We start from the raw sequence: 72,089 nt of genomic DNA, 5'->3' as shown, positions 1-72,089 counted from the left end.
TCCTGACAACACACTAATAGGTTTTTCTGAAGATCCAATCAAATTTTCTAGGCAGAGGCTTGAGGTGTTCCACATGGGATAATGCTGCTTGTCCTGGGCGGTATTGATTTCAGCGTGTGGCTCTCTCGTCTCTCCCCTCTTACCGGCTCGCACTCTTCTGCGGCTACTTTTTCTTTTTTTTTTTGGTAATAAAGACTTGAGCTTTGTATTCCATGTTAACAGTGTGATGGGGGGAGGGGGGAGCCTCAGCAGCCTGGTCTGCCCTTGACCGGGTACCTCCCTGCACCATTTTCTTTGTTACTCTATCCTGGAGTCAGATTCAGCATCGTGGCTGTCCCTGCTCTGCTTCTCCCTGACCTTGTGGATTTTATTCCCATAGCTGCTTCCAGCCCAGCCAGCAGCCCCTCTCGGAGAGGATTCCATTGAAAAGCCTGCTGGGAAGAAGGGAATGAAGCCGCTTGAAGTCACAGAGGTTTCCAACTCCTTCTCCCCAAGTAAAAAATTCTTTGGGGCAAAGAGGGAGCACTGGTTTACGCACCCTCACGTGCGCCTCTGTGTGTGTGTGTGGTGGGGGGGAAGTGAGATAGTGGGGGGGGACACAAGGCTACAGGATGCAGTTGTACAGACTGTTGACTTGACCAGGGCATGGGATCAAAGGGACACATGGGGCCAGGTGGGAGCAGGGATCCAACTCTCCCTCTAGCCAAGCTCTGTGCCCTGACACTGAGTTGCACCTTCTTGGAGGTAGGGGTGTCTTTTTGTCTAATTCACACAAAGTGTATGGACCATCACACAAAGCTTTGTGCCCTGACACTGAGTTGCATCTTCTTGGAGGAAAGGGTATCTTTTTTCTAACTCAGAAAGGTGTATGAACCATCTGGAGAGAGGCGGTGGAGGAAAGGGTATCTTTTTCTAACTCAGAAAGGTGTATGAACCATCTGGAGAGAGCAGTTCTGCTCCTGTGCAGAAACTTCTAGGTTCCAGGAATCTTGTCGGCCCCTAGGACTCCCTGGACCCCTCAGGTAGCTCCTCACCAGACTCACAGGTGGGAGGATCGCTTGAGTGCGGGAGTCTGAGACTAGCTGGCCATGCCCCCATGAATATCCTCGATGAGGCGGCAGTGCTGACGATGTAAAATGCCCCCTGCCGTCTATGATTCAGTCCCTCAGGGACCCCAAGGCACCTCTCAGACCTATCAAGCTGAGCTTCACTTTGCCCCTCTCTCTCCCTCTTCTGCCAACACATCTCACCCAAGGCTCTCCACACCACCTAGGTGGGTACACCTAATGGCTCTGGTCGTACCATCCATCTCCCTGGCTCCTCCTCCATAACCTGTTGAAGAGCGTGAGCTTTGTTAGCAGGCCTAGGGTCAAATTCCAACATCTTCACTTAATAAAAGTTGACTTCCAGGATGGGCATGGTGGCTCATGCCTGTAATCCCAGCACTTTGGGAAGCAGAGGTGGGAGGATCACTTGAGGACACGAGTTCCACTTGAATGCAGGAGTTCGAGACCTGCCTGGGCAATAGAGTGAGCCCTCGTTTCTATTTTTAGAAATTTAAAAAGTTAGCTGGGCATGCACCTGTAGTCCTAACTACTTGGGAGGCTGAGGCAGGAGGATCATCTGAGTCCAGGAGGATCATCTGAGTCCAGGACTGCACTCCAGTCTGGGTGATAGAGTGAGACTGCGACTCAAAAAAAAAAAAAAAAAGAATAAAACTTTGGACTTGAGTCTTTCTTCACCCTTAAAATATCCACCTCATACCAGGTTGCAGAGCTCCTGGTGTGAGATGAAAATGCCGTGTTGCTACGTATGTGTGAGTTACAGGTTAGCGTCAAACTTCTAGGTTCCAGGAGTCTTGCCTGCCCCGAGGGTTCCCTGGACCCCTCAGGTAGCCCCCCACCAGACTCGCACCAATTAACACTTTGTTACATCCTGACACCCTCTTCTCCCATTGTTTCAAGAGAGTGTTTTGTCTCCACGACCAGGCTGTGAATGCCCTGAGTAGCAGGGTCATGTATTACACTCGTCTTGTTTTCCCCATGGTCTGACCATATGCTGAGCACACAGTGGCTACTCGAGAACTTCTCAACTTCCCTGGGTATTTATTGTTATACAATTCCAGTCTGGAGCACTTCCCACCTAGGAAGAGAGTTAAATGGAATCTGTAGCTTTGGTCTTGCTCGTCCAATCACAGAACATCGACTGTCAGATCTGCAGAGCACCCCAGAGCTCACCCAGTCCAACCCCTCATTTTGCAGACTTCCACTGCCGGCAGCCTCACAGAGGAGGACCAGACACCAGCCGCCCGAAATGTTCTGTTTCTGACCTTCACACACCCCCAACCAAGACACCAGAGCTCCCCATCTTCCCCACATGGCACGCGGCAGGGGCAGCAGTTCTCCAAATGTGGGCCCTGGACCTGCAGCCTGGTGTCATGGGGGAACGCATTAAAAATGCAAATTCGGCTGGGCTCGGTGGCTCAGCCTGTAATCCCATGCTTTGGGAGGCCAAGGTGAGTGGATTGCCTGAGCCCGCAGGTTTGAGACCCACCTAGGCAACTTGGCGAGACCTCATCTCTACAATAAATCAAAAAATCAGCCGGGTGTGGTAGTGCATGCCTGTAATTCCAGCTACTTGGAAGGCTGAAGCGGAAGGATCGCTGGAGCCCAGCAGGTCGAGGCTACAGTGGCCAGGAGTGGCCACGGCACTCCAGTCTGGGTGATAGAGTGAGACTCCAACTCAAAAACAAAATTAACTGGGTGAGGAGGAGCACACCTGTAGTACCAGCTACTCCGGAGGCTGAGTGGGAAGGATCACCTGAGCCCAGCAGGTTGAGGCTGTCGTGAGCTGTGACTGTGCCACTGCACTCCAGCCTAGGCAACAGAGTGAGACACTGACAGAAAAAATGCAGATTCTCAGGCCACCTATTTCTTTTTTTTTTTGAGTTGGAGTCTCACTCTGTCACCCAGGCTGGAGTGCAGTGGCACACTCCCCGCCACCCCAGCATCAACCTGCCGCGATCTGGCTATTCTTCCACTCCAGCCTTCCAAGTAGCTGGAACTACAGGCATGCACTACCATGCCTGGCTAATTTTTGATTTTTGTAGAGAGAAGGTCTTGCCAAGCTGTCTGGGCTGGTCTCAAACCTGGAGACAGAGCCAATCCTCTCACTTCGGCCTCCCAAAGTGCTGGGATTACAGGCTTGAGCCACCGTGCCCTGTCTCAGACCCCCTATTTCTATTGAAAACTGGGGGTGGGCCCAGTAGTCTGCACTTCTGGGTGATTCTGATGCCCGCTCTAGCATGAGAGTCACTGACTGCTCTAGGAACAGGACTCTGGACATCAGCCAGCAGATCTGTATTTGGATCTGGGCTTCACTCTCAGCATCAGCGTCTTCGTCTGCAAAACAGGAAATACGGTGCTCAGCTCACCAGCCTTTTGTGTGCCCTTGCCGGGATGACACGCCTGGCACACAGTAGGCACTTAAGAAATGTTAGCTGGATTTGAATTGCCACTTGTCTTGGGTGAGTGGAGGAATGGCTGATTGCAAGGCTGATTGGAGGACATGCAACTTTCATCGCCTTCATCAGCCAAAACAAATCTATTAAGTGGCTAAATGCATGATATTCTGTTCTCTATGAGTGGAGAAAAACGCATCCCATAAACCGGGAGAGACAACAAGGTAAAACGCAAAAGCTGGCGACTTTGCACATGGGAGGACCATAGACCTGAGCCCCACCACCCCTGTGTGCGGGCTGTGTGATCTCGATCGGCTTACACGGACACGCTCATTCACTCAACTGATATTTTGGAGCTCCTACTATATACCGAGTAGTGTGTGCTAGACACAGAGAACACACAAGGGAGCACGGCAGGTAAGATCATGCAGCAAATCAAATACTGCACTTGCTCCCCTGTAAGTCCCAACCCCCTTGTAGTTGGGCAGGGCAAGGTGTATTCCTTCCAGGTCAAGGCTGCATTTTCCTACTCACATGTGACTCTCTGGTATCTCTCTTCCCCTGCTGCAGCCACCGAGAAGACCGGAGTTCCACATGGTGCAGCCACAGGGGCTGAAGCCTCCACTGTCCTGGATCTCTGAGTGACAAGGTGGAGCAGAGGTCTTTGTTCGCCCCGTGGGACATGGGGCGTGAGAGAGAAACATGAGATTTGGGATTTATGTTCCACCGCAGAGCCCAGTGGCTCTAGACTGACACAGACCCTGCCCCCTTGAGGCTTACACTCTAGTAAGGCAAAAAAATACACACACGGTTGAGTATCTGCCTATAGTTGTAAGAGGTGCTATGAAGGAGACATGGGTTACTGTGAAAGCATTATGCGAGCGGGGCCTTCTCTAGAATTGTAGGTGGGAGTGGTGGGGCTGGAGGGTGCTATAGTTCGAGGAAGGCTTCCCTGGAGAAGTCTAAGTTAAGACCCGAAGGATGAACAGGAATTATTTAGGTGAACAGGGAAGGAGAATTCCAGTCCAGACAGGAGAAGCAGCATGAGTGAGGGCCAAGACGTAGAAGGATGTGGGATGTTGACCAAGAACTAGCCGAGGGAGGAGGGCCAAGAGCGACCAGGGGGTGTACCAGCAGGTAGGCTAGAATCAGATAATGGAGGATGTTTTGAACCTTGTTAAGGACTTGGGATTTTATCTAAAACAAGTGGTCAACTGGGAAATGTAAACAAGGTAGCAACAGGAAATCTACTTTTCAAAAGGCTGTGAGCCTAACCTTCCTCATCTGTACAGTGGGCATAATAATATATATGCAAGCTGGGGGCGGTGGCTCATGCCTGTAATCCCAGCACTTTGGGAGGTGGAGGTGAGAGGATTGCCTGAGCCCAGGGGTTTGAGACCAGCCTGGGCAACTCGGCGAGACCTGGTCTCCACAATAATTCAAAAAATTAGCCTGGCATGGTCACGTGCGCCTGTAGTTCCAGCTATTTAGAGGGCTGAGGCAGAAGGATCACCTGAGCCCCTCCCCCAAAAAAATAATAATATATGCTTCAAATAACTGTCAGAATGGAATGAAATAACCTCTGTTAAACATGGTGCCAAGTACACCATAGGCACTTGCAATGCTCCAGCCCTTTCTGTCTGGTTCCGCTCACTTAGAGTTTACATTTAGCACAAGGAATCTGGTATGTTCTTTTGTGGAAGATGTCTCAATCTGCTGGAAGAAAGCCAAAATAACTCTGCAATAAAATGATGACTGGCATTTACTGAGCATTGACAGTATGCCAGGTTCTGTTCTAAGTATTAACTCACCATGATCCTAAGAAATAGATATTATTATTATAATACCCATTTTACAGATGGCAAAACCTGGAAGCTGAGTGGTAAAACTATTTGCTCAGGATCACACAACTGGTAAATTAGCAGGGTGAGGTTTAAGCCCGGACACTCTGACTCCAGGGTTCTCACTCTTTTTTTTTTTTTTTAATTTATTTTTGAGTTGGAGTCTCACTCTGTCGCCCAAGCTGGAGTGCCATGACACGCTCACGGCCACCCCAGCGTCGACCTGCTAGGCTCTGGCGATCCTTCCACCTCAGCCTTCCAAGTTGCTGCATCTACAGCCACGTGATACCACGCCCTAATTTTTGATTTATTGTAGAGACAAGGTCTCACCAAGTTGCCGGGGCTGGTCTCGAACCCACGGGCTCAAGCAATCCACTTGCCTCGGCCTCCCAAAGTGCTGGGATGACAGGCTGAGCCACCAAGCCCGGCTAGGTCCTCACTCTTAATGACTATGTGTCATCACCACCTTGAAAGAAATGGGATTTTAGGGTCAGACCCAGGGAGCCCATGGGGGAGAGGGACCCAGTGGCTAATGCTGAGCAGACTGCCTGTGAGAGCCATCTGCCCATGTGAGGCAGAGGCTGGACCTCACAGCCAGCCGCCCCAGGGCACTGCCCTGCCCTCACCCTCCCTGAGCCAGGAGTGATGGATGCATGTTCTCTAAGTCATCTCTATCAGCAGCCTCCATGCCCCGTCTAGAGACAGTCCCTCTCAGCACAGCCGACAGCATACATCCCAGGTCCCTGTTCGGTAAGACCCTTGGGGCCATGGCAGGAGAGGAGGTACACCATTGGGCCTGGTGCGTGTCCCTAGGATGCAGCCGGAAGCATGTGGAGTCAGCAGAGCCCCTGCAGAAGGCCGGCCTCGCTGGGGTTCGAGGCAAGAAGACAGGATGGCCGCCCTGCCCTGCTGCTCTCTGCAGTCAACCAGAAAGTCAGAAAATGTGCCCAACGCCCAGTGAAGCAGATGGCTGAGAATATCATGTGTATACAATATTTATGAAATGTGAACTGAGCAGAGCTGTGGCTGAGACTCCCATCCCAGGCAGAGTAATTCAGCCCTGTGTGATGAACAAGATTGTAATTGGGGTAGTTCCAATTTACTAACCATTTGCAAAAGATTACATACCTCTCACATATTATCCTCTCCTAATCTTACTTTAATGAACACTACTCTATCTGGATGTATAATTTCAGGGTGGGGGGAAAAACAATTTCTAGCCTCGAAGGCAAAGCTGTAGCTAATACATTAACATCCAAATTAGAGAGAGGGAGCGTAATTGTGAGATCTATAGCAAAAGTAATCGAAAGCCTCCCTCCCCGTCCACACAGGAAAAGAAAGATGTATGGTGAGACAGTTCTTGTTACAACCAGTGACTTCCTAGTGGGGCAGGGGGTGGGGGGAGGAAAGAGGTAAGGACATTCCTTCCAAGATGGCAACCTCACCTGGAAACATTCATGGCACCTAAAGAGGGGACTCCTGACAAGTGTGTGTCTCAGCAGATCTTCACTGGTGGAAATGAGCCATACTTATATTAGGAAGGAAGCAAGTCAGACCAAGGGAAGGACTCCAAAGTAATGGATGTTGGTAAGCACACCTTCCCCCAAAGGTTTATGGTTAGGAGGGATCCTTAGGAGTGAGTTAATTAATTTACCTTTACCTCAGTTTCATCCTATGTAAAATGGGGGTGGAGTGGAATAATAATGCTACCTGGCCGGCCGTGGTGGCTCACGCCTGTAATCCCAGCATTTTGGGAGGTGGAGGCAAGAGGATTGCCTGAGCCTAGGGGTTCGATCCTTCCAGTAGTCCTTGCAGTTCGAGGAAGGTGGGGTACTCGCGAGGAGGCTAGAGAACACAGCCAGTGGACAGCAGCACCTGCACTCCTGAAAGTTCCTCATGAGCTCCTCCCTGATTCCATCTGCAAAGCAGAGCAGTGCTGCAGGAGGGAGATGATTCGCTGTCCTGGCCCAGTCCCTGTCCCCAGGAGGGTAGGAGCTGTGGTGGGGGCCAGAACCTCAGTTGGCACTGTAGCGGCAACCCCGGTCTGAGAGGGCTGTGCGTAAGGTTCTTTGCCTGTTCCAAAGAAGCCACCCAGAGGTCCAGCAGGGAAAGACATTGGTCATTAGGACTTACAGGAGGCACCGATGGCGTCCAGTTGGTGAAGAAAGAATCCACACTGTGGGACAATACAGCAGGCAGTTTTATAAGCTAGCAAGTCAGTGAATCAAAATCGTATCAGGTGTTTGCCATTCCAGTGATTACATGTGACGACCACATCGCTTTCAGCTTTGCTCGGTCACCTGCATTCCATGATGCATTACCGGGAACATGCATACTCTCCAGAGATCAGCCTTGGCCAGAAGCCACTCCTGAGGGAAGGAAGGGGACAAGGAAATAGTCCATGTCCAGACAATACCCCACAGGCACATTTTAGGCACACGCTGGGTACCAGGAGAGGACAGTTCGCCACCCCGGCCGGCATCACTGGCTGTGTCTCAGTAGCCTGGGTCAGAGATGTCCCAGGACAGATGTGACACTATGATGCCCCTTCTTCTCCTAATCACTGATCCCAGGAATGGCAGGGAAGGGTGATGATGAGAGTCCTGGACTCCATCTACTTGAAGCCCACTCCAAGCACCCGCTCCCTGGCCTCTCTCCCCAACCCCCTTCCACTCTCACTTAATTGCCTCTCAGAATTGTTTGCCAGGGTGCCGGAGACTGTTCCGATCTTGTCAAGCAGACCTGCCCACTCCCACCGGCACACGCATTTCCCCTCTCTCTGCACTCCAACCTTTTGTTCATTCTCTGACCTCAATGCTCTTAAATAAATACGTGCAGGCACCTGAGCGACAGGGTGCAGTCTGTCCAGCTTGCCAGGAAGCCTTGGGAAATTCATAGCCATTTGAGCCCACGTGGAGGAGGGGGCTACAGGGCTGAAGACCTGGAGCTCTCACTCCCCTCTGCTCACAGTTCCCCGGCCACCCAGAGACAGCTTGGGCTCATGCCTGTAATCCCAGTACTTTGGAACGCGAAGGCAAGAGGATTGCCGGAGCCCAGGTCCGAGACCAGCCTGGGCAACTTGGCAAGACCTCGTCTCTACAATAAATCAAGAAATTAGCCGAGTGTAGTGGCGCACAACTGTGGTTCCAACGACTTGGAAGGCTGAGATGGAAGGATCGCCTGAGCCCAGCAGGTCCAGGCGGCGGTGGCCGTGAGCGTGCCATTACGCTCCAGCCTGGGAGACAGGCTGAGACTCTGACTCTAAATAAATAAATAATAAATAAATAAAAGAGAGAGAACCCTTGGACTTGATGAAAAAAATTCAAGACTTTTGTATTAACAAGCAATAGAGGCCGAATGTGTCTCTCTCGCAAATTCGCCCCTTGAAGTCCTAGTCCCCAGGTGACGGGATTTGGAGATGGACCTTTTGGTAGCTAATTGGGCTTGGATGAGGCCATGAAAGGGATGTGCCCATGATGAATGGAGCCCTTTAAGGGGATAAAGGGACACCCTCTCTGCCTTGTGAGGGCACAGCAAGAAAGCAGCAGTCTATAAACCAGGAGGAGGGCCCCGACCAAGAACTAGATCTGCTGGCACCTTGATTTTGGACTCCCCAGCCTCCAGGCATGTTGTCAACTAAGACAGTAAGCATCAAGGTTGGGCCGGACGCCCTTCCAGACTGGCACACAGGCAGGCTTTGCTCTTCCCCCAGCCCCGTCCCTTAAGAGCTGGCCCTGCTGTCTGCTTTGCAGGTGTGTGTGGTGCTGGGCCAGCACATGAAAAGGGAGAGGAGATGAGGAGAATCTAGGTTCGATAAACAAATAGAAAAGAGAAGGAAGGAAAGAGAGAAGGAGGGAGGGAAGGAAAGTGCTCAAAACAGTGCATGCTTAGCAACGGCATCGGTGTTGACCGCGGGGCTTACCGCTTGCTGTCTTCTCAAAGGTGAGTGTGGATGTGGAATGACCAACCACCCCAGTTTGCAAGAAATAAGGAGGTTTCTGGGACAGGGGGCTCTCGTTGCTAAACCCGGAGCCAGTTGGTGATGCTGATGGGATCAGTACTGTATCCCTGCAGCCCATGCCTTAGAGTAAAGCTGGGTTCTACCAGCCCCAGAGGAGCCCAGGAGCAGGCTTCTGGTAAGAAATCACCAGAACAAAAGGGGAAAAATACCTCTTTGTTTCTCTTACTTCTGCATTTATGCTACTTCTTCCACTATCTTTTTTTTTTTTTTTTTTTTTTTTTTGAGTTGGAGTCTCACTCTGTCACTCAGACTGGAGTGCAGTGGCCGCTCCCAGCCACCGCAGCCTCGACCTGCTGGGCTCCAATGATCTTTCCACCTCAGCCTTCCAAGTAGCTGGAACTACAGGCACGCGCTACCACGCCCGGCTAATTTTTGATTTATTGTAGAGATGAGGTCTCGTCAAGTTGCCCAGGTGGGTCTCGAACCCGCGGGCTCAGGCAATCCACTCACCACGGCCTCCCAAAGTGCTGGGATTACAGGCTGAGCCACCGAGCCCGGCCTATCTTTTTTTTTTTTTTTTTTTAATAATTTTTTTGTAGAGATGGAGTCTCCCTATGTTGCCTAGGCTGGTCTTAAATTCCAGATCTCAAGCCATCCTCTCGCCTCAGCCTCCCAAAGAGTTGGGATGACAAGCGTGAGCCATGTGCCTATCCCTTCATGATCTTTTCATCATGGTAGTTTGGTGGAAGTAGTGGGGTAGTAATGATAATGACCGTGGGAACCACTTGTAGAGAGTTTTCCATGTTACAAGTAACGGTTCCAAACACTCTAGAAGCATTAACTCATGGAAATTACCTTTGAGGTGGATATTGTTGCCATTTACAGATGAGGAAACTGAGGGTAACAGAGGTCCCTTGTGTCCAAGGACACAGTCAGTCAGGCTTAGGTGGGGATTCGCCCTTAGGCACCCCTGTCTCCTTGCTCACCTGCAGCCATGCCTCTGGCCCTCGGCCTGGTGTTGCTATTCAGTACCCATGGGCATCTCAGCCTCCTGTTTACATGGGAGCTGTGAACTGGGGGAAGCAGGGGCAATGGGCATCTTTCTCCGAAAGTCACATGCTTAGAAGAGCTTCTCTTGTGTCAGACGCTGAGTGGCCAGGGCGTAGGCCTGGGTCCTTGCAGCCACCGAGATACTCAAGCTCCCAGTTCCATGGATGGGGCTCTGGGGCCACCCCCTCCCTGTCCTTTGAGAGCCAATAGCCCCTCCTCTCTCTCTCTCCCAGGACTTAATGGCCTGCACCACTATACTGTCAGGAAGCACATGGCCTCGTGGCAGTGACTCTCCAAGCCTGAAAGGGGAGCAAAAGGAATATTTGATCACAGGTGGCGGCTGTCAGTGCTGCAGTCTCTGAAGTCCTGTGGGCCGGGTATTTTATTTCCTGTCTTCGCGGAGTCTTACAACGTCTGTCTTCATGTCCACGACCCCAGCCCAGGACACTGTAGTCACCTCTGCAAAGGGTGAACGCGGGACACGCCTCTCAGACGTCACCCCTGTGAGGCCACATGGAAATGCCCTCAGAGATTACAATCCCTCACTTCCCTACTGTCTCTCTCCAGCAAGAGAGGACGTGTGCCTTGGCAGAGTCTGACTCTTTTTTTTTTTTTTTGAGTCAGAGTCTCACTCTGTCGCCCAGGCTGGAGTGCAGTGGCACACTCACGGCCACCGTAGCCTTGACCTGCTGGGCTCAGGCAATTTTTCTGTCTCAGCCTTCCAAGTAGACAGAACTACAGATATGTGCCACCATGCCTGGTTGATTCTTATTTTTTGATTTATTGTAGAGATGAGGTCTTGCCATGTTGCCCAGGCTGGTCTTGAACCCCTGGGCTCAGGCAATCCTCTTGCCTTCGCCTCCCAACGTGCTGAGATTACAGGCATGAGCCACCACACCCAGCTAGAGTCTGGCTTTTGAAATCAGCCAGATTTCGCTTTGGTACCAGCTCTCCTGTACAACTTGTGGTGACTTTGGTAATGTCACCAAACCTCCGTGTCCTCATTTTCAGGCAACAACACCCACCTGCTAGGTCTGAACCAAGGATTAAATGAAACATCATAGCCAGAGTGCCTGAATATGAGTCAGGTCCATAGAGGGGATGGCTAAACTGTAGGTATAATTAAGTCAGGTCAGGAAACTCAGAGCGTAGCGGGGTCCACCGCCCCTCTGAGGAGACGCAGGCATAGAATATCTCAGACTAATGCATTGCTGTAATTCTTTAAAGTTCTAGAGAAAAGGAGATTTTGAAACCTCCCGTTGTATCCAATTTCATGTTTTAACAACTCCCCTCTGTGATAATTCTTTTTTTTTTTTTAGGTCTAATCTGAGTCCCTCAAGCTGCAACTTGAGTTAATTTTCTTTTGTCTCCTTTTCAGAAGAGATTGAGAATCCCCCAATCCCCATCTGATATTTCTTCTGGAGCATAAGGACTTTCACCTTGTCCGCTCCAGACTGTGAGGCCCAGAAAAACTGTGCAAATTCGGTCCTGTTCCTGATTCTGAGGTGCAGGGAGGAGTCCAGAGGAGCACTGGCTGACCCAGACTCAGGACAGGGGAGTCTGGGGCAGGTGTAAGAAGGACCCAGGGCCTCTGATTCCCTGAATCTGGCTCTCCTAATCCCATTTCCTGTAATCCTGCGTGTTCTGGGCCAGTCTTCTCTCAATTCTCCTCGTTCTGGAATTCTGTGTTCCTTTTCTTGGACTAAAAGGGTGGGAGGCCAGGTGCGGTGGCCAAGCCTGTAATTTGGAAGACTGAGATGGGAGGACTGCTTGAGCCCATGAGTTCGAGACCAGCCTGGGCAACATAGCAAGACCTCATCTCTACAGAAGAAAATACAATTAGCCGGGCACGGTGGTGCATGCCTGTAGTCCCAGCTACACGGAAAGCTGAGGAGGAAGGATCGCCTGAGCCCAGGAGTCAATGCTGCAATGAGCTGTGATGGTGCCACTGCACTCCAGCCTGGGCGACCGCGTGAGACCCTGACTCAAAAAGCAAAGGGTGCCGGGTGCTGTGGCTCACTCCTGTAATCCCAACACTTTGGGAGGCAGAAGTGAGAGGACTGCCTGAGCCCAGGGATTCGAGACCAGCCTGGGCAGCTTGGTGAGACCTCGTCTCTACAATAAATCAAAATAAAATAAAATTAGCCGGGCGTGGTGGCGCACACCTATCGTTCCAGATACTTGGAGGGCTGAGGCAGAAAGAGCACCTAAGCCTGGCAGGTCGAGGCTGCAGTGGCCACGAGCGTGCCGCTGCACTTCAGCCTGGGCAACAGACGGAGACTCCGACTCCAAAACAAAAAAAAGAAAAAAGAAAAGGGAAGGAGCTTGGGATGAAATGAAGGAAAAGAGGAACTTTCCAGGAGGTCTGAACGTGCCTCCTGAACTCGGCCGCCTCCCCGTCCAGGGCAGAGGCAGAAGAGCCCTGACTGCAGTCCTGGGGGACAGGAAAGCCGGGACCCGCGACATCGCGAGGGACCTGCCAGGCCCCGCGCGGCCCCTGCGCGCGCACTCCCGACCTCCCGGCTCCTCCCCGGCTGGCGCCCATGCGCTTCCCAGCCTCTTGCCGTCCCAGAATAAGCAGCATTCTCGCTGGAAAATTTCCCTTTCTCGGCCCTGCGACCTGCGAAGGAACCCGAGCAAGGGCCGCGCGCTTCTGGGACCAGGAGGAGCGGGGACGTGGTCTTGATCGCAAACGAAAAATGAAGCTCGCGCGCCCGGCGCTCGCGCCAGCGTGATTGCGCCGCGGCCGCCGCGCGTCCCCGCCCTCCAGATCCTTGCCCGGAGGTAGCAAGGATCTGTCTACCTTGTCTCTGGCTCGTCCCTGGTGTAGCAAATCTATAATGCGTTTAATCTCCGAAAGCCACTGCGCTCGGCTTTAAAGGCCTAATGGGCTGTCGAGAGCTCCTGCCATTCTTTCCCCACCGACGTTTAAGGGGAGGCTTTTGTTTGTCCAATCAGCCGGGCGCCCCCGGCGGTGGAGGGTGCTGGGTGGAAGGAACAACCTTCCCCAGCAGACCCACCACCATCTAGCAGGCTGCCCCAGGAGCCCCGGGCACCCCCACCGCCCCTTCCGCCCACCTTGTTCTGCCTCCTGTTTGTCCAATTTGAAATCCAGCCTCCTTGGGCCAGGCTGCAAAGATGAAAAGGAACCAGTTCTGCCCTTAAGGAACTCGCTAGCTGCCATGAGAGGCAAATCCACAAATGGATGATCACATAGATGGAATACATGTCTTCAGAGAGGTGTGCACACAACGCACAGACAAGGAAGGGAAAGCTTTACCGACAAGGTGTGGCTTCTCCAGCCTTGCAGGGTTCGCTCGGTGGGATGGCCAGGGTAAGGCACGCGTGGACTGGGAACAGCCTGTGCCAAGGGGAAGGTTTGGGAAATGGGAGGCGTGGGTGTGGGTGGAAGCCCAGGATATGGGGGAGAGAGGGTAGGAGTGGTGGGAACTGACGAGGAGAGGCCCCCCAGTATCAGGATTTAGACGTTATTTATATAATTTATTTTATGTATTATATTCATTTGCTAGGCCTGTCATAACAAAATGCCACTGACAGCGTGGCTCAAACAACAGAAGTGTCGTTTCTCATGCTGCTAAGGCTGGAAGTTGGAGAACAAGGTGCCATCAGGGTTGATTTCTCGAGGCCTCTCTCTGTGGCTTGTAAATGGCCACCTTCTCAATGCACCCTCACATGGCCTTCCCTCCCCACACATATCTTTGTCCAAATTTCCTTTTTTTTTGAGTCGGAGTCTCACTCTGTTGCCCAGGCTGGAGGGCAGTGACATGCTCATGGCCGCCGCAGTCTCTACCTGCTGGGTTCAGGCTATTCTTCTGCCTTAGCCTTCCAAGTATCTGGAACTAGAGGTGCATGCCACCACATCCAGCTAATTTTTTGATTCACTGTAGAGACGAGGTCTCACCAAGTTGCCCAGGCCGTTCTCGAACCCCTGGGCTCAGGCAATCCTCTCGCCTTAGCCTCCCAAAGTGCGGGATTACAGGCTTGAGCCACCATGCCCAGCCAGATTTCCTCTTCTTATAAGGACACCAGTCATGCTGGGTTAGGGCCCACCCTAATGACCTTACTTTATCTTTTCAATATTGTCACTAAATACAGCCACATTCTGAGGTGCTGGGGCTGTGAACTCCAACATATACATTTGGAGGGTGGAGAGGATACCATTCAGCTCATAACGTACACAAATCTACATTTACTTATAAATGCATGTATTTATTGATTTCACATTTCCTTCCAGAGCTTTCCATGGTCCTTGGCCTTTCCAGAGCAGTGGCTTGGTGAGAGAGAAGGATACTACCGCAGACGCACTAGCTCTTCCCAGGGCCTCCTTGCTGTTTCTTACATCTGAGGCAGGAAAGGGGCTGTTTCCCCACAGATAACTCATGGGCTCTGCCCTACCCAGCCCGGTTGTACCAGAGACCCTTGAAGCAGCCTCTATTCTCAGGTAAAGTCTATGCACCCACTCAGTTCAGAGGAGCAGGAATCCCCAGAAATGCTAGGCAGAGTGTGACCTTTCCCAGAATGGAGACTTCACCTTGGAAGTGAATCACCTCTCACCAGGTTGGGGAACTAAAACCAGATAATGGAGCTTCTTAACTCTTTTAACTCTGATTAAAACAAACAAACAAACAAAAATCAACTGGGACTCTTCCCACTGCAAGCGACGCACCACAAGATTCAAATAGGCTCAAGAGAGGATTTTATTGGCATATGTACCTGAACATTCCAGAGGGTAGATCTCGATTTTCCGGAATGCCTGGATACAGGAGTGTATGTGAGAGTCTCATCTGCCAGTCCTGCTGTCTTCTAAGTCAGCTTCCTTCTCAGGCAGGGCTTAGAGGGTAGTAAGATGGCTGGCCTCAGCGCTAAGCATCTTGCTAGAGCTAAGTCTAATGTCACAGAAAGAGAACACAGTTCTCAGCAGGTCCACACATGATTTTTTAAAAAATTGTCATTTAAAAACATTTATTATTGTTGTTTTTTAAAAAATCAAAGTCTCCCTCTGTCTCCTTGGCTGGAGTACAGTGGTACAATCACTGCAGCCTCAACCTCCTGGGCTCAAGCAATCCTCTTGCCTCAGCCTCCCTAGCAGCTAGGACTACAGGCACATGCCATCATACCCAGATAAATAAAAAAAAATACAATGCCTCCTAGAGAATGGGTCTGGATATGCTGCCAAGGCTGGTTTTGACCCCCTGGCCTCAAGTAATCCTCACACCTCAGTCTCTCAAAGTGCTGGGATTGTAGGCATGAACTATCTCACCCAGCCTGTTGTCGTTATGTTGTCTTTGTGTTTCATTATATCTATCTGGGTCACAGGAACATCCCTGAAACCATCACTGTAGCTAGGGAAACAATTGACCAGTCCTGGGTCATACAACACACCTAGCATTCCCATATTCCATGGACCCCACTACATCCAGAGCAGGGAAAGGAGTGATTCTCCGGAGAGAAATCAGAGTTCTTTCACCCCAAAAAAGACTGATTGGCTGCTGATTAGTAAGAACAAAAGACATCCACTACAGGGTCTGGTAGAAGAGGCTTGTGGGACAAGACGTCATGTAGGACATTATCCTGGTTGTATATTTCAACAATAATCCTGGTTGAAAGATAGAATTGAATTTCATATGTTACAAGCTTCCTGGTCCTTACCTAAAATGATTTTGTTTCTGTGAAGTGGAATATTGTTTCAAGGAGAAAAAAAGAAATACTTTTCTTAAGCAGGTTTTTTTTTTTTTTTTTTGATATGGCAAAATGCTTAAGAGAGACCTGGCCTCTGGGTTTCCCACTCTGCCACTTGACAGCCTTTTGACGTTGTGCACATTGTTTAACTTCTCCAAACTCGTATTCTGTCTACTAACTAGGGTTAACAGGAGCTTCTCCTCCTTGTGTGTGTTAAATGAGATGGCATGCACCAAGAACTAACACACAAAGCTGGCTTAATAAATCTCTGCTGATATTTTTAAGAAAGAAGCTGTCGAGAAATCATAGACTCACTGTGACATGTCTGAAAGAACATTTAGCAGGGCCACAACACTTGCCAGCCATGTAAACAGAAGCCCAAAGAGGCTAGGCAACTACTCCAAAGTCACACAGCTCGCTAGTCATAAAGGTGGGCTAAGATTCAGGACCCCGATGCCTGGTGGAGCCAGCTGCACCATGTTTTAACCAGTCTCTTGCACTGGTCCAGGACAGGATGCCACTCTCAGGACACACAACTGAGTCTCTTTGAGCTTCTGCTTGGGAGGAGAGCCGTGTCTTTATAGAGACCTTTATATGGTGAGGGGAGAGCCCTGGTGTCTTTCTGTGACCCAGAGGAGTGGTCCGTGTATGTGTGTCTGTAGGAGAGACAGAGGGTGTGTGTGCATGCACTTCCACATGTGTGTGTCCCCATGGTTTCAGGTCCTAAACAGACAAGTTGAGGACACTGCTCAGGTGACAGATCCTGAAAGGCAGCATTCTCCTCTGAGAGACACAAGGGCTGAGTGGTCCTAGGATTCTTCCTCCTCTTGAAAGAGGGCATCGACTCTTACATTGGCTACTTGGGGCTAGATGCCAGCCCCTGACACTGATAAACCCAGAACCCCCAGCCTACAAAGAGCTGGTAGCCCGAGCCCTGGCATTTAGAGTCAGGAATCAAGCCCGGGGCCTCACTCTGCTTGTCCTCAGGGGAAGTCCCTTGTCCTTTCTGAATCAGTTTCCTCCCCTGTGAATGGACATTGCCGTGAGGATGGAATCATGCGTGTGAACATAGGTATATGTTTACAAAGTACATGTTAATAAACATAAAGTGCTATATGATGCTGTGGGTATGATTAGATATTAAAAATCAACATTAGGGAGGCGATGAGGCCTGCTCTCAAGAGAGGCTGACATAGAGAAGTGACCAGCCAGGGCTGCTAAAGTGACAGAGGATGTCAGGGAGGCCAAGGTGCCCCACAGAGATGGGAGACAAGCTTGTGTCAGTGCTCTGATCCATTCCTGAGGCCAGTTCCCTTCCCTACCGCATGCACTCACACACACACACACACACACACACACACACACACACACACACACTCATACATTCACACACCCAGCACTCCCCCACACACCACATTTACATACACCACACCACACACCACATATATACACACACACTCTCTCTCTCTCTCTCTCTCTCACACAGCCAACACCCTACACACACCACCCTGCACACACCACACATATATACACCACAGCACACACACACACCACACACACACACACACACACACACAGTCTCTCCCTCACACACAGCCAACACCCCACACACACCACACATATACATACCACACACACATACCACACATATATATACCACACTACACACCACACACACACACAGTCTCTCCCTCACACACAGCCAACTCCCCACACCACACCACACACACACACACTCTGTCTCTCTCTCTCTCAGCCAACACCCCACACCCACCACACATACATACCACAACACACACTCTCCCCCAAACACATCCTCCCCCCACATACATATCCAACTCCCCACACACCCCCACACCACACCACACACATACACACTACACCCCAAATATCCACATGTACGTGCACACCACATATGTACACACAGCACACACCACACATGTGTGCACATACTACACACATGCACACACAGCTACACTCACACAAGCCAACACCCCACACACCACATATATACACACCACACCACATCACATACTCTACCCCACACACTCTTCCCTCCCCACAGATCCAGCATCCCAGACATGCTCCACACATGCCACACCACACACATACCACACCACACACATACACACACACTCCACACACACTGCATATGCCCATAAGCTGCATACACACCACACACATACACCCCTCTTCCCCAGCAATACCAGTTTCAACTAGACGCAGTGAGGAGCCAGAGGTCCCTTTCCAACCATGTGACCCCCCAGAGAAGGAGGCATTGAGGTAGTGGGGGCAGCCGCGGGGTAGCTGTGTGGGAGGAGATGCCTCCAGATGACGCCATGTGGACCACTGTTCTCAAACTGCCTGCCCATCACAATCAAGTGGAAGTTTTGTTTCTGTTTTTTGAGTTGGGGTCTCACTCTGTCGCCCAGACTCACGGCCACCGCGGCCTCGATCTGCTGGGCTCAGGTGATGCTTCCACCTCAGCCTTCCAAGTAGCTGAAACTACAGTCATGTGCCACCATGTCCAGCTAATTTTTTTGATTTTATTACAGAAGAGAGATGTTGCCAAGTTGCCCAGGCTGGTCTCAAACCCATGGGCTCAGGCAGTCCTCTCACCTCGGTCTCCCAAAGTGCTGGGATTATAGGTGTGAGCCACCACACCCAACCCCAAGTGGAAGTTTTAAAGAAAAAACACATAGACCCACGGGTCCCCTCAGACTCTTCTGAGTATCTGGAGGTGGTCCCAGGAATCCATGTTCTTCTAGGTTCCCCAAGTGATTTGAGATAGGGAGAGACTGCTGATTCCTAAAGCTGCCCATCTATTTCTCCTGAGATCCCAGCCCTTAGCTCCAAATCAGCTCTCCCAGGACCTCGTGTCAATTGTTCCTGAAAACAGAAATGAGCCTTCTTCAAAGATTTATGTGGCTCCTGACACACGGGGCTGCCAAGTCCCTGGAAAGGCTGGCGTGGGTGGTGGCAGCCTCCCGCCCCCACCAGCCAGCTGTAGTGGGCAGGATTCCCGGAGCAGGCATGCCCGCAGGGGCTGGGGCTCCTGCCTGCAGAGGCCAGTATTTACCCAGGGTGGGCTGGAGTAAGCTGGATGCTGTGCCTGGTTCTCAGGAATTTGGACAGCTGTCCCTGGACGGCCACCAAAGCTCTGCCTTCCAGCCTGAGATGGAGTGCTGGGTATGGCAGCGGCTCGAATGCCACAGGGAAGGAACTTTGTCTTCCTGGGGTTTCCTGCCAAACTGGCATCTGTCACCTTACATTATTGTCATCTTTCATTTAGGTTTCTGCTTTGTAATTCTTTTTTAAATTTAAAAAAAAAAAAAGGCAAGGGAAGCAATCTGTGGCAGGGCTCCAAGCTTCTCTTAATTGCAAATTCCCTTAAGTACCACTTCCCTGGAGCTAGGGCCCTGTCTGCTAGTCAGGACTACTTCAGCCTGGCTGATTTTTAATAGGCATGCGGTAATTTCCAGCCTCTTCTAACTTTCCCTTTTGTTCGTCTGCAAATCTTGACGCATTCTCATCCTGTGCGAGGACGCTCAGATTATTAGATGAACCTACCCCTTTCTTTCATCTTTACATGAAAAGGAAAGAGAGAGGGGGAGAGAGAGAGACAGAGACACAGAGAGAGAGAGAGAGAGAGAGAGAGAGACAGAGAGAGATATTAGGGGGGCAGAGAGGGAGAGAGTGATTGAGATGGAGTGCTGAGTGCAAGCTGGTACAAATCTGGCTGGTATCGCCACGGTAGGACAGTGCAAGTTGATCGAATACTGAATACATATGGACTCGCTGCCTTGAAGGTCTTAAGTACTACCCTCACTCCATCCACCCAGCCCCTCCTCTGAGACCCCACAGACCGGGAAAAGTACACACTAAGGGATTCCACCAGGAACAACAGGGGTTTTTTCAGGACCACGCTAGGCCCTAGGCATTTGTTCTGCTTGGCTAGTGTCTTTACTTCAGATGATGTTAAATGTTTTGAATATCACCTTGGGCCAAAGCATGGAGGAGAAAAAAAAATAACTGCATGTGGAAATTAGTAGGGAGCAGCCCAATGTGGCAGGTCAAGTGCTGTCTATGTGACTCGGTTTCTGCCTTTAATTTTTTTTTTTTCCTGAGTCGGAGTCTCATTTTTTTCATCTAGGCTGGAGTGAAGTGGCATAGTCATGGCTCACTATAGCCTCGACCCTCTAGGATCAGGCAATCCTTCTGCCTGTCGCCCTAGGAGCTGCGGTTACAGGTGTGTACCATCATACCTGGCGAATTTTTTGATTTTTAGTTGAGATGAGGATTCATTATGTTGCCCAGGCTGGTCTCAAGCTCCTGACCTCAAGCAGTCCTCCTGCCTCAGTCTCCCAAAGTGCTGGGATTACAGGCTTGAGCCACTGTGCCCGGCCAGTTTCTGCCTTTAAAATGGGCCTGACCGTATCTGCCATAAAAGTGCTTCAAAGTAATGCAATTGTATCATCAAAGGCCCCCACCAGCCATCAGAGCTACACAGCTTCATCCTAAGAGATGTCGTCTTGGAGTGGGTCAGTCTTCCAGGAGAGCAGGGCTGGCCCCAGGTGGCGCCCGCTGCTGCCTCTTGCAGTCAGGAGAGGTCGTGTGAGAGTAGAAGAGGCGGCCCAGAGAAAGTCCAGGGAGAGTTAATATCAGAAATTGCTGGACTGATGCAAAGTACACTTGCTAAATTGCCCTTGTGCCCAAGAAAACCATCACACAGTAATATGAAGGGAAGTGAGGGCCAGGAGACGGGAATTGGTCTGGACACTTCATTCTTACCTGACTCAATAGAACCTCTCTGCTGTGACTGCCAGGCCAGTGACCTGGCTTGTTAGAGCCCTGCGGGGCCACCAGGGGCTTCAGAACGGACTCCTGGCTCTCTGGAGGCACCAGGCAGGCCGACTGCCTGAGAGAGAGGTGCGACTGCTGCAGTGGATGGAGCCGCAGAGGGTTAGATTAGAGAGAAACTGGCTGCTGGGTAGCCTTGGGCAGGTCCCCAGCCCCACCGGACTCTGAGCTCCTTGAACTGAACAGGGGAAAAACAACACTGACTCTGGTGGAATGGAATGGGATAGAGTGTGCTGGGGAGGCCAGACTGATTTATAGAGATAATGCAGTGGTTTGCATTACAAGCCGTGCCGGCCATTATCTGTTTGCACCTCTCAGCGGACAGGGCGAGAGCTTCTTGAGGGCAGGGACTGTCGTGCTCCTGTCTGTGTGCCTGGTGGCCAGCACAGAGTGTGCTGCGCAGTCCTCAGCGGCATTTGTTGAGCTGTGTGTCCCGAGGCCTGCTCCCTGCCAGCCCACCTCAGACTGACTCTGAGTCCCAAAGGCAGGATTGCACTTGAAATTACCCTCCTCGCCCCTTGGGGACTGGACACACCTTCCCCTTAGACTGCCTCTGGGGAAAGAGAGGTGCTCTTGAGGGAGATGGGGTGGAGGGTAGGGAAGGTTGGGGGTGGGGACAGGGGGGTAGGGACAGGACTGGGCTGTGTCTGGGCAGTGCTGGTCATGTTGTAAGTGAACAGTGCCCCCTGCCACCCAGTTTCGGGTGGACCATGGCACGAGAGGCTCTCCCACAAATACTTTGGGCCTAGGGTTCTACCACATGGTGAACACTCAGGCCAGAGGAGTCAAGGCCCTGAAGGCTGGCCAGACAGTGGCCATTGCTTGAGGAAGAGTATGAAGAGGCTGGATCTGCGCTCTCTTCTCCCACCATCAAACCCCTTTTAAGGCTAGGTGTCTCTGGCTCAAACCAAGTTGGATGCCCCATCTACAAAGTCAGTGACACTTCATACATCTCCCCGTTTCCTTAGGCTGTCTACAAATCATCCCTGTGAGAAAGAGAATGGAATTTGGAACCAGACACCATTGGAACCACTGCTTTAAAACTGCATACGCTCAACCTCACCGAGTCCTAGTTGCCTCATTTGCAAAATGGGGTCAGTGACACTCACAGCCCAGGGTTGTAAGAAATAAAGGAAATAGAGGCTGACCAGGCACTGTGGCTTGTGCCTGTAGTCCCCTCACTCAGAAGGCTATGGCAGGAGGATTGCTTGAGGCCATGAGTTCGAGACCAGCATGGACAACATAGCAAGACCCATCTCTAAAAGGAAAAAAAAAAAAGGTAAGGAGTCCGTACAATGCCCAGCCTGTGGCAAGAGCTCTGTCAATGCAGTTCTCCATTTCTGTCTCCATCTCACCCTCTGGTCATTAATCTCTGTAGTTTTGATCTCCTCTCTGTGAAGTGTGGGTAGCAATATTCATCTCATGGGACTGTCATAAGATGTAAACGAGACACTAGCACAGTGCCAGGCCCGTAGAAGGCACGAGGCAATTTGAGGTTTCCTCTTCCCTTGTATTCTGTCTCCCCACTCACTCCCTTCCAGCTCAAGCATCCTTTGATTCCAGAGATGAAATTCTGGTTATCTGGGGTCTCAATCTGCACACGTTTCTGAGGAGGAACCGAGTTCTGCCCCAGGCCCAAGGAGCACTGGCTCCATCTGCTGACATTGGCTTCCCTGCGCTCCCCGTTCTGTCTCGGCAACGCCTGACCTTGCTCTTCCCCAGCAGCTCTCTCCTTTGGGGCCTCGGATCCCCATCCCCGCCAATAATCCTGGCTCTTGGCTGCCCCGTGCCAAAGGCAGATGGTGTTGAGTAATGGGGCTTCTCCCTCGCTTGGATGGGCCAGCGTCAGCAGAGCTGACTTCAGCATCACGCTGGCATGGGGCTCCTGGAGTTAGCACTTCCCCTTCTTCGCTGTCTGGGTGGGGAAGAGGGAGAGAGGCAGGGATGACAATTTTGGAATCGTTCCCGCAGCTGGGGTATCTGTGGGGAGATTGCATTCTGAGCCTCCAACTTTCCTGCCGTTGAACTTCCCCGAAGACATCTCTCTTTGTTTGCCTGTATTTCACTCTGTCGGTGTCTAAGAGGCTTCTTCCATTTGCTTTTATATATTCATTTGAAATGACTCCTCCAATATTTAATCTTTATCAGAACCTGGAAGTCTGGTATTTATTTTGCAGGTCAGCTGCTCATCTATTTTCCTGGAGGCCTCTGGCAGGAGGCTGGAGAGCTCGACGTCCCCGGGGGGTGCCGCCACCAACATTAGTCCTGGTGACAGGAGGACAAATCAAAGCACTGCAGGCTACCAGGGAGAAGATAAATCTGGCAAAAGGCTAATGAGTGAACTGTGACTGCAGCAAGAGATGGCCTCCAAGAGCTTCCAGGCCTTCCAGTTGCGGGGAGCGGGTCATCTTCTGGGGACCGGAGTGAGAGGAGAGGGCATATGGTTGGCATGAGTTGGGTTTTTCCAGATCGAGGCTGCTGGGCACTGGAGTTTAAACTTCGGGGTAGTGTTGAAGGGCACTGAGGACGGAGATCTCCACTTCTCAAAAGACAGCTTTTATCTGCCATGGGTGAACAGCTCACACTGCAGCATGAAGGATTTGAGGTAGACAGGTGAAAGAATTTTCAGACCAGCTAACCTATGGAAAGTTGTGGGATAGCTTTTCTTTGTAGGTTTGAGGTGGTTTAGAATGCACACCCTTATGTCTAGGCAGGGGAGTAGTCATTCATTTCATCTCCAAATACATATTGAACACCTATTTTATACTGGGCACGGTACCAGATTCTTAGGATATAAAGGTGGTCCCTGCTCTCAAGGAATTTTACAGGGAGATACCAAAGAACCAGGATGGCAAATAGTTTTTAATCTTCTAGTCATTTATTTCCATTTGATTGGAAGTGACTGCTTGGAGCCTTGTGTTAAGGAAAACCGGAAAGCTTCAACTAGGCCTCGGAAGAAAATGTAACTATCATTTAGTGATGTCTGCATCGGTACAGCATAGGGAATGCATCTACTAGCCAACCCTGCCCAGGGAATGGAGCATATTGAATTAAGCAAAGATATTCTGCACACCTCCACCCTGTGCCCTGTCCTGTGCTAGGAACTTGGGGTGGTGGTGAGTATAAGTCTGTAAGCAGAATGCAATCAAACTGGGGAAGGAAATACAGGAAACCAGGGTGAAACACTGTTATCAGCACTTGTCTAAAATCCTCAAGCTGGGGAGCCAGAGGAGCTCAGGGGAAGGAAAGAAAGGGTGGGCTGGAGTTCTCAGGAAGGCTTTCTGGAGCAGAGAGGGAGAAGCAGAACCCAATAAAGGGAAGCCACAGTCTACTTGGAACATCAGTATTCCACCATCAAAAGCCGTTCTTGAAGAGCCGGTGAGAAAGGAGGAACCGAGGAGGACAGCAAAGCCCAAGTGAGCCAGTTTGTTCTTCCTTCCTTTTAACTTTCTCTGCCCCCCTTCTCTCAGAAACCTCTCAGGCCGAGTTGGGGGTGCTGAGCGGTGCTCCCAGCCTGCCTGGGCTGGAGCATTTCAAAGCACTGCCTGGATGGAGAAGCTGTTCCCGGGAAGCAGTGTTGACCCTGCTCTTGCAGACATGTGATGAATATTTCATAGCCCAGATGTAATCCTGGCCACGCTCTCCCCTCCCTCCCTCGGCCAGCACCCCTTTCTTCACATCCCCGCACCTCCGCCGCAGCCCCCATCCCTGTCCCTCCATCCCCAACCGCTCCCAAGTCAGGAAAATCAGTCAAAACATTTATCAGGAATCGGTATGAACCAGCCAAGCGCTGTGAAGAGCTAATCTGTGCAGAGCTAATAAGAATGAACAAAGTCACCACAGACTCCGCCATGGGCATCGCTGATAAGGATTTGTCAGAAGAATTGCAGGTAAGATCTGAACAGCCCGGGAAAGTGGAATGCAAATGTCTCGCTTCCCATCAGTTCTACTGGTGCCCACTTTGGGCAGACTGGAGGCTTCCTAACAGAATCAGAAATGCACCCAGGAGCGGGGCAGGCAGGGAGGCCGGCTGGGACGCAGGGTCGTGCAGAACTGTGGAACAAAATCAGCTGGTGGATGGGGAGGAGGAGGCCAGGCGGGGAGCAGAGCATGGGAAAGAATGAGAAAGCAGGCCAGGAACCCATTTCCTTTCTCTCTTTTTAGCAGGGGGACCATGGAATATAGGCGATTGATACAGGAGGTGCTGAATTGGGTGGGGGAAAGATTTCCCCCAACAATTGGAAGCTGCTGAAGAGGATTTGGGTATTGCCCACCCGGAAACAGAAAGATGGACGCCACAGAGCAGTGGTCAGAGCGGGGCAATGACTTAGACAGACGCGGGATTGAATCCCAGTGCTGACAGATCCTAGTGGCTAGACCTTGAGAAAGCGACTTGCCTTCCCTGAGCTCAGTTTCCTCATTTACTACTTCACAGGACTGTTTGTGAGGATGACGTGGAGTAACGTCCATAGGGGGTGCGTGCCACAGCGCCTGGCACACAGTAAGGCTCAGCAAAAGTTAGCTATGAGTCTGTTGCTAGTTCTATGAGCAGTTTTGCCTAAAGACAACCTATCGTCTCATGATCTAACCTGGGCACCAGCAGACTTTTTCTGTTACAGGCCAGATAGTAAATATTTTTTTTAGACTTCGTAGGTCATCTGGTCTCAGTCAGGACTACTGATTCTCCAGTTATATCACCAAAGCAGCCGTAGGTGTAATGAGCGTGGCTGTGTTCCAATAAAACTGTATTTGTATGAGGTGGGGTCTCAGTCTGTCATTCAGGTTGAAGTGCTGTGGCACGATCACAGTTCACCGCAACCTCAAGCTCCTGGGCTCAAGCGATCCTCCTGCCTCAGCCTCCTGTGTAACTGGGACTACAGGCATGCACCACCACACCCGGCTAATTTTTTTTTTTTTGTCAAGATGACATCTTTAGGCTGGTCTCAAATGATCCTGGCCTCGAGCAATCCTCCCGCCTCGGCCCCCCCAAAATGCTCGGATTACAGGCATGAGCCACTGCGCCAAGCCCAATAAAACTTTATCTTATAAGAACAGGGGTGGTCTGGTTTGGTCTTTGGGGCTGCAGTTGCCAATGCCTGGAGTAATTGGTCTGCGAACTGAACAGATGTTCCTTATAGGAACTTCAAAGGGAGGCCAAAGGTCAGGTTGCCTTTGAGTCAACAGGCTTCCTGCAGAGGCTGAAGGCACCTGGGGGAGTGAGACCTCCACGGTTTGCAGAGGCCGCGCTAAAGGGCACGGGCTGGGGGCCGGGGCACACATTCTAATAGATCTCTGAGAAGATTTCCCTATAAATGAGACATTATTGCCTTGACTGCGTTCTATGTTTCCCGTCTATGCATCTTCGCTGCAAAGTTTATCGTGGGCCTGATGCATTTTTACTGCATCTCCTAAAAGTAGACACATTTTCATCTTTTTCTTGAAATACATATCGTTAAATCTCTCTACCAATTCCTTCTGGCTTATTGGACTTGGGAGCAAGCTGTGAAGAATGATTTGTTTTCAGGCCACAAAGCCACCCCCAAGACAGGCCTCTGTCGCAGCTCTCCAGCCACAGGGGAGAGTGGAGGCAGGGAGGGCGAGGAGGCCTTGGTGCGGGGTGTAAATGAGGTTTTTGAATAACATTGGGTTCCTATTCCCTCACATGTTTTAAAATTTGATCGTCTTTCTCAAGTGCCGAACTTGCCACTCTCCCAGTGCAATAATATTGTCTTGCACGTGTGTGTGGTTTTACAGCTTAGAAAATGCTTTCAATATGTGTGTTACCTCTCCATCTCCGCAGCCGCTCTGTGAAGAAGTTGGCAGATTGGGAAGATCAGTCCTGTACCACAGAAGGGATAACTGAGATGCAGAGGGGATGGTTTCTCTAGAAGTTCAAGATCAGAAGAGGTGTGGGGAGTCATGCAGCAGGATGAATAGAGCCTGCCTCAGAGGTGTCAGGTCCTCATCTTTGAAGCCTGGGAAAGTGAGCTTATTTGGAAAAATGGTCTTTTGCCGATGGATTGAGTTGAAGATCTTGAGATGGGGAGAACTATTTAGGTGAGCCCTAAATGCCGTCACCTTCTAAGTGTCCTTCGAAAAGAAAGGCAGAGAGGTGGGATGTGGTGGCTTAAGCTTGTGATCCCAGTACTTTGGGAGGCCGAAGCGGGAGGATCCTGAAGCCTGGGAGTTCGAGACCAGCCTGGCCAACATAGTGAGAACTCATTTCTACAAAAGTAAAAAAGAAAAAGGAAAGAAAGGCAGAGGGAGATTATGCACACACGCACGCACACACATGTGAACACAGGAAAAGGCAGTGTAAGGACGGAGCTGAGAGAGATGTAAATCTGTTACTGGCCTTGAAGATTGGAATGGAGCAGCCACAAGTCAAAGAATCCTGGCAACCATTAGAAGCTGGAAGGGGCAGGGCACACGTTCTCCCCCAGAGCCTTAGGGGGCATGTGGCCTTGCTAACATTTACGTTTCATTCTAAGTAATATTGGTTTCAAACTTCAGGCCCCCAGAATTGTGAGAGAAGAGAATGGGATTATTATAAGCCATCCAATTGGCAGGACTTTGCTATAGCACTGGAAAGTGACTGCATGGACGGGGACAAACTCAGGTCTCCCACCTCCAAACCCCACCAAGCTATCAGCCGGAAAGTTCCCTCCCAGGAGGATCAGGTTGGCCGGGATGTTACTGAGCTTAGCCAACCAGTTGTTATTAACTGAGCCCTCACTATGGTGCTTGGAACTGTGGGTCTGGAGGAGAATTAGAAGCGGGGTCCACGCCCTCAGGTGTTCACAGGCTGACTGGGAAAGCATGCTATATGTGCATGACACAGTTAGTCAAGGGGTCAGTGTTTGGAGTGCTCACCTGTGAACCATCATGCCTAGCATGGGCTGTACAGTGCTCCGGCCCTCTGCAGGTAGCCCAGGGAGAGGACCTGAGTGTGGAGATAGTATATTCCCCAGAAGATTCTGAGCCCTCCCCATCCTTTTATAGCATACATACTGTTGATGTGAAAGGGCTCTAACATGCAGGTGCTTACCTCCTGTCCTGAGAATGAAAGTGGTTATGTCCTGACAGGACCAATGACCAAGTGCCAGGATGTTCAGGATCCCTGGGCTGGGAGTTACCAGTGGAGGAAAGGGGAGGGTAATAAGGTGTGATCTCAAGATGTGATCTCAAGGAGGACAGTGGAGGAGGAGTGCTGGTGAAAATACAGAAGAGAGTGAAAATAAATTAAAACAGAATTGATTTCCTTTGTCTAATAGAGATTTTCTTTCTTTCTTTCTTTCTTTTTTTTTGAGTTGGGTTCTCACTCTGTCGCCCAGACTGGAGTGCAGTGGCCGCTCCCGGCCACCACAGACTCAACCTGCTGGGCTCTAGCAATCCTTCTACCTCAGCCTTCCGAATAGCCAGAATTACAAGCGCGCACTACCTCGCCCGGCTAATTTTTTGATTTATTGTAGAGATGAGGTCTCACCCACCTGCCCAGGTGGGTCTCGAACCCGCAGGCTCAGGCAATCCACTCACCTCAGCCTCCCAAAGGTGCGGGATTACAGGCTGAGTCACTGAGCCCGGCTGAGATTTTCTTTCTCTGTGTCTTTTTTTTTTCTTTCTGAAGCAACATTTGGCACATGGAATGACACTGTCTGAAGCCACTCCAAGGAGCTGTCACTTGACGGAAGGAATGCGGTGAGGGGTTCAGCTTCATTTGAATTTCCCCCAGACCTACCAGCCTTCCTGGTGGCCCAGGGAGGGACTTGGTCCCACTCAGCCCAAGGCCACTCTGATGTCCACCCCAGTGACAGCTCAGTTGGGAGGACCTAACCCTCTGGCCTTGTTCCGGAAAATGTGCATAACTCTAGGTTGAACCCAAAATGTGAATGTCCTAATTGGCATCCTATTAGTACATGCAGAAAAGCCCATGGAGGAAAAATCTCCCTAACCCCCACCAATTAATCTTTGGCTACAGGCAGGTCCCTTGTTTACCCTATCTATGGGGCCCTGACAGCAACTTTGTGGCAGCAGAATCTCTGGGTTGGAGAGTCCCCATTTTCATGGGTCCATACCTTGGCAGCATCCTCTAGGGGTGTCCCATGGGAGAAGGCTCTGGGAGAGGAAAGAGCACCTGCCAATAGGCCGTCCTGGGAGCAGCATGGGAGACAGCAGTGGACGAAAGGATATGGGGTGGCGGAGGGTTGCCATGGGCATGTGTTAGGATTTGGGGCAGTGAGTTCTATAACATCTGAGGGTGTATGGAGGGTGTACGTTGGTTTCCCCAAAGTTTGAGTCTTGGTGGGAGCCAGATCACATTTTTCCTCTAAAGGAACAAAAAATTTCAGCTACTTGCTTCCCAAGCAGGGCTCGCTCATTCCCCAGGCTGGGTCATTCTGACCTTCTACTCTAAGCTGATGATCCAGGAGGCAAAGAAGCAGGGACCAAGGAGATTTGTATTCTGGTGCCAGCAGTAGGGACAGCCCCATGCCCGCGATGGGTCCCAACAGAGCTGGTGGCACCATGTGTCCTACAGGGACAGGTGTGATGGGTGTCCCTGGCTGAAGAGTCTCTCTTCATTGCTGCCTCTTTTCCAAGTCTGACTTTGTTTATGACCTTCCACAACACTGAAAACATCTTTTAAATAAATTCTTATCTAAAACTTTCTGCTTTATATGAAAGGGGCCCCCAAAAGACCCGAGTTGTCTTTTTGGAGGGCAGGCGCCTTTTAGTACACTTGGAATTTGTTCCTATGGATCAAACAATCAACCAAAGTTTTTATCGGGAAGTTATGCTTTGTTTTGTTTTGTTTCTCACTCCGTTGCCCAGGCTGGAGTGCAGTGGCACACTCATGACCACTGCAGCGGAAACCTGCAGGGCTCAGGCAGTCCTTTCACCTCAGTTTTCCAAGTAGCTAGACCTACAGGCACACATTACTACGCCTGGCTAATTTTTTTTGATTTATTGTAGAGATGAGTTGCCCAGGTTGGTCCTGGACCCATGGGCTCAACAATCCTCTCACCTTGGCCTCCCAAAGTGCCGGGATTACAGGCCTGAGCCACCGCACCCTGCCTATCTGGAAGTTTTGAGAAATTTGCTTCACAAGTTGCGGAAGTGCTGAACTTACCACTCAAGTGATATGGGTCACAATTTGAGGAGGAAGCATCTTGAGTTGTGGCAAACAGGTGACTGGTTCTTCCACCATGGCAACACACCTTTCCACACTGCACTGAGTGTTCAGCAGTTTTTGATTAAAAAATGGCAAGGAACACCCTCCCCCACCCGGTGCCCTCCCCTCCCTATTCACCTGATCTTGACCAAGTGACTTTTTTGTTTCCCTGGATGAAAAAAATCCTCAAAGGGAAACATTTTGTCGAAGTGGAAGAGGTGAAACAAAAAAACAAAACAGCAGAAGCACTAAAAGACATCAAAATGGTTGAGTTCAAAAACTGCTTTGAGCAATGGAAAAAGCATCTTAATAAGTGAATTGCATCAAACTTTGAAGGTGACTGAAGTTTAAACATGTAAGAATAAATACACAATTTTTTATTGTATCTGCCAGGGTCAGTTTTCATTGCTCGAGAGTAACCCACCTGACGTAACATGTTTTACCAGATAGAAGCGGAGGCAAAGGAGAGAAATTCATATTTCTGGAGATCCTGGGGTGAACTGGGCTCAGGAATTATGCCGTCTGATCCTCACAAGACCTGTGAATGATATCCATTGCTTTTCAGCTAAATGAGCTGCAGGCTTAGAGCATGGGTTCATTGGTAACTGGCCGAGCTGGTTGTGAGACCAGGTGGCCATGCTCTGCATCCGGGTTCTTATGCCATTTTTTCATTCTCCTCTCCACCGCCCCCGCTAGGGTTGCTCTGCTAAAGTGGAGTAGGTTTGCCTTGTGGGCAACCTCATTCTCTGGAACATCTCCACTCATCTTTAAGCTTGGTGTGCAATTTTTCTGGGAAATTCTCCAAGATCCTGTAGCCCCAGGCCAAGAGTTTATGCCCCCTGTTCTCTGCATTTGTGGTGGACTGGGCAGAAGTCTTTCCTAGCTCTGATCATGTTCTTCCATCACCTGGCTATCATCTTCTTTCACAGAGACTGTAAGTTTTCCAAGGCCAAGAATGATCTTGGTCTCATGGGGCCTTATAAATTTAGCACCTAGTACAATGCCTCACTTCTTGGTGCTCCATAAATGCTTAGCAAATGATTTAATAATGATGCAAGTCTGGACAACACAGATAGAACTTTTTTTTTTTTTTACTACATAAAAGACTACCTTATCCAAAAGGGGAAGATCACTTTTGTGTTTCATGATAAAACCCAGAGGCAGCATGCTAGTTAGTATTCTTCAGAGAAATAGAACCATTAATATATATATATGTATATATATATATAAAATATATACACAAAGTGGGAATTGGCTCACACAGTTTTGAAGGCCAAGAAGTCCCATGATTTGCTGTCTACAAGCAAGGGGACCAGGAAAGCCAGTGATATAATTCAGTGTGAGCCAGGCTCGGTGGCTCAGCCTGTAATCCTGCACCTTTGGGAGGCTGAGGTGAGTGGAATGCCTGAGCCCGAGGGTTTGAGACCCGCCTGGGCAACTTGGCGAGACCTCATCTCTACAATAAATCAAAAATTAGCCAGGTGCGGTAGCACGCGCCTGTAGTTCCAGCTACTTGGAAGGCTGAGGTGGAAGGATTGCCTGAGCCCAGCAGGTCGAGGTTGTGGTGGCCGGGAGCGACCACTGCACTCCAGTCTGGGTGACAGTGAGACTCCAACTCAAAAATAATAATAATTAATAATAATAATTCAGTGTGTGTCCAAAGTCTCAAGAACCAGGAACACTGATGTCTGAGGAAGAAGATGGATGTCCCAGAACATCAGCCCCTCCTCTGCCTTTTTGTTTAATTCTCACCCTCAACCAATTGGACGGTGCCCACCCACATTGGTGAGAGTGATCTTCTTACTCAATCTATCCATTCAAATGCTAACCACTTCCAGAAATACCCTTACAGACACACTCAGAAATAGTGTTTTATTAGCTCTCTGGGCATCCTTTAGCCCGGTCAAGCTGACACATAAATTTAACCGTCACAGACAGGAATGGCAGACCTCTGTCATAATTAGACTAAACAGGTTCAAGGATGAATTCAAGGTTTGGGGGTCAGCCATGCCTCCTTTGGTCTTAGGGCTGGTCATTAGCTGAGACCTGCTGAGGGTTGGGGAAGTATTGGTGGCTGGGCCTGCCCTGTTTTCACCCCTCCGGATCAGCCTTGTAGTGGGTTCTCAGCTTACGTGATAGTAAATCCCTGTAGTGTACCCCACATATCCAGATTCCCACTGGAATCTTTAGGAAATAGCCCAGCTTCACGAACTTTTCTGGAAAATTAGTTTTGATAAAAGGTTCTAGGGTGGAAATCCGCAACCTGAGGGATGGTGAAGGTGGCTGGGACGCTTCCCACTCTCTCAGCCTTGCTCCCAGTGTCCAACTGTGTTGGGCCGTCCAAGCAAAACTCTGACTACAAGAGGCATCTTGCCTGTAGGTGGCTCTGCCTCTACCACGTGATCACAGGAGGCCGTGTTTGTATTCAGAACAACTTTGATCAGGAGAGTACTCCATAAATCTGTCTCCAGAGACCATCCCAGACCACCTGTTCCACATCGAGAGGTGGCTTTGAGAGGCAGCTCTTGTCTGAAAGAACTTCTCTCCATTTCACTATAAAATTCCACTCTCCATGGCCTGAGGTCTCTCACCCGCCTGGAGCTCAGCTGACTGAGAGGGAGAAGACTGTCCTTGGATTGTTCTTATCACTAAATAATTTCCAGCCAGCTACGCGGGAGCGTTGGAACCATATGAAGTGTTGTCTGGAGGAATCTTGCCCAGATATAACATTGAGACAACATTTAAAACCTCATTTAAGTGAACACAAAGAGAGGGCTCCTGGGTAAAGGAGACTTAATTAATCTCGTTTCTGTGTAGATACTTTTAATTAAATGTAACTCCACATTCCTTCCAAGTAGATTGGAAGGGCCGGGCAGTCTTGCTACTTGGTGGAGCTGAGTTGAGAGGGGCCGGCAGGTGGGCCAAGGCAATGAGAGATACTGGAAGTACATGGGTAGCCTAGGGCTGGAAACCTGGGTTGTGGTGCTGCTTCCCCTCCCCCTCCATCTCCCAAGCCAGATGTGCCTCCAACCACTGGTTCTGCCTTCATAATTGTCTCTTGAACACCTTCTTCTCTCTTCATTCCACAGCCTCGGTTCTAGTTCTGGCCCTCAACATCTCTGTCCTGGATTATGGCAATAGTCTCCTAATTGTTCTCCCTCTCTCCTATCTTAGTTTCTTTAGTCCTTGCTAATTCATCCAGCTAAACGACTCTTCTTAAAACCCTATGCTCATCCTTCTGATCAATAATTCAAAATAGCTTTCAATGTTCTGATTAAATGCAAGCTTTTCTTCTTGGTATGGCCAAGTATGGTATCTCAGAAAACTTGTCAAGTTTAGAAGTGGCTATAGTGCCTGCAGAAGGAAGTGAAAGAAGGTGAATCCCATAAAAAGTCTCCCAGGGCAAAACCAGCTCAGTCGGTCAGGCTGTACAACAAGTCAGTTCAAAGGGTTTAGGAATGGAGGAGGAATTTGGATATGAGGCCATGAAAACTGAAGAGACTAGAAGAGAGGCAGAGTTCCAGTGGAGAAAGAAACTTACAGGAATTCCATGAGTCCATGAGAAGTAAGCCACAGGGAATTTTTATAGGGTAATCTGAGACCTTGGGCAGAGAAGAGGGAACTGGTAAAGAAACCATAGACAGACTTACACTATCCATGTGGCAAACATTGGTTGCTCACCAATTCCAGTGCTTCTTCTCTTAATCATGGCACACAGATTGCATTCACTACCCTTCTTCTTTGCAGATAGGAGGGACCATTTAGACGAATTTTGGTCAATGAAGTGTGAGTGGAAGAGATACAGGCCAAACATCCCCTAAGAGGTTTTCTATACTTTCTTTTTGCTTACTACCTGGCTGGATGGAGTAGATTCAAGGGAGGATGTAGAGAATGACCGAGACATTAGACAGATGGCTCCTGAGTCTCTGAATGACTGTGTGGAGCAGAGCCACTCCTTCTACCACCATATTGGATTGTGACATGATTGTGGAATAGGCATGCCCTGTATCAAGCCACTGAGATTTTGGGATTGTTTGAGACAGCAATTAAGCCTGTCGTGACTTAATACAATATGCATTCTATCATGCGGATGCATAGGAGAAAAATAAGCAGACAGACCTGGACTACATTCAGCCCTTACAGTAAATATTCCTCCAGGGTAAGGCCAGTTCCAGTCTTACCAATACCTTCTGGCCCTTTTTTTCCTGCTATTCAATAAACCCAAGGAGGCTCCAAGGTCCAGAAGAAACCTAGGGCAGGCCCTGCTGTGGGGTGAGGCAGGGAGAGAGTTGGAGTACGGTATTTGTTATACTTCTGCTGCAACACTCCTGCAAAACCAAGGTTTACAGCAACTGGAGTTTCTATTTCTCACTCACAGGTATGTGTGTTGACTAGTGGCAGCTCTGCTTCAGGCTGAGGCTTGTGTTCAAATCTGCTTCAAGAGTTGCTAATTCTGGGATCAGGAGCCTCATGGCAGATGGCAGAAGTGCAAACCACCCGGCCAGAACACATGAGCACATTCAAGCTTGTGCTCATGGCACATCCACTAACATTGCATTAATCAATGCAGGCGACAAGCCCTGAGTCAATAGGCTGGAGGTGTTTACTCTGCGTACCATGAGCCAAGGCAGAAGACAGGGGAAGGAAGAATTGTGTACAAATCACATAATATACCACAAACACCATCTTTAATAAGACAACTGCCTGCCTAAAATCCAGAGCCCCCGGGCCCATAGGCCTGTGCTTGTTTTGGTGAGTGATGCAGGAGGTTTCGTGAAGTGGCTAGGATTGGCCAGGCTGTCTTAGGAAATGGAAAGGGAACTTGGAATGAAAAGCTCTCGCTTCTCGTCCAGCTGCTAAGTGGCCTTTGGCAAGTCACTTCTCCCTGGGCCTCAATTTAATGATCTGGGATATAAGAGAGATAGGCAGGGAGATTTCGAGTGCCCTTTCAAACTCATACCTCTGACGATTCTAAGAAAACCAATCTCCATGATCCTGCGCCGCACGATCTTTGAGATGCGCTTGTCTTCAAGCCAGGCAAACCGGTGGTGCGCACTCTGCCCCAGAAGAGAAGTCTGGAAGAAGGTGGTGTCTGCAGAGCCCTCCCCAGAGGGGCGGTGGTGGGGGGGTGGGGAGAGGGCTGGAGAGAAGACTCAAGTATATTTCTCTGTGCACTTCTAAAAGCCCTTAGATCAGGCTGCTCAGGGCCTGATAATTTTTCCATTAAGAGGAAATAATTTTCTGGGTCTGTTTTGGTTGTATTTATCTGCAGTTGACAGCATCAGCCGCCGCAGCCGTGACATGCCGCCTGTCTCCCAGACCAGCATGTACTTGTGGGGAAAGAAAGGGGCAGAGGTCTCAGCATCTCCCGGTCTGGAAGAAGGGGACAGACAGCTACAACATGACCCTGGTATCCATCTCCTGTGACCCAGCTGTGACCTCAGGTACCTCCCACTCCATTTTCTTCCCTAAGAAAGAAATGTAAACAATAACCCAACCATGAAACCCACCGCTGTGCTATCTCCACCCCAGCCCCCCAGCTCCTGCCTATCGCTTCTTCTAAGCCAGCTTGACAATAACCATTCATCACTAAAAAGAAAACAAAGTACGGAGAAACAAAAACCAATCTAAGGCCGCAAATTGACGTCAAACTTTGAAAAATGGACTGTGAGACGGCTATGCGGTGAGCTCTTTCTGCTTTCCAGAACAGATGGGGCTGGGCATCTCCTGTCGCAAACCCGCATGGCCCCAAGTTCAGCTTGGAGGTGACTACAGCCCATGGACTAGATCTGACTTTCAGGGTTGTCATTGGGATGAGGAGGGGGAGGGAGAGCCCTGTGGGGTTTATGACCAAGAAGAGCCACCTCTTGTGTTGGGAGTACGTCTGCCTTGGGTGAAAGTTTTGAGTGGACCTAGGCCCGGGCTCTTGGCCATTCTTCTGTATTCTGTCCCCTTTGGAGCTAGGGTATGAGATCCTGGCAGATCTGACTTTAAGGGATGCAGAGGAGGAAGAAATCACAGATATCAATACCTCATGCTGATGTGTCTAGAGAGTTTGGCCAAGGTCAAAGTGTTTCCATTGGCACGATCTCACTTGAAGCAAGCCTGGGTATAAGCAGAGCAGCTTATAACATTACATAGAGACAGTGAGGCGCTAAGATAGTCTACGACTCACCCAAAGTCACACAGCTCTTAGGAGACAGGGCTGGACTTGAACCTTGGTCTTTCTGGCTCCAGAGTCAAACATCTTCCTCTTCAGGATACCTTGAGCCAGAAGGAGTCTGAGGTATCATCACCGTGTCATGAAATGTCTACATTTTTCAGAAGGAGAATCTCAATACCAGACAGGAGAGTTGACCTCTTCAAGGTTATACAACCAATGGCGATAAATCAGAGTCAAGAGCCTGGGTCTTCTGATTCCCTTGCCAGGGGTACGTGCCATGCTGGCACCGTGCCAGGAGAGGAAAACCAGGAATCTTCCAGCAGGGGAAGGAACTGCAATGGCGACTGGTGGGGGCCAGATGGGATATTTTGCTCCTGGACTTTGTCTAGGGATGTGGATGTGTCTCTTAGACCAGTCATGATGCCAAGTCTGGGAGGGATGGCAGTTGGCCCGCGCTAATGCATGAAGAGGAATTATTTCTGTCTCCTCGGAACCGGTTTCTTCCTTCCCTTCTACTCCTCTTGGAATCACAGACCTACTCCCCAAGCTAGTCACCCAAGTCCCCAGGTGCTCAGGACTTCCTAAGGCCCTGGCCCATGTCTTATCAGCTAGAGGAGACCCAGATACTGTGGGTGTCTCCTACATCCTCTCTGTTCCCCAGCAGACTTCCCTCTCTCATGATCTATTTCCTCAGGGCCCGCACTCTGTAAGAAGACCCAGCTAATTTGACAGGCTCAGTGGAGGCCGACTGCCCGGGTTCAAATCCAGATTCTACCACATTGTGATCCCTGTATGTCTGAGCAAGCTTCAGTTTCCTTATCTGAGAAATGACAATAATAATACATAGCTCATAAGGTTATTAGGAGCTTTAAATGAATTTATGTAAAGAATTTGGCACAACGCCTGAAGCATAATAAACATTCAATGAATGGTAGTTGTTTTTGGTTTTTAATTCTAGTCATGCTCCTGTCTTTGCAGAGGCTAGTGAATCACTCCAAAGTGAAAATAGGTGTGTTTATTTATTTATTTTTTTGAGTTGAAGTCTCACTCTGTTGCCCAGGCTGGAGTGCAGTGGCACACTCATGGCCACTGCAGCCTTGACCTGTTGGTCAGGCAATCCTTCTGCCTCAGCCTTCCAGGTAGCTGGGACTACAGGCATGTGCCACCCCACCCAGCTAATTTTTTTATTTATTGTAGGGATGAGGTCTCACCAAGTTGCCCAGACTGGTCTCGAACCCCTGGGCTCAGGCAATCCTCTCACCTCGGCCTCCCAAAGTGCTGGATTATAGGCGTGAGCCACCATGCCCGGCCATATTTTATTTTTATTTTTTAATTATTATTATTTTTTTTGAGTTGGAGTCTCACTCTGTCGCCCAGGCTGGAGTGCAGTGGCACACTCACAGCTACCCCAGTGTCGACCTGCTGGGCTCTGGCAATCCTTCCGTCTCAGCCTTCCAAGTAGTTGGAACTACAGGCGCGCACTACATGTCTGGCTAATTTTTTTTTTTTTTTTTGTAGAGATGAGGTCTCGCCAAGTTGCCCGGACTGGTCTTGAACCTGCGGGCTCAGGCAGTCCATTCACCTCAGTCTTCCAAGTGCTAGGATTACAGGCTAAACCACCGAGACTGGCCTTTTTTTTTGTAAACAGAGATCTAATTGAGGAAAAACCTTAGCAGAAAGGTGTGGAAATTTTAATCCTAAACCACCCACTTGAGAGATGGGGCTTCCACCTCGTCCCCTCAGGGCACATCCCAGGGCATGTCTGTGTCACACCTTGGACATTTGGATCCATCTGTTGAGATCTCATTTGAATTAGAACTCACACCCCCCCCCCAGCAAGAGCTTTTGGACACAGGTGGGGAGTGAGGTGGAAAAGACCTGGGTACCATCTCACAGGCTGGAGTAGGACACAGGTGGGGTTTGGAATCAGATGACCAGGATCCAAGCATGTTCCCATCCATTTACTAATCATGCGCGCTTGCAGAAGCTTTTTACTTTCTCTGACCTTCTGTTTCCTCATGGAGAAAAGACTCAGATAATTAATTAGACAAAAAGCAATTTGTAAGCCAGGCTCGGTGGCTCACGCCTGTAATCCCAGCACTTTGGGAGGCTGAGGTGAGAGGGATTGCCTAAACCCACGGATTCGAGATCAGCCTGGGAAGCATGGTAAGACATTGTTTCTACAATAAATCAAAAAATTAGCCTGGCATGGTGGCATGCACCTGTAGTCCCAGCTACTTGGAAGGCTGAGGTGGAAGGATCACCTGAGCTCAGCAGGTCCAGGCTGCAGTGGCCATGAGTATGTCACTGGACTCCAGTCTGGGCAGCAGAGTGAGACTCTGACTCAAAAAAAAAAAAAGACTTTTGTAAATGATATACTAGACTGGGCATGGTAGCGCAAGCCTATAATCCCAGCACTTTGGGAGGCCGAGGCGAAAGGAATGGCTGAGCCCAGGGATTCAAGACCAGCCTGGGCAACTTGGCAAGACTTTGTCTCTAAAAAATTTTTAAAAAAGAAAGAAAGAAAAGAGAGAGAGAGAGAGAAATAATATACTAAGTTACCATTTTGTCTTTATAGAGCTTGAGTTCAAAGAACTTTGGATTTAGTAAATCTCAACTCTGACACTCACAAATTCTGTGGCCCTGCTGTTTTTGCTGGAGCTGTGGTTATACAGAGCAGAGGCCCCTAAAAGGACAGTCTGGTGTGTGTGGAGGGGAGGGAGGCGTTGTCAAGGACACAGGGGTCTCCTGGGTGTGCAGAGGCTGCTGCTCTGCGAGCTTTGTGGGAGACCAAGTGAAGGTGAATCTGGTTTCACAGAAGCTCCCGGGAACGGCTTCTGTCTCCCTCGGGCAGCCTGGGTCTTCTCTCTCAGCATTTCTGCCTTTCACTGTGTGTGTGCTCTGTCCTCCCTCCATCCCATCACTTACGTTGTCTGCTTATCATTTCTCCTCACTGTATAATTCCAACCGATTTGTGCCTGCGTTTTCCTTAGCCCTGCCTTTGCCTTTGCACAAACTTTCTGCCTCCCCACCCCCATCACCCATGGCAGTTTTCCTCTAAATGTCTTTTGCAAACCTAGGAAGAATCTTTCCCCTCACCCCTTTGGTCCCACCAGACCATAGGCCACTAGGCTCTCATCAGCTACTCTTGGGTTCCATGCCCATCCCTTATCAGTCACATGGGACTGGAAGAGCAGGGTCATGTGTTGCATGGGGGGGGGGGAGGTGGGCTTAGGGTGGGGCAGGTTCCCTTAGAATAGACTTCAGATAGGTTGTCATTGATCAGCAATCCTGGGACATGCAGGCAAGTTGCAAGGTCTCAACAACAAACTCTAGAGTTCCTCATCTAAAAGCAGATTATTATGTAGATTAAATGAGTCATCAGTGAAAGTACTACCTTGATCTGATCCCTCCTTTCCATCTGCTTGGCCAAGGTAACTCAGGCCTGTATCCTCTCTCTCCTGGGCGTATCCAATAGTCCCCTAAGTCCTCTCTTGGCCTCCGATTTCTCCCAACCCCCACTGGATCAAATCTATTTTCCACGGAGTTGCCACAGCGATCTTCCTGAAATGTAAATTTGAAGAGATCAAGAGCTGGAGAGGAAACAGCATCTTCTACTTTGCTGATGGGACTCTATATTGCTACAATGTTAGGAGAAAGTGAAATAACAATATCTGCTAAAATTAAAACTACCATAACCATTGATTCAGCATTTCTGCTGTGGTTTTTTTTTTTTTTTTTTGGTTTTTTTGGGGTTTGTTTTTTTTTTGGCACTCTGTCCTGTGGAAATAAAATCACCAGTATGTAAGATTACATGAGTTATGTCACTTATTGTAACATTATTTTAGGTGCTGACATAATTGTAAATAACCTGAATATCCAACATTAAGAGTTTGAATACATTTTTCCCTCATCCATACACTGGAAAATTATACAGATACTTTAAAAATGAGTTAGTTCTGTATTTACTGACTAGATGGAATATCACAACATGAGGTAAGCAGGTTGCATTTTAAAGGGTGTGGTGCATTTTAGGAAAAAAAAGCACTAGTTAAAAAACGGCATATGTAGGTAACCCCCTCGGGTCCCCTCCCACTGTGGGAGTTTTTCTGTCCTCTCAATAAATCTTGCTTTTAAAAGAATGGCATATGTATATGTATGTGTCCATGTTCATATCTGCTTCATGGACGTGGTGGCAGCTGTGAACAATTGGGTACCTTGGGTCACCTCAGGCAGCGTCCTCAAGTTTTTGTAAGCATCAGAGTCACCAAAAGGGCTGGAGCAGACCTCTTCCCCACCCCCAGGGTCTCTTACATAGCAGGTCTGCGGTAGAATACAAGAATCTCCTTGTCTAGCAAGCTCCCAGATAATATGGATGCCCCTCTTTCAGGGAACACACTTTGAGAACGACTGGTGTAGCCTGTACTGGGCGATATAAGTGGGGTGAGAGAAATCATCAGAGTTTTCTTTCTATGATGGTATATTCTTTCACTAGTTTCAGTACATTTGTGTAACTGCTATCAACTTTGAAGAGGAATATAGTAAAAGAGAGAGGAAAAATACTTTTAAAAAAGGAAGGGAAGTCTACTTAGCCCTTGTCTTGTCACTCCTTTTCCCAATTATCTTTTGTTCACAGAATAAAGCCCAAACTAATGGGCATGGCATGGCAACCTCTCAGTATCAGGGCCCTGCCTTTGACACCTTCAGTCCACATCACCTGACTGCTTAGCTGATCTCCTGTGTAGCCATGTGAAGCCTGCTGCTTCTGGGCAGTCTTGGTGTCTCATCCCTCCCTCCCTCTGCTCATATGTCTGCCTTTGTGAACATCGAAGACAGGAACTGACTGCCTTGTCTTTGGGTTCCCAGCACCAAGTGTAGTTCTGTGCACTATATAGTAGGTGCTCAACAAATTTTGTTGAATTGGAGGATGACAGAATGAAGGGTAGGCGCCCAAAGAAACCTCCTATCCAGAGTCAGCCCTGCTTTGTGGCATATTCTCTCCGAGGGGGTGGCTGTCCCTGTGGTACCCAGGTGCCTGTGTGCCACGGAAATCTAAACAAACCCAAACAGCAGGGAGAACCAGCAGGTGTGGGTCGAGCAGTCTGTGTTCCAGACCCACCTGCTTCTCCTTGAAGCACTTCAGCCCCTCCTTGATCTTCCCAAACCCACTCAGCCTAAGTAGGTAATGGCGAAAAGAGGATGGAGAACGCGGGGAGGTCCCAGCATGGGACTTCAAGGGGGCCGCATCACTCTGCTAATTCTTCTTTGGAGCACACGTGTGTGTGTGAATGAATGGGCACCTACGGATGTGGGCGCATGGACGTGCAAGCACTCATATATAGTTACTTACAACGCCTCACAATTGTGTGGTGCTTTACAGTTTATAATGCATTTCATGTCCATTATCCCATGGAGTCCCCACAAGACTGCATGACTCATGCAGAGTGAATATTAACATTTCCATTTTTTGTGATGAACAGAGAAGGAGGCTTAGAGCGTTGAAGGGACTTGCCTTGGATGATACTTTGAAGAAGCCCACAGAGAGGTAGAACAAAGGCATGGCCTGGTTTTGTTTCTAGGGCCTGCCTTTCCTCCCTGGCATCCTCGGCAGTGACTGGGGCAAGGAGAGGGCAGAACAGGCTTCCCCTGAACCCCCCTACTCAGAAGGTGGGACCCAAAGATGCCTCGTGTGGAGCATAGCATCTTCACGCCCTATTAGTCAGCTGGTCACTCAAGACACTATTGAATACCTACCACATGGCCAGTCATGTGGGGGATACAGAGATGTCTGTAAGAGGGGGTGTAGCCTCATGGACAAGAGTGCACACTTTTGGAGTCAGGCAGGCCTGTGTTTAGATGTCTCCGCCTCTCTTCTTCACCACATCTCAATAATACCTTCCTTGATTTCTTTGAATATCAAATGATGAAATGTATGTCATGTGCTCTGTACAATGCCTGGTGCTTAGTAAACCCTCAACAACAACAACAACAATTGTTCCAGCTGGGCTCGGTAGCTCAGCCTGTAATCCCGCGCCTTGGGAGGCAGAGGTGAGTGGATTGCCTGAGCCCGTGGGTTCGAGACCCGCCTGGGCAACTTCGCAAGACCTCATCTCTACAATAAATCAAAAAATAGCTGGGCATGGTAGCGTGCGCCTATAGTTCCTGCTACTTGGAAGGCTGAGGTAGAAGGATAGCCGGAGCCCAGCAGGTCGAGGCTATGGTGACCGGGAGCAGCCACTGCACTCCAATCTGGGTGACAGAGTGAGACTCCAACTCAAAAAAACCAAAAAACAAAAAACAAAACAATTGTTCCAGATGACACAGTCAGGGAGGGCATCAAAGAAGAGGGGTCTCCTTCACTGATCTCGCTGGGTGTGATTGAGCCTCTGAGGTCCCAGGAGCTCAATCAGATGTTTACAGATGGGCAAAAGGGTGTCTGGGTTAGCTAGGTTAGCTTATTTTTTTCTTTGGGGAATTAGCCCTTGATGTGCTGGCCCCAGCCTTCTAGGACTCTGAGTGAGCAGCTGGCAACAGGGAGAGTCTTTAAGAGGCCCAGCCTCCTTATGGGTACTGGGACATCTATTACCGGGAGTGAGGGGGGTGAGAGCCGAGAGGAGAGGACAGGAAGTGACGCAGACTGGGGCACAGGGCAGGACTTGGCCTGCAGTTGCTCTCCAAAGAGAGAGTGAGCCAGCTTCAGCCAGGAGGTACTGCCCCTTCAAGGCTGGACGGTGGGGCCCACCATGAATGTCCCCCCACCCACATCTACTCTTCAATCTTTCCTACTCTGACACTTTCTTTTAGTATCTGTGTTACCATCGTCTCACTTTTTCTGCCCCAGTCTCTGGCTATTTAGGAGTGGCAGTGGGAAAAGCATGGATTTTGACATCTGGTACATCTGTTTGGACCATGTCTTCCCTACTTATTAGCTGTGCGAACTCAGACTAGTCCCTTGATTTTTCTGGGCCTCTTTTTCCTCTTTAGTGAAATGTGGGCAATAGTAATAATACCAAACCCGTGAGTTAGTTTGAGAGTTAAATGGAATAATGCCCTTAGCCTGGCACACGGAAGGTACATGGAGAGTTCCCTTACACTATGGAACATGACTCCTGTTTCTATTCCATCTCACCCGGTATCAGAATGGCCACCCACCCATGCAAAACTGCGGGGTTGCACCGTGTGAATATGCATTTTTTCCCCTTAAAAATGTGATGTAGAACTTAATATAGATAGAAACAGCACCTGGCCTGGGGACAAAGTCAGGAGGCTATGGTGGGAAAGATGAGCCCAGCTTCAGGATCTGGGAAGAACTGGTGGTGGAAGACAGACAGCCCAAGGGGTAAGGTCCCAAGGTAGCCATATCCATCCCATCTTGAGTGTGTGCCTCCTCTGACCTTCATTGCCCGCCCAAGAGATCATTCTAGAACTTCCAGAGTCATCATAGACTCTTTTTTTCCTCTTCTCCTAGATTCAAATTGTCATTCTTTCTACAAATATTTTTTGAGGACCCACTATGTGCTAGAAATTATTCTGTGTCCTTCACTTTAGACACATCCCTCCCACGATTTTGCCTTAGGGAGACCCTTTGTTTATTGAACACCCAGGGCCCCTGGTCCGGTGGTGATAATATCATCTCTGTTCATCCTCACTAGAATCACAAAGGCGTCTTCTCCAGTGTCCCCATTCTCTAGATAGGGGTCCTGGAGATCAGTGAGGTGCAAGATCCTGTCCAGCATCACACAGTTGGAGGGAACCAGAATTGAAACCCGGGTCACCTGGCACTAAAGATTCAGCCCTCCTGCTGGCTTTGCTTCTTGGTAAGAGTATTGCAGGGGCATCCCCACACTTCCCCACCTGAACCACCCTCCAGACCACCATCAAAGGCCTTTCTAAGGTCCCCACAGCCTCAGTGGCCTTTCAAAGACCTTCTTATGCTTTCATCTCTCAGCTCTCCAGCTCATCTTCTGACGCTAGCCTCCCAGCCGCCGGCTGTGGCCACAGCTCTCCAAGCAGGCCACGTGTTTCCACACCTCTGTGTGGGGTTTTTACTCCCTTGACCGAAGAGCATAATGAACTCTCCCCTCTTCTGTGAAACCCCCCACCCCCAACCCTCGAGGCAGAACCAAGAGTTCTATCTTATGTGTCCCTCAGTGCTCGCCTCAGATCAAGACTCCAGCACCCATCCTACAGAGGATTAGAATTTATTTGTTTGTATTCCTAGTTTCTCCCTAGACTGTAAATTCTTTGAGGCAGAGAATGAGCCTTATTTATCTTTGTATTCCCGGTGTCTTGTACAGTCAGTGTATGGCGCATTAAAAAAAAAATGTTCTAGAAGTGTTTGCTGAGCTGAGTTAAAGTTAGGGCTGTTGGTGAAAGTCAAGCCAAACTGCCAGAGACATCCCCCTACACACTCCACACCTGAGTCTGCTTTCTGAGAACTGTTCATTGTGAGACCCCTGCCCACCCATGCCCCCTCAAGACCTCTCCTGGGTTTCATGTCTTCACCGAGAGTCAAGAGTCATACCAAAGTCTTGGTACCACCATCACCTCACTCATGATGATTGCCTGGTTTCTGGCCTCTGGGGGTCCTGTTGCCCTGCCATTTTCTACTTGTCTTAGTCAGTTCAGGTGCCATAGCAAAGTACCATAAACTGGGTGGCTTACAAACAACAAAAATTTATTTCTTATAGTTACAGAGGCTAGGAATTCTAAGATCAAGGCACTGGCAGATTTGGTGTCTGGTGCGGGCCCGTTTTCTGGGTCATATGGGAAAATTTCTTGCTGTGTCCTCATATGGTGGAAGGCTCAAGTCATTCCAGGTCCTCTTGGTTTTTTTGAGTGGGATTTTACTCTGTCACCCAGGCTAGAGTACGGTGGCATGATCACAGTTCACTACAACCTTGAGTAGCTGGGACTACAGGTGCACGCCACCATGCCAGCTTTTTTTGTTGTTGTTGAGTTGGAGTCTCACTCTGTCACCCAGACTGGAGTGCAGTGGCACGCTCCTGGCCACCACAGCCTCGACCTGCTGGGCTCAGGCAATCCTTCCACCTCGGCCTTCCAAGTAGCTGGAACTACAGGCACGCAGTACCACACTCGACTAATTTTTTATTTATTGTAGAGATGAGGTCTCGCCAAGTTGCCCGGGCGTTCTCCAACCCACGGGCTAAGGCAGTCCACTTGCCTCGGCCTCCCAAAGTGCTGGGATTACAGGCTGAGCCACTGAGCCCAGCCGCTTGCTTTTTTTTTTTTTTGTAGAGATGAGGTCTCACTATGTTGCCTAGACTGGTCTTGAACTCCTGGCCTCCAGCAATCTTCCCACCTCGGCCTCCCAGAATGGTGGGATTACAGATGTGAGCCACCGCATTGGCCTCTGTCCACTTTTATTTAGGCATGAATCCCATTCACCAGGGCTCCACCCTCATGACCTAATCACACCCTAAGGGCCCCCCTTCCTAATACCATCACCTTGAGGGTTAGCATTCAACATGTGCATTTGAGGGGAACATAAACATTCAGACCACAGAACCCCACTCCCCCTTCGCCCTTCTATCATCTCACCGCTATCAAGAGAAGCAGCTAGAGAATGTCGACTAAGGTCCCAGGAATTCTTGTGGTGTAGGGATTGTTCAGGTGATGATTCCCATCACAGATGGGATGTAAGTCAGGGGAGATGGGATCATTCAAATGGCAGGCAGGGCTTTGTGCCTCCAGGAAGAGCTGCGACCCTTCTCCAGGGCTCCAAGAAGGGCAGAAGAACCTTCTTCTCATCTGGTCCTCCCTGATTAGGCTGAGGCTGGGAGCTCACAGTGACAAGCGTTTCTCCTGGGCTCTATAAACACCATCACAATGAATCCTCACGAAAACCCTGAAGGTGGTGACTTTATCATCCAACGCCTTCTTGAAGAAGACATTGAGCTCCAAAGAGGTCGCATACTTTGTCTACGGTCAACAGAGAGTAGAACTAGCCAAGGCAGGATTTGAAGCCCTCTCTGGTCAGCACTCAGCCACTGAGGAAAGGCCAAGGATAGGAAATCTGAATATCCCAAACTTGACCTATTAGAGCGGTGACTGCTAGGTTTCCCGAGGCTAGCCTAAACCCAGTGCGTGAAAACAGTTGCCTAGTGTCACCCAGCCCTCACTGAGCTTTGCCTGACAGTCACTCTCTTCCCAGCTGGCTGCCCGTTGAATGTTGCCCGATTTTGTCAGAAAACGAAGACATCCCCTCCCTGATCAATTTCTCTTTCTGCTTTCTCCAGTGGCTATTGACAAAGACTCTCTCGTTGACCAAACTTTAAGTCTGGGCTCCTCTGAGCTCTCTCTTCTTGACTAGTCATCAACCATGGACTTCCTTGTCCATCCTCACAGAATCTAGTTTTGGCAAGAGTCCTGAAAATCCACTTTGGAGAGAATCCACCCACCCTTGATATCTGATCACTCGGTCTACCTTCAGCAAGATTTCCTTTGATTTGGCAAGAATTCTCCCCCTGCCCACCCACTGACACCCTACTCCTCTGCTTTCTGCTCACCGGCTATACCTCCTACTTGTGTTTGCTGTATTTAGTGTTTTAGAGTTGGGCCTGATCTTCCTCCCCTATTGCAATAACTGTCTTGCCACCTGTTGTGATAATCCTGAATAAAGACTCCCTCACTGTTTCAACAAGTGTCAGAATAATTTTTTTCTTGAACACTGCCTCCACATCCATAACCAGAGATGACAAAAAACAAGTGAGTCACTCTCACACCTTCCCTCCCCTGGCTGTCTTTGGGCCTGGCTGGCACCAGTGAGTGGGAGCCGCTGAAGGAATGGATGTGGGCCTGGAGCCTCAGGACCCCAGAAATGAGCCGGGAAGAGCAAGAATGAGCTGCATACTCACTCCCTCACAAAACAACAGACCACTTAGGGCAGGGTCTCCCTGGCAGCTGAAGCTACTGGCCCCAGCAGTGACTGGATTTTCCATATAAGAAATGCCATGCTACTCTATTTGTTCCATGGAATGAAATCTAGCATTGTGGTCCCATCCCGCCAGGCTGGCAGGGAGTCGTCTTGACCCAGTCCTTACCTTTGGGCCAGTATTGAGTACAAAGCAAGGAATGGAGGGGCCTCTGATCCGGGGTCCCCACTGGTCCCCACTGACAGAATCATCTCCTGGCCTGCAAGAACTTGGACGGTGGATGGTTCTGTTGCTTTGGTTCCAGACTTGGGGATGGGACTAGAGTTGGGTACCTGCTCAAGCCATGAAGACATCAGCTTCCCAAACCCCCACCCCATCTAGCCTTGGAAAGACCCTTTACTTTCTGCTACTTCCCTGAAAGCACTCACCCCTCTTCCCCTCTCTGGAAGGCCTGGCACAATCAGTCCAAGAAACCAAGGATGGAAGCTGTCTCTGTCACCTCTGCTTTGGGAAATGGCTGGCTACCTTCTTTAAGAGAGAAAATCACCTTAGGAATAAAACACACATTAACATCTCAACAGACCATCCTGCCTGTGCCTCTTCTCGCTGGGATGAAGATAACATGTGTGTGTGTAGGTTGCCTGATCAGGAGGAGCAGCTGGGGCAGGGCTGGGAGCGGGGTTGAGAGTTTTAATAAAAGGAGAAGCACTCATTTGCTGCATTTTTCATTCCCAGACTCCTAAACCACCCACCTCAAAGGCCTCCTGGAAGGGGAATCGGGCTTGGTACACCTTCCCCTGAGAGCTTGGCCCAGGTTTAACGAGCCAGTGTATTTGTTTATCGAGTTTGAAATGGGGAAAGAGTCCAGAGGGAAGGGTGAAAAATATTAAAACTCCTGCCTGGGCTGAGAAAGGTTTCTGTCCCTCTGCCTGTCGGGGGACCTGGGTATGCTGGGGGGGCACCGTGTGTGTGTGTGTGTGCGTGTGTGCAGGTGTGCTCGCATGACCTCCTCTCTGGCTGTGCTGGGTGCCAAGGCACCAAAGGGGGGGCGCCCACCCACCTTGAACTCACTATGCTAATGAATGGCGCATCACAATGTCATTCCCCCAGGGGCCCAAGCCCAGATCACATCTCCATTAATGCACCCCTGGAGTTCATTGTGATTGGCATCGCTACAATAAACAGTAAATGAGTGAATAATAATTGGCCATCTATTTGAAAGTGTTTCTGAGGTTGCCATGGCAATCACACCTTTTATTAAGCTTTATTAAGCTCCAGCACAGGGAGGGAGGCGGCGGGATCCTGGCCTCCCTGGGCACGCTGCAGGGGATCTGACCTGCTTGGTGACCTTTCCTGGGAGGCTCTGGGGTCCAGGGCCTGGTCCAGGGACACTGCCTTTTTATTTATTTATTTATTTTTAACCATTCACCTTCTCTTGGTGATTAAATGAATCTTGGGAGGATTCATTTAATCTCTAACTGGAAATGAAAAGGTTTCCCTCTTGTCTTTCTTCTCCCTTCCTCAAATACTTGAGAGCTGCGGGGTAGGGGCGGGGGACAATGTTGCTTTATTTTTACCCTGAGAACTTCCCTTCAGAACAATGGTAAAAATTAAAACTAGAAAAAGTCTCAAAAATAAAATTCATTTTATTTTAGAATGATGACGAAAATCTTTCAGATAAGGTGCTATTATCCTGTCTTTATTATTCCTCTCCCTCCCTACCCTCTACCAGCAAATTCTAAATCCCTCTACACAAGGAAAAGATTTTAATGTGAAACTACCTAGAATATCAGATCATTGTAATTCCTGTCCACCAGCAACAAGCAGTACAGTATTATTCTCACATGCAAGAGTACAGTACATTTCTGTATCCAGGGGCAATACAATTCCTCTCTCCTTCTCTCTCTCTTCTCTTTCTCTCTCTCTCACTCACACACACATACACACAGAGAGGGAGAGAGAGAGAGAGAGAGAGAGATTCAGGAGCTTCTTTCTCTGCTTGCAGGTCCTTCTGCTCCTGCTGAATTCCGATCTAGATGTCAGTGGGTAGGCATCCAAGCATAGGAGTGATGGACCGTGGATTGTGGCAGGAACAACCACTCATTTCTGTGGGTTTTAAAACAAGTAGCTGATTGTTACACCTGCTCAGAACTGTCTGAATCTGTAGCAGAAGAGTCATGCTTGGAAATCATCACAATCAAACCAGGGAAAAAATAACTTAAAACATTTTGTTTTACTACAAAAGGTATATGTTATATTGTCTGTAATTTATTTTAAGATACTTCAGTATGGTATATAGACTGTGAACAGACTTGCCAAATTTAACAAATAAAATACAGAACACAGTTAATGTGAATTTCAAGGAAATATCAAATAATTTCTTAGTCTGTCCAAAAGAGTTGATATATTTTATCTGGCAACCCTAACTGAAGATATCCTTTTGATCCAAATTCTAGGGGGTGATTAGTTGAGATGTGAGGAATCCTAATCAGAAATACACACTTCAGGGGTGGTTAGTTAACATTTGAAAGACTCCAAGCAGAAGATATACTCCCAGTCAGCTACTGCAAGACCTCCAGCTATTTTTATATCCTATCAACACCAGAGCTTTGCTAATTAGCATAATGGATGTTAGAAATGATTTTCTTGGGTGAAACAAGTGGTTTGAGATGTGTATTTTAGCCAGAAGTATCAGATGCAGGAGCTCTCCCTGCCCTTGCTTGGGAAAGGTATATAAATTTAGTAAGTTCAGGGATGACATATGCTCTTTGGAATGGCACCCTAAGACTTTAAACCAGTCCTATATTTTTTTAGCCACGAATCAGATAATTTTCCACACTTGTGGATTGTAAGAATCAATATGGCCAAGATGTCCATCCTGCTGAGGGCAATCTACAGATTCAATGCAGTATACTCATCAAATTACCAACATAATCTTTCTCAGACCTGGAAATGGCAATACAGAAATTCATATGGAAACAAAGAAGAGCACAAATAGTCGAAACAATCCTCAGCAAAAGGAGCCATGTGGGAGGTATCACACTTCCAGACTTTAAACTTTACTATAAGGCTACAATAATTAAAACAGCCTGGTATTGGTACAAGAACAGGCATATAGACCAATAGAACAAGACAGAGATTCCAGAAGCAAAAACTCGATCTCTCAACCAACTCATCTTTGACAAAGCCATCAAGCCATCAAGCCATCCACTGGGGAGAGGAGACTTTACTTAGCAAATGATGCTGGGAAAACAGGCTGATCACATGCAGAAGAATGAAACAGGTGTCTACCTATCATCATACACAAAAATCAGCTCTAAGTGGATCAAAGACCTAAACTTAAAACCTCAAACTATAAGAATCTTAAAAGAAAATACAGGAGACACCCTTATGCACATGGGAGTAGGTAGCCAATTCTTGATCAAATCCCCAAAAGTGTATACCATAAAGGATAAGATAGACAAGTAGGACCTCGTCAAACTGAAAAACTTTTACACAGCAAAAGAAACTATCAAGAGAGCAGGGAGAGGATTTTAAAGCCTGACTTCTAACCCACTACTAGAGTATTACTACATCTTTATGCAAGGTGTGGTCACCTAGCCTGAGTTTGCTGTATAAGCTACTTGTTTGGGGCCAGCTTGCTAATAAATATTTGTATGCACAGGAGAGTCTAGACTGAAACTTGTTTTTGTTGTCACATACCCCCTGGGAATGAGAGTATCGCCTTCAACTGTCTACAGAAAGAACCAAATTGGCTTAGGCTGGAATAGAGCAGAAGAGAAAGAATCTTGCAGTAACCAAGGCAGAGTTTGGGTTCTCAGAAGTGTGAGAATAAAAAGAAATGGAAGATTCAGAAAATGTTGAAAGTACTGGAAGGAGTAGCTGAGCGATAAAACAGACTCCTGAAGGCAAAAATTATATCCAAAGAATCTTTTAAAAAAATTGCCAGCTGGGCTCGGTGGCTCAGCCTGTAATCCCAGCACTTTGGGAGGTTGAGGTGAGTGGATTGTCTGAGACCGTGGATTCGAGACAGGTCCGGGCAACTTGGCGAACCCTTGTCTCTACAATAAATCAAAAATTAGCTGGGCGTGGTAGTGCACGCCTGTAGTTCTGGCGGAAGGATTGAGGCGGAAGGATCGCTGGAGCCCAGAAGGTCGAAGCTGGGCGATGAAGTGAGACTCCAACTCAAAAAAAAAATTGCTCTTGTGATCATTAAGTGTATAATTCAGTGGCATTAAGTAGATTCACAATTCTGTGCTCACCACAATCCATTTCCAGAACTTTTTTATCATCTCAAACTGAAACTTTGTATTCATTAGCAACACCCCATTCTTCCCCTACCAAAGCCCCTGGCAACCACCATTATATATTTGCCTGTTCTAAGTACCTTATGTAAGTGGAATCATACAGTATTTATTCTTTTGCGTCTGGCTTATTTCACTCAGTATGTTTTCAAAGTTCATCCATGTGATAGATGGGTGTGTCAGAATTTGTTTCCTTTTTAAGGCTGAATGGTATTCCATCGTATGGATACACCACATTTTGTCTATCCATTCCTCTAAGGATAGCTATTTGTTCAGGGAATCTTCTCTGATGGTGGGTTTTGGGTTCAAAGGCAAGCCTGAGTTCTGCCATTACTATATGACTGTGGACAGGTCTCTCAGCTTCTCTGAGCTTCATTTTCCTTATCTTTAAATGCACACAACTTTTTTATTACTTAGACTTTTGTTGTAAAGATCAAATATGGTAACATAAACAAGTTCCAAAAATTAAGTTCGCAAACTCATCCTAGAAAAAGTGCTACATACCTCATTGCTGAATATCGCTACGGTCACCTTCAAAGTACTCCCCTTGGGAAGCTATGCATGGATGCCAGAACCTCGTCCACCCGTCAGAGCAATTTTGGAAGTCTTTTTTTGGAATGGCTATTAAAGCTGTCATATTACTCTTGATGTCCTGAATGCCATCACATGTCTTCCTTCCAATATTTCCTTTATCTTTGGGTAAAGGAAAAATTCATTGGGGACCAGATCAGGTGAGTAGGGAGGGTGTTCCAATACAGTTATCTGTACAGTGCTGCCAACGTAAGTGCACACGGCAAGTTCGTGAACTTAATTGTCAGTCTTAATAAATATTGATGACAGTTGTGATGGCCATTCCAGGAAAAGAATTCCAAAATTGCTTTGATGGGTGGACTAGGTGGTGGTGTCAGTGCATGGCTTCCCAAGGGAAGTACTTTGAAGGTGACCATAATGATATTCAAGCAATGAAGTATGTAACACTTTTTCTAGGATGATTCACACACCTAATTGGTGGACCTCGTATAAAGGAGCCTTTGCAAATGGTAAACGATGGTTGGGCTTGGTGGCTCAGCCTGTAATCCGAGTATTTTAGGAGGCCGAGGCAAGTGGATTGCCTGAGCCCGCAGGTTCGAGACCAGCCCCGGGCAACTTGGCAAGACCTCATCTCTACAATAAATCAAAAATTAGCCGGGTGTGATAGCACACGCCTGTAGTTCTAGCTGCTTGGAAGGCTGAAGGATCGCCGGAGTGCAGTAGGTTGACGCTGGGGTGACTGTGAGTGTGCCACTGTACTCCAGCCTGGGTGACAGAGTGAGACTCCAACGCAAAAAAACCGAGAAACAAAAAAACAAATGGTAAATGACCTTGTCACCTCGTGTTGTGCTTCTTGTTCTTACTGGCAATAGAAGACATCAGAAAACAAAACCTTTTCCATTTTACCCAAATGCTGGTGATTTCTTCTGTTCTCACGGTTTTACCTATTTCTCAAACACCATTGGATGCAAATACCTTGAGGCTCTGTATCTTGTAGCTCAATTTATTACAAAACTTTGAAATATTTAAGGGTAAATTCAATTAGTAAAAGTGTAATTACTGCTTGAATAAACTATACTTTAAATTTTAATGTGCCAAAGTGGATCATTTTATGAGCAGAATAAGCTCTCTGTTATACATTTTTAATGCTCCTAAACTAACAAAATGACATACAACCTATAAAGATACTAAACAAATTATTGTGTTCATTTTTCACATTCTGCCCAGACCTCCAGCTTGCCCTCAGCCAAAGCAAAAAATACCCCCCAAAAACACCCCCCCCCCACATACACACGCACAAATAACAAGCCCAGCTGATTCAAAGGCTTCAATGGGTCCTTTTTGTGTGTTCAAGCACTCACGTCTTTTTCTAGGTTAACTGGTTGACTTCTATAACTGGAAAAAAAGAAGCTATAAAGGGTCAGGCCCCTGGAGTTCAAAGGTGAAGGAAGAAGAAGACTTTGGAAGGTAGCTGTGTTTGGATCCCAAATCACGAGCCTGCAGTGACAACTGAATCAGCTTCTTGCAGGCCAGTGGTGCTGGGCTTGGCTCTGAAGTAGGGTGGGGAGGGAAGGCGCAGGTGTGGCAGGGGTGGCTCTGGGCTCCAAAGGCACCAGGAGACTGCAGTGGCCACTGTTTCCCAGCCAAGATCCTGGCCTCATGCACTTTCCGACAGTCTTGAACCTGTGCCAGAAAGAGAGGGACCAGAGAAAGGAGAAAGAAAAGATAAAGTACGTGCTCACAAAGCAGCCTCTCCCTAGCCGATCCACACTGGCTAATTTTCAGTGGGGCTTCCAGCTCACGGGAGACGTGAGGCCTTGCGTTGGCCAAGTTCTCTCACCCGCGGCGTCCCAGACACTTGGAGGTCCAGCAATTACCCAGTAATTACCCCATTTATTGCCTCATTACGGGTGACCACCTTTTGGCAGGCATTTCCCTGGGAAGGTCTCTTCTCCAGCACAGCCTTCTTGACACCGGGAAGGGAGCAGGCAGGCCTGCTGGGCCCTGCGGCTGCGGCTGCGCTGAATCAAACTCCCCACAAGCACCCTCACCCCATCCAGCTTGCCCCTGCCTGCTCTTGGCCCTGGACCAAGCCCTCCATCTCTGCCTTCACTAATGACTAGTTGGGCTGGGTGGGTCATGCTAGAACTGAGCCCTAATACTTAACATAGCCCATCTCATGTCTCCTATCCCTCACAATGGCCAAGGCGCCACCGGGAGTCTCCTTAGCACTTGATTTCCCCCATGGACCTTCTCCCGTACCCTCTTGCACACATGGCAGCTTCGGGTGCTTGGTTCAAAGGGCCCGTCCAGTGTCCTATAAGTTCTGGAAACCTTGATGCCTCTTGGTTCCAACAGCCTTACACCCTCACCTGGCTCCGAAGGAGCAACTTTTAACCCATCTCATACTCCGGGGAGTGAATTTTATGAATTTGCAGGCTAGGGTGTTAGGTGGCTGGGATGAAGGGAGGCTGGGTATGCCAAGCCCTGTGTCTTCCAAGCAATTTACAGGGTCCGAGGAGAGTGGAGCTGGAAAAAAGAACTTGAGGTTTTATAGAATACACATAAGTAAATCATGGCCAATAGCTCTGACAGGGAGCTTGGGGATTCGTCCAACTTGTCATTTTACAAAGAAAAGCACGAGGCCTGGAGCAACGTCTCCCCCTTCCTTCCTAGTCCAGAGTCGGGCCCTTTGGGGAGGGGGGTAGGCATCATATTATGCACATTTTGGTCAAATGTCATTGTCTGTCCCTCCTTTCCCTCCATAACAAGTCCCTTCCACCCTCATTCTGAGGCCATCTTGTCTGCTTCATTGTGGTCTGTGAAGGATCCTGAGCTCTCCTCCGAGGACCAGTCTGGGACCTCACAAACAGCTAGAATACATTTTGGAGGATGCTCCTAACATCTCCCCACCTTCAGCTATTTACTTGCTGCTGAGCCTGGGTACCAAAAGCCTCCCCAGCCTGGCAGGACGTCCCAAAGAGCATCCTGTTCGTTGACCTTCCTGAGCACGCTGTGCTTTTCCACACTTCCAGAAAGACCAAGTTCGCCTACCAAAGCGACTCCTTACACTCAGCCCCAGGTAAACCTGTGCCAGGCCTGCCCCTAACAGCAGTGTCAAGGCCTGCAGGGGGCCCAGGGCAGAGGTACAGGTTCCTGTTTTCACAGGCTCTGAGCTCAAGAGTAGGTTGGGCCGGGGCGCCTGCTCTTATTGTCTGCAGCTTTGTCTCTGTAGAAGCCCTTGTTGCTAAGTTACCATAGCCCCTTCCGCACAGCCTTTAGAGCCTAGGCAGGGGAGATGAGCAGATGGCATCAGGGTCCTGTACACACTGTATTCAAGGCCTCGGGCCAAAAGCCTTTATTTAGGAAGAAGATTTTGTCTCATTCATCCATGCATCTGTCCACTTAAAAAATATTTATTGAAAACCTCCTACATGCCAGGATCCTACCTGTCGGGCTTCATGCCAGGTAATGAGGATACAGGAGTGAGCCTGTCACCCCAGTCTTACCTGGCAGCCTGCTCTAGTCCTTGTTAACTAAGTTCCAGCTATCCAGCACCCTCAGGTTATAACAACAGGGGTACCAGGCAGTGATTGCCTTGTGCTGGACCCTGTTCTGAGAGCTTAACATGTATTCACTCATTTATAATTCCCATTTTACTGGAAAACGAAGGCACAGAGGTAGTGCCAATATCTTACTAGCCCAAAAACTAGTAAATGGTAGAGACAGGATTAAATCCAGTGAGTCTGGTTCCCATATGTGTCCTCTTGACCAGAAACTCTACTGTTGAAGTTTGTCTTCATCCAGAGCAATGGACATGCACTAGAGGATGTTAAGCAAGGAGTTAATATGACCACAAGCTTCTTTAAGGGTTAGACTGACTCTTGACTGGAAAGTGAAAGGATCACAGTGAGAGTGGATGAAGATGGAACTGTGAGGATGCCTTTGCAGGGGCTCAGGTGAGATATGATAGAGAATCAACCACAGTGGAGGGAGGGTGGTTGGAAAGACTTGGGTCAATAAATAAAAAGTCATGTCAGTAATTTCTTATTTTCCAATGTCTGCTTTCAACTATGCTCCCTTTCTGCCCCCTGGCACCTTAGGCAAAGTCTTTAATTTTCTTGAAAAACACGGTTCAGTCAAGTTTAAAATTCCAATTCCAAATCAGATTCAAACTTCATCAACTTTCCTGAACCTTAACCAGGCTTTGGATTTGGGGGTGGAAATAATATAAGGTCTTGCCTATCATACTCTTCCCACTTCTGTACCATTTTCGGAGTGGAGGTGGGGCTTGGTCTGGTTAGAGGGTAAGTACTTCCTCTTCTTTCCTACTCTGAATCTGTTCCCTCTGGTGTCAAGGCTGGGAGAGGAGTCAGAGAGATCTGCTATTAGAGTAGAAAATGCCTGTGTGAGAATGGTACTTTACCCATAGAGAGCACTGAATAAATATGGGTAGAATGAATGAATGAGCAAATGAAAGCATGAACTTAGGCTCTTACTGCTAAGGCAGTCATGTCTGCTCTGGAATGGAAGCTCCTAAAGGTTGGAGACTTTGTGCGTGTGTGTGTGTGCGCGCGTATGTGTGTGTGTCTAGTTAGATAACCACATACTTACTTTTCTTTGTGCTTTGCTCCATTTAGTATCCAGCATGGTAGTGGTCTTAAGAGGTAATTTAGATAATAATGATTCTGGCATTCAGTGCTCCATGTTCAAATCCACCTCTACCATTTTAAATTTCCTGCACATTTTTTCTCTTGCTCCAGTCAAGCTCATTCCTTTTTAGTATTTTGGTATCTTTTTCTTGAGGCTGCCTGTATTGCAGGCTACAATGAGGCATCTCCCAAGAATCTGTAGATAAGGAAACTGGTATTGTCTGCTAAGAATTAAACTTTAAGAACTGTACAGAGCAGAGATATGCAAAGTCACCTTCAGGAGACAGAATGGTTCCCTGGGCGGTACAACTTGACAGTAACCGGATTGAATGTATTAACACACCTACAGGAAGCATGTGTTAATCAGAAGTGACTCTGCTCAGCCACAATGCATAAAGAAAAGAGAGTCGCCAAGGCCATGACCACACAAAGTAAAGGGTGTTTGGGCCAAGAGACTTGCAATACTATGGCCAGCCCTGTTACGGTGATGGAAGCTGGCATCATGGCCATTTGATTTTAAGTAGTTCCATGTTACCGGTCAGACCATCCCTGATGAAGAGATGGACACGTCAACTCATCTTAGTGTGATGTCAACACTTATTACATTTATTGAACTCTTTCTTTTTTTTTTTAACTGTTTAGATAATGCTTCAAATGTGTATTGCAGAGTAAGAACTCAATGAGACCTATTATTATTATTATTATTCTGATTAAGAGCTGGTTTCTGCATGAGGAGAGAGGATGTACTGGTCAGTTAAACCGAACTACTCTGTCCAGGGAAAATATAGTTCTTGGTAAAAAGAAATAAACTGGCATTCCAAGCTTATATACGCTAAACATGAAGATTAGATTGCCTCTGAAATATGACTCTTTTCTTGAGAAAATCAGGTACTCCAGCCTGCAGGACTGACAATCAAACCCTGGATGGCGTGAATTCTTAAAGGGAGTGAATGCTACCCCTTGGAGTGGACACAGCCTACAGCCCACTCGTTTCTTTCTCCTATCTGAAGCCCACCCTTCCTAGGAGGCTCAGCTCAGTCATTCTCATCTGAAAAACTGACAGCATGTGCTCCCCCATCTAAGTTCCTCAGCACCTGCTCTGGGTACCCAAGAGCATAGCACAGGCAGGAAGAAGTGAACCATAGGAGGAAGCATATGGAGTTACGGGCTCTGTAATGGGACTAGCTGTGTAATTTTGGGCAAGGTACTTAATCTCTCTGTGCTTCTGTTTCCTTCTCTGTAAAACTGGTAAAATACTAGTGTTGAACTCATTGGGCTGTTGCAAAGCGTCATGAATGAATGCATGCAAAGCCCTTGGCACCCTGCCTATGACATAGTAAGTGCTCAATGAAAGTTTGTCATTGCTCTTCATTGCTGCTTAGTTTTCTAAGCAAACGTCCTGTCTCTGCAATTCATTTGTGAGTTCCTTACAGTAGAGACTATGTCTATGAGCTTCAATGCCTCTATCTTTAAAATGGAAATCAAGCTAGACACAGTGGTTCATGCATGTAATCCCATCACTTTGGGAGGCGGGGGAGAGGACTGCCTGAGCCCAGGGCATGGTGGTACATGCCTGTAGTTTCAGCTACTTGGAAGGCTGAGGCTGAAGGAGCGCCTGAGCCCAGCAGGTCGAGGCTGTGGTGGCTGTGAGCATGCCATTGCATTCCAGCCTGGATGACAGAGTGAAATTTCAACTCAAAAAGTAAAATAGAAATCCTAACAACCATGTCATAGGTTTATTAGGAAGATAAGTTAGATAATAAACGTAAAGAACGTATTCAGTTCCTGCATATATATATAGGGTATTTAAGAACCCCTTTTTGATGTTATTATCATTATACCTATTAATAGGCTCTCTGCTTGACACAGGCATTGAACATAATTGGCATCAGTTGTGCATGGGATTGTGTGGTGATGACGGAGGCTCTATGAAACAGTGATAGGACATGCAGCCACCCTCCTATGGTGGTTAGAGCTCAGGCACATGGGCTGATGAATTGATTCTCAGGGACTTTGAAGTTGGCTATGTGGAAAGTGGAGCACGCCGTTCAGTGACATGGGCTAGGATTGGTACGCTCCTGTACCTCTCTATAGGCTGCTCCCCCATTTGAGATTCCCTCCACTACTTATCCATCAAGGCCCGATCCCATGGGACACCTTGGATCTTTCTGACGTTCCCTCTTTGCTGCACAACCTCTTACCTGTCACTCTTCCTTCCTCTAGCTTTTCATATGCCTCACGCAGCACAAATCATACTTTATCATGCATTCATCCACATATGTAGATATACATGTGTGCATACAAACACAACACCTACACAGTCATGCAGTACACATTGAAGTTTTGGTCAAGAACTGACTGCAGATATCGCAATGGGCCCGTAAGATTATAATACTGTATTTCAGCTGTACTGTTTCTGTGTTTAGATATGTTTAGATACACAAATACAATTATCTACAGTATTCAGTTCAGTCATATGCTGTACAGGTTTGTAGTCTTGGTGCAAGAGGCTATACCACATAGCCTTGGGGTGCAGTAGGCTATATCATCCAGGTTTGTGTAAATACACTCTAGGATGTCTGCACAATGATGAAATCGCCTAATGACGCATGTCTTAGAATATATCCCTGCCAAGTCAAGAGAAGCATGGCTGTAATGTATATGCAACATCTACCGGTATATATCTGTACCAGTGGGCAGAGACTGTGTCTTTTTTTTTTTGAGTTGGAGTCTCACTCTGTCACCCAGACAGGAGTGCAGTGACTGCTCCCGGCCACCGCAACCTCAACCTGCTGGGCTCCAGTGATCCTTCCGCCTCAGCCTTCCAAGTAGCTGGAACTACAGGTGCACGCTACCATGCCCAGTTGATTTTTGATTTATTGTGGAGATGAGGTATTGCCAAGTTGCCCAGGTGGGTCTCGAACCTGCGGGCTCAGGCAATTCACTCACCTCAGCCTCCCAAATCGTGGGATTATAGGCTGAGCCACCGAGCCCGGCTGAGACTGTGTCTTATTCATAATTTGTTTTTCAGCATCCAGCAGCTGCTCAAGTGATATTACTCACGAGGATGAAATGGTTCAAATGCTTAGGAATGCAGGCGCCTTGAGCTCATCCTCCAATGCTAGGATTGGGGCTGTTCCAGCCTATGGCCTTGCTGTGACCAGTAGATTCTCCTGGGGATCAGTGTGTGACTCTGGAGCAAAAAGAGATCCCAGAGACCTAGGCCCTTCCAACAGAGCTTGATACAGAGATTACACAGGGTAGCTGTCACTGTGACGTGTGTACATAGAGATAGGTACCCCCTCGGCCCGAGCAGAGCAGGAGCAGAAGGCAAATGACTGTTGTGGTTCCTAGGGAGAGGAGTCTGTGCCCAATTGTTGCTGCAGACTGCCTCTGGGAGATGAAGCTTCTGCCCCTTTTTTGGTCTAGAAATCATGGAGAAGATCTGGGGAGCCCTGTTTTTGTTTTCCTTTGGTCCTGGCTGGGAAGGAGGTAAGCAAGACCCTCTGCATTGCTGACATCGTGAGTGAACAGGAATAGGTGGTGTTGGGACTACAGGGAGAACTACACATTCGAGAATCTTAAGGAGCGGATCATTACTAGTAAATAAACACAGGCGCTGTTCTAAGGCAGAATTTGTGTTTTTCTCTCAAGGGCCCCGGGAAATCAGCAAGCAGCCCACGTAGCTGAGAACAGCTAGGCGACCCCTCCTGACCTCAGATTACTGCTAATGATAAGAGCTGGAAGCCCAGCTCCCTGTGTGAGGGAGGGGAGCTCGACCCTCAGAGGTTAGGGATAAGCTTCCTCTTTTGGGATTTTTCACAATAGATGTATTTTTAGCAAGAAAAGATTTAAAACCCCACAACGCAGTACAACTTGTGTGCTTCAACCAAGTTGCTTCTCAGGAGAGAGTTGAGGAAGGAGATTTGAAAACTGTCCTCTCTGGCCATAGGAGGTAATGCCAGTTTTGTAGACACCACCAAGAGCCCTGATCCCAACAAGGGAGCTTCTGGAGACCTCTCTGAAAGATGAAGAAAGATCTCTTCCTAAGAGTCTCTCAACCACCATCATCCCTTTCCTAGACTGAGATCCTCTAGGGTCTATTTTCACAAGGTATACTCTTTGATCAATTGTTCCAGAAGCTATGCTCCTCGAGAAAATACTCTGTAATCAGGGGGTCTGGGAAACACTGCCCACCTATGCCAGCCAAACTGGCACGTTTGTTCTTCCTCAATTTAATTTTCTAAAATTTTAAGTAGCTTTTTTTTCTTTTAGAGACAGGGTCTCGCTCTGTTCCCCAGACTGGAGTATAGTGGCATGTCCATAGCTTACTGTAGCCTCAAATTTCTGGGATCAAGCAATCCTCCTACCTAAGCCTTCTGAATAAGAAGACTTTTGAATCTTGCATGCCAGTCTTACTATGCTGCTCAAGCTGCTTTTGAACTCCTGGCCTCCAGTGATCCCTCTGCCTCGGCTTGCTAACATGCTGGGATTACAGGTGTGAGCCTCCACGCCCTGTCCTGTTCTTCCTCAAATGTGGTCTTCACACTCCTGCTCAGAGCCTTTGTCTTGTGCTTTCTGGTTGGTACGTTCTTCCTCCAGATACCTGCATAGAGAGCTCCTTCTTTCATCTTTGACTCTTTACTGAAAAGTGAGGTCCTTGCTAGACACTTTTATATTCCCCTTCTCTGCTTTTGTTCTCTCCTTTTTTTTTAGTACTCATCACTAACAAATGAATGATGTCCCTCTCTGCCTTGAGTTCCATCTCGCAGGTGGAAATAAATATGGTAAATTGTTCTTTGGCTCTTAAAACTTCCACAGAAAGGCACACACATCACTTTGGCTGACATCTCACTGGACCAAACAAGTCACTTGGCTATATCTAACTTCACATGGGGGTTGGAAATTGCCTGGCTATCCTGTTCCTAAAAGGAGAACTGGAATATTTGTCAACAGTTCTAATGATGACCATCCTTGTTTAAAAGCCTCCGGTGGCTTTCCGCGGCTCATGGGATAAGGTTCAAATTCCTTTGCAAGATTCAAAAGTCTCTGTGTGATATGGCTCCTGCTTATCCATCAGACTTACATCTCAGCTTAGAGGTCATTTCTTCCAAGAAGTCCTCTTGACTGTACTGACTGGGTTAAGACTTCTTCAACCCATGAGCTTCCATGAATCTGGTACTTTCTAGCACATTACTTGACTGTCTCCTGCTACAAGGTTTTCTGGTGACCCATCAGTTAGTCTTAAAACCAATTCAGTTATTCACGATCAGCATTTTAAAAAATGAAGCAGAACATACTAGAACTCATACTAGTATACACGTAGGAAGGATTAGCAACGCCTTGTGAAAAATTTTGTTCTTTATGTGTGTGCATATGGGTTGTGTATACTGGGCTGTCTTATAAAATGCATTTCTTAATTTGGCTTGCGGTTAAAAGCATTTGAAGCCACAGCCCTATTAAGATAGTACATTCCATGAGACCTGGGACCATGTCTATCTTGTTTATTCTGAACTGCTAGTGCCTGGCACAGTGCCTTACATGAAATGGGCCCTCAACCAATTTTTGTTTTATACTTATTTTATTTTATTTATTTTGAGTCAGAGTCTCACTGTCTTATCCAGGCTAGAGTGCAGTGGCACAATGATGGCTCACCTTGACTGCCTCAACTTCTGGGCTTAGGCGATCCTCCTGCCTCGGCCTCCCGAATAGCTAGGACTACAGGCACGTGCCACCATGCCTGGTTAATTTTTTTTATTTATTGTAGAGCAGAGGTCTCACTCTGTTGCCCAGGCTGGTCTCAGACTCCCGGGTTCAAGTAATCTTCCCATCTCTGCCTCCCAAATTGCTGGGATTCCAGGCGTGAACCACCATGCCTTGCTCAACAAATTTTTTAAAGTAATTTTTTGAATGAATTCTCAGTCACCAGAGAATTCTGATTTTAGTTAGAAGCAGTATGGATGGGTTGGGCTGCTTATTTTTCAGTCCGATTGCCCTTGACGAATAGATGCCAGCTTGGATTTCCGATGCGAAGACTTCCCTCACGTCCCGTGAGGGTTGAGTGGACATGGGCCACAGCCTACAGACTTCAGCAGTCCGCTGGGCTGGGAAACCTGGAAGAGCCATTTCTCTTCATCAAGGCCCTCTTGGTTTCCTTCTTAAATCCAGTGCCACCCTTATGCACAGGGGCAGTGGGATGCAGAATATCAAGAGTCAGAAAAACATGTGTTCAGGCCCCATTTTATCACTTCCTGATAGTAAGACTGTAGGCCAGAGTTTCTAAGCCTAAGTTTCTTGCTCTGTCAGAGAGAGGTAATATGATCTTCCTTTCAGAGTTGGTATAAGGATTAGAGAGAATGTTTATTACCTATGTCTGGCAATATAGGTGCTCAATAAATCACGGGTATTTACTACCATCATTATGATCCTAACTCACTTTTAAAAGTACTTGAAATTCTTTTATTAGTAACTCATTCCTTTGAGTTAAGGCATCATTTACTATAAAATGCTCTAACTTACCTGGGAGGGGAAAATATTCAAAGTCATTATCAACATCTTTATATGAATCACTTATGACATCTTTTTTCAAGGTGGGATCAGCTGAGATCTGGCTTCGATAGGAGGAAAAAAGAGAAACAGAAAATAGAAAAAATAAGCCTGGAACAAAGGAGGTGGTGTGTGGCCAGAGGAGCTGGGGTGTCTGGAATAAATGTCTGTCCTTCTCAAGGTTGCATGTCTGCAGCTGGAGTTAGCGAGAATGATGTTGCATTTCTGGGCCTCAGTTTCCCCATCTTATGCCTATCCCCTATAGCAGTGTCTGCTGCATAACATCCAGGTTCTAGTGCAAAATGAAAATGTGGGGCCACTTTTACAAAAAGGAGGAAAAAAGTCCCCCCTCTCCCGAATGTGCTGTGGTGTTTTTAAATTTGTTATTTAGTGAGTTCTTTCAGGGACTTGGTCCTTGGGCCAGACACAGATCAACTAAAGCCCCACCCTGTGGTGGGGCACATAGGGTGTTCTCATTCCACCCTCCCACACCTGCACCCATGCCCCAGAGGGAGTGGAGGGTATCACACATCCAGGAAGCAGGCCCTGGGCGGTCCCAGGTTCTGTCTTCCTCTGACTGCCTCTACACCTCCCCATCCCCGACACCCCTGGGCAGAATCCCCAGGGGGTGAGTGCTACCTCTGCTCCCTGCCTCTGCTGGCTCCTCCTTAAGGGGTCACTGATAAATCAACTGTGTTTCTGGACTTGTGCAGACCTCAAAGTGGGTGCAGATGGAAAGTAGAGCCCAGAGAGGGAGGAAACCGTGTCACCTCTGGGTATATCTGCTCCTCCTGCTCCCTGGTTCTTGTCATGAGGTTTCCCAGAGTGAAAAATGATGACTTGTGTACTTTATTCGTTACCCTACCCTTCCCCAGGAAATGACAGTAACATTTCCACCATGGCAGCAGCGGTGATCTCCCTCTGCCTTGGCTGGGTTTACGACGGCGGCCAGGGCTGCGTAATGCTCGCACACATGAGCCTGGCTGCCAGCTGCCTTCTTGGGTTCCGTTTCTACAAGGAGAGAAAGAGCTCTTTGACGAGGGAAAGCAGCAGGTTGGACAGCAAGAGCGAGTGCTTGGACATCTCAGACAGAGGCTCAGTCCATGTGCAGGAAGAAAGCATTCATAGAAGACACTGGAAACAGGAAGGAAATAGAGTCAAAACTTGGGATTGGGAGTCCACACACAAATCATGGCTCGGAAACTTCCAAACTGCGTCACATGGAGACTCTGCATTCCTATCTGAAGAGTGGGTATAAAATAATAAAAATAATTCCCGCCTCATACTATTAAGACGAGGAGCAAATGAACCAAGGTGCAAAAAATGTGCTTCTCAAAGAGCTATAAAAATACTTGTTGGCCTCATGGGAGGTCACACAGAACAAGAATGTAATTCATGATTTCAGTGCTGATTTTGGGTATTCCAGCAATATGGGTGCTATGCTATTTTTTAAGTACAAAAAGTACTGGTATTTTTGTTGGTGCAAAATACTGTTATTTTTATAATAGTAAAATAATAGGGTTTAACTATTGTAATTTATGTAATCCTACACTATTACCTACTAGTGTAATGTTTATATAGAATAAACAAAATTTAAAACAGATTACTATTATATTCCAATAAATATTGTATGCTATTATTTCTAAAGTTATAAAATGTGAAATCTGAATGATTCACAACCTGAGACCTACTGGGAGAAATACACTGCGTTAAAACTTCTAATCAAAGAGATATTATTCAGGAAGTGTTTTGATCACAACCTGCCCCCACTTAAAATCCTCTGAAGCATCTTATTTTTACGTATATTCCCATTTTCCAGTATGAGTGGTGAAGTCGGGCATTATTGCTTATGTTTATCAGTGATTTGTGTTTTCTCCAGAGCTGGTTTTCTCCATCTCCTGCCAGGGCTTCCTGATGGAGTTTTTGTAGAATCGGGGTGTGACAGATGACGGGAGAAACAGCAGGAGAAGGAGGTATGGCGGAGGATTGTGGACCAAGAAGGGGAGAAAGGCCCCTCCATTCTTCCAGAACCTGACCACCTCCCTGTCCTCCACCCTCCTTGGCTGGAGTCTCTTCCCCTTTACCCTTTCATGTCCCAGGTTATTGTCTTAGGACCAAGGACAAAGGACTCTCAGCACCAGTAGAACTGGCTTTCTTTCAGCTGGAACAGCATCTGAGGAAAAAGCATAGATGGATTGCAGTTCAATCTCTCGTTATTCTAAAATATTAGTATTTAATATGGGTGGATTAAATTGGCTATTTTGCTTTGATATTGTCACTGCTATGGATAAAAAAACGGGGATTTGGTGTCAGACAACTCTGCCATTTTTTTGACCTTTGCAAATGATGTCACCTTTCTGATTCCCAGTTTCCTTATCTTTAAAATGGTGGTTAAATCAAGGTTGCTTGTTGCCAGAAGCCAGTTTTGATGATCCACGGAATTCTCTGCATAGTGCCTCGGCCATGGTGGAAACTCAGTGAAGACACTCTCGTTCTCAACTGTTATTAGACTTCCCTATTCCACCTTGGCCCCGAGAATCATCTAATTAGATGAATCCCACTCCTCTCCCCTCTTTCACCCCCAGACAATGTTTAATCACTCGGCCTAACAACTCAATTACGCCATGTTTGTGGCAACAGGCCACAGTGGTGAACTGAATTCTTTGATTAACTGTGTGGTACTGAGAAAACTTCTTTTGTCTTTACCTGGGTGGTCACACATCTTAGTAAAATAAGGTATAATCCATTTTCCTGCCTTAGTAAGTAGGGCTGGAAACAAAACAGGCTATCTGTCTCTTTGATGACTCAGTGCCCCTCTCCAAATACTGCACAGATTTGGGAATAGAAAGGGTAGGGAATTCTGAGCTGAGTGCATCCTGGCCTTGAAGACAAATTCCAGAATAAAGCCTACACCCCCCTGTTAGTTCACTGTTTTCCTCTGTCTTGAGAAAATTACGACTCAAATGGCATTCATGTGTGTAGTGAGAGTGGGTGGGAAGAGAAGTATGCGAGCTGAATTCTTAAACAAATAAATGGTTTCTGGTTCACAGTCGTCAGTTTTGATTATTTGAATATATATTTGTATATACATATGTAAATATATATATTATACATATATGCATATATAGAATATATGTTTTAGTTGGGGTGTTGCTATGGTTTGAATGTGCCCCGCAAATGTCAGGTGTTGGAAACTTGAGTCCCCAAATTCATGTGTTGATTGGAGGTGGAGACTTTGGGGGGTAACTAGGATTAGGTAGGGCCACCAGGGAGGGGTGGGAGGTACTGATGGGACTAGTGACTTCATAAGAAGAGGAAGAGAGACCTGAACTCACACTCACTCTGTCCTCTTGCCGTGTATTGCCCTCTGCCATGTTATGCTATGGCATGAAGGCCCTCATAAATGTCGGTGCCATGCTCTTGGACTTCCCAGTCTCCGGTACCATGAGCTAAATAAACTTCTTTTCCCAATAAATTGTCCAGTCTTGAGTATTCGGTCATAGCAAAAGAAAACAGACCAAGACAGGGGTCTTTGAGATGTCTGTAGCAGCACTCTCTTACTGGATTCTGAGATCCTGCAGCCAGGCCAATCTCTGAGAAGTGTGGCGCCAGCTCACAGTCCAGTTTGCCAGGGACAGAGGAGCAGGAAGGACTGGGGGCTTCAAGAAAGTCTCTTTGGTACCCACATTTCCACAACCCGAGAGTCACTTGGTGTGATAAATACTTGTTGTTGTGTTGTGGTTTTGGTTTTTTTTTGAGTTGGAGTCTCACTCTGTTGCCCAGACTGGAGTGCAGTGGCCGCTCCCGGCCACCGCAGCCTCGACCTGCTGGGCTCCGGCGTTCCTTCCACCTCAGGCTTCCAAGTAGCTGGAACTACAGGCGCGCACTACCACGCCCGGCTAATTTTTAATTTATTGTAGAGATGAGGTCTTGCCAAGTTGCCCAGGCGGGTCTCAAACCTGGGGGCTCAGGTAATCCACTCACCTCGCCTCCCAAAGTGCTGGGATTACAGACTGAGCCACCGAGCCTGGCTGTGTTGTGGTTTCATGTGCATTATTATCCTATTTGCTTCTCTCAAGACAACACCCATTTTCTAGATGAAGCAAGTGAGATTCAGAGATGCTAAATGACTTGTCTAAGATGATGGCTAGAGGTGGGCTGAATTCTGGGTGTGTATAAAAGACTAGAAGACTTGGGTCTTCAAGGCGGTATCTTTTCTAGATTGCAAGGGTACCATGTTTAAATATGTTTAGATTTTTCACAGCTCAGTGAGCATAACATTTTATAGACAATGAGTTTTGTCTTATCTATGTGACATTAGCCAGACAAGAGGGGTTGGGTACTACAGGGCTGTTCACAGAGAGGGGTCTGATGAGCTGAGGAAAGAAAGGAGGAACCCCAACACCACCATGTGTCCAGTTATCCAATTTAACCCCTGCAACCTGATAACACAGATATTATCATTCTCATTTTACAGACAGCAAAACCGAGGACCTGAGAGATTAAGCAATTTTCCTAAAGTCACAGAGCTGAGAAACAGCAAAGCCAGGCTAAACTTTTTGTCCCTCATGCCTTCTGCTTTCCAGTCTACTTTGCTGCTTTCTGTGAGTCCATTGGATATCTGAAGGATACCTAAAAGGGATGGCTTGGAATCCTAAAGTGATATGCGGAGTCAGATTCAAGTTGTGTTTTTAGTTGTTCAAGGCCTTGGTGGCCTGGAGAAACCCGCAGTTCTCATAGATGTTGCTGAGACATGCTGGGGTGTGGATGAGGAAGCTTATTACTGACACTTTTGATATTATAACCACAACTGAAACAGAGCAAATCACGGCAACCTCACCCAGACCTCCATGTTCCAGATGCTCAGAGGCCGTGTTTGAACTCTGTAGCATTTCCTGAGCCAAGAGACAGGGCTGGCACTTCCCAGGTCCAGATCTTACCACTGAAGCAGAATTGAGGCCAAGGAAGTGCCGCGTGGGCTCTGAATGCCCTCCCTTTACCAATGTGCTCTGAGCTCACCATGGGTAGACTGGGTGTGGGTCTGGGTCAGGGCGTGACAGCCTCCTAACCCTCCCCATCCAAGTGCCATGTACTTACTTGCTTATGGCAACTAAGTTCCTGGACTTCGAGACGCTGAGTTGTGTGTTAAGTCCTTACATATGTCATCTCCCTTTCACAACAACTCTGAGTGTACTACAAAGAAGCCCATTATATAGAGCGGGTAGACTGAGGTTTAGGGAAGGTAATTTTCTCAAAGAACACATAGGTGATGTGTGGTAAGTGTAGAGTCTGAACCCATGTCTTTGAGATGCGTCAGTCCTTTCTCTTACAGGAAGGCACCTGCAATTCCCCAATTTCTGACTTATACAACAGTGTTAGTTGATTCTATCAGAGTCACTTGGGAGCTTAAAATTCCTACTGCTGGGCCCACCTTGTAGATTCTGCTTAAGCAGATTTGGACGAGAGCCCCTGAATCTGCAGCTTTAGCACACTCCTGGGCTCCACTCCACGTGGTAGAGCAGACAATCCCATTAGTTGCCTTCAGTTGTCTTCAGTTGCCTGTGATGCCTTCTGGCTGGCAGCTCACCCGGTCACCCAGACCCCTGGCCAAATCCCAAGGTGACGCCTCATTTCTAATTCTGAGATCTGTTTCTTGCCTCCGTGTCTCCCTCTACCAGCCTCTTCTCTTGGAACGGCATCTGTGATGGTTAGTTTTGCTCATATTGTCAACTTGGCTGGACTACAGTGCTCAGTTTTTAAACCAAGCATTAATAATCCAGGTGATGCTGTGAAGGCATTTTGTAGGTGTGGTTAAAATCTACAATCAGTTGGCTTTTAGCCAAGAATATTTGATAGTGTGGGTGGGCCTCATCCAATCAGTCGAAGGCATTAAAAGTGAAAACTGAGGTTCCCCCCCCAAATAAATGTTGTCTCAAGTCTGCAGCATTAGCTGCTACCTGAGTTTCTAGTCTTCTGAATTTAGGACTTGTCAACTCCCATAATTGCATGAACTAATTCTTTAAAATAAATATTTTCAAATATGTATGTACCCTATGGGTTTTGTTTCTCTGGAAATCCCTGACTGATGCATTATCCTTTCTTAGCTCTTAACTAATTGCTCTTCCTCACTGGCTCCCTCTGTCCCTTCCTTCCTTCCCCAGCCCCCCCACCTCACCCCATTTTCTATGCTCCAACAATGCCTACTGTATGTTAGAAACTGTGCTGAGCAAAGATGATAATCAATGAATAAGATGTTTTCTCTTACCTCGAGGAGCTCACAGTCTACTCATTCTCCTATAAGGAAAGTAATAGACCACTTTTGCCTATATACTGTCCTTTAAATCTTTTTTTTTTAAATAAAGAGTCTCACTCTGTCACCTACGTTGGAATGCAGTCCCACGATCATGTGCACTGCAGTCTTGACCTGCTGGGCTCAGGCGATCCTTCCACCTCAGCCTTCCAAGTTGCTGGAGCTACAGGCACGTGCCACCACACCCAGCTAACTTTTTGATTTACTGTACAGACGAGGTCTCGCCAAGTTGCCCAGGCTGGTCTCGAACCTGTGGGCTCAGGCAATCCTCTCGCCTCTGCCTCTCAAAGTGCTAGGATTACAGGTGTGAGCCACCGTGCCTGGCCTTTCCCGTCTTTACCTCATCGTCTGAACTAGAAAGTACAGCCATTATTCTTCCACTAGACAAAGAAGGTGCAGGGACATCTTGTGACTCACCCTGATGATAGGTTGTACAAGAGGGGATCCCAGATCTCCTGCCCTGCCCTGACTTCCTCCTGTGCTGTGTTGTGTCCCTCCCAGTCCCCCTACCGTATGCATCCCTCCTTTTTCTGCCATTTCTTTTTTTTTTTTTTTTGAGTTGGAGTCTCACTCTGTCACCCAGACTGGAGTGCAGTGGCCGCTCCTGGCCACCGCAGCCTCGACCTGTTGGGTTCCGGCGATCCTTCCGCCTCAGCCTTCCAAGTAGCTGGAATTACAGGCGCGTGCTACCACGCCCGGCTAATTTTTTGATGTATTGTAGAGATGAGGTCTTGCCAGTTTCCCCAGACAGGTCTCGAACCCGCGGACTCAGGCAATCCACTCACCTCAGCCTCCCAAAGGTGCGGGATTACAGACTGAGCCATGGAGCCCGGCTTCTCTGCCATTTCTTTAGTGCTTGTTTGTGTTTCTCTTTTGACACATTATATCATGTCTTGCATTTCTGTTATTTGTTTACATAAATGTTTTCTCTCTGTATTGTAAGCTTCTCAGGGGCAACATACAATGCCTTATTCAACAAACATTTATTCGGCACTTACAATGATGCGGATAAATTCTTCCTTTGTAGTGACTCAGAGTGCTGACTCTGAACCCAGACTGGACAAGTCACTTATGCTCCCTGTGCCTTCCTTCCTGCATCTGTAAAATGGGGATCATAAGAGTGCCTGCCCCTTAAGGTTACTGTGAGGGATATGCAAGTTAAGTGCTTTGGATGGTGGCAGGAACTCAAAAATATTAGCTACTGAAAACAATAATTATTATTCTCAGCATCTCAGCAAAGAGAAAATATTGCCTAAATGAATGTGAATAAATGTGGAGTTCTTACAGTAATAAACGTAGAATTCTCATAACCTCAGAGTCACTCCATGTAACGTTTGCTAAAAAGCTAAAGCGCTCAAGTTGACGGTGATGCAAAAATACATGTTTAGCTGACTTGGGTCCCAGACCCAGCTCTGCTGTTAACTGGACTGATGCGTTTGGGCAAGTCTTGTAACCTCTTTATGCCTCTGGTTCCTAATTTCAAATAAAGTCTGTTGCAGTGGATGGCTCCTCTTAGGTCGAAAGTCCTCAGGTCTGCCTGCCTCTGTGTCACGTGGGCGTGAGGGACCCTGCCTAGCAATGTGGCCCGGAAGCCCGCAGGACAGATCTCCAAGACCTGACTCTAAAGGGTGGGTGGCTCTGGACTTGCTAGCTTTGGTTATTAGCAGTGAGGATCCTGATACCGGATGTAGAAAGTCAGCATTTGCTGAGTGGCCTATTGTGATCGGCTCAAAATAGCCTTACGCCTCCTCGCGGGGTAGCAGGCCTTCTCCTAATACCCAGTAACTTCATACTCAAAACATCAGCCAGCTATTGTGTAACTCCAGTGACAGCAGGTTCTTGCTACAAATCCTGAAAGCTGTCTCTTGGATACCCTTAACGTATTCATAACATTGGTATTTATGTATTTATCTCTGAAAACCATAACCTTGGAAAAAGCATTTAGGGGAAAGAAGGCTGTAGTGATTAAAGAAAGCTCTGTTCATTTGAACAACATTAAATACAACTGGCATAATGACAACTGTGAGATCTGATAGAATATAGAGAAGGCTGCAAATAAAGGGCTTGTATTTTTCCCTGATGTAACATAATGGTCACATTTTTCTTTCACAATGGTTTTGCCGAGATAAAGAACAAATTATACTGATTTGATTGCTACTTAGAAATACTTAAAATTGAAAAAGACAGCAGGTGGGCCTGGTTAGAAAGGATGGTTATTTTAGCATAACAGATGCATGCATAAAACATCACCCAGCCAATTTTTTAATCATAAGACCCCCCAAACTTTTCTTCTACTCCTTTTCCTTGGGATGTGAGCAAGCAGGGAAATAAGTAGGACTGGCTTGAGGGTACCCTCTGAGCTCTAGGAGCTCACCATTCCTGAGAAACCTGTGGGAAGAGTGAGTTCTGGGGTGAAAGTTACATCTGGCTGATTATAGAGCTGGGAGGAAAGGCTGGACCCATGGATGAAAGGATTCCAGGAGGCAGGGGCCACACACACAATGTTCCAATCATGGAAAATAATACCCTGCCCCCCCCTTTTTTGAGTCAGGGGTCTCACTCTGTTGCCCAGGCTGGAGTACAGTGGCACAATCACAGCTCACTGCAGCCTCCACCTCCTGGGCTCAGGCAATCCTCCTGCCTCAGC

Source organism: Carlito syrichta, unplaced genomic scaffold, assembly GCF_000164805.1.
Source record: "Carlito syrichta isolate Samal-C Ts95f unplaced genomic scaffold, Tarsius_syrichta-2.0.1 Scaffold303197, whole genome shotgun sequence".
NCBI lineage: Eukaryota > Metazoa > Chordata > Mammalia > Primates > Tarsiidae > Carlito > Carlito syrichta.
The sequence above is the reverse complement of the archived record's forward strand: the minus strand, read 5'-3'. Positions refer to the sequence as shown.